The sequence below is a fragment of the Piliocolobus tephrosceles genome, chromosome 5 (genome assembly GCF_002776525.5).
Source record: "Piliocolobus tephrosceles isolate RC106 chromosome 5, ASM277652v3, whole genome shotgun sequence".
NCBI classification, from domain to species: Eukaryota; Metazoa; Chordata; class Mammalia; order Primates; family Cercopithecidae; genus Piliocolobus; species Piliocolobus tephrosceles.
In genome coordinates, this window is record NC_045438.1 from 4,767,122 (window position 1) to 4,839,210 (window position 72,089).

The 72,089-nt window shown below is 38.7% G+C and overlaps 2 protein-coding genes and 1 long non-coding RNA gene across 5 annotated transcripts in view; 1 reads left to right on the plus strand and 2 right to left on the minus strand.

Moving 5' to 3' along the window:
* The first annotated feature begins 15,618 nt into the window (after positions 1-15,618).
* Positions 15,619-57,322, plus strand: GOPC (golgi associated PDZ and coiled-coil motif containing). Of its 2 annotated transcripts, XM_023219014.2 has the most exons (9): positions 15,619-16,163; positions 37,270-37,434; positions 39,209-39,232; positions 42,087-42,262; positions 43,806-43,971; positions 46,497-46,592; positions 47,689-47,853; positions 50,374-50,554; positions 54,208-57,322. In XM_023219014.2, exons 1-9 carry the CDS (start codon positions 15,879-15,881, stop codon positions 54,336-54,338), a joined length of 1,389 nt encoding a protein of 462 aa, XP_023074782.1. In that variant the 5' UTR covers positions 15,619-15,878; the 3' UTR covers positions 54,339-57,322. The 2 variants fall into 2 exon arrangements, with proteins under 2 accessions (XP_023074782.1, XP_023074783.1); XM_023219015.2 differs by lacking the exon at positions 39,209-39,232.
* Positions 37,236-46,241, minus strand: LOC111547296. The gene is made up of 2 exons (XR_002733082.2): positions 46,145-46,241; positions 37,236-37,968 (listed from the first exon to the last, which is right to left on the minus strand). It is a non-coding gene; the product is annotated as an uncharacterized LOC111547296 (long non-coding RNA).
* A 10,106-nt stretch (positions 57,323-67,428) lies between the features above and the next one.
* Positions 67,429-72,089, minus strand: part of DCBLD1 (discoidin, CUB and LCCL domain containing 1) — a 69,051-nt gene continuing 64,390 nt past the window's right edge. For both annotated transcript variants that reach the window (XM_023219013.2, XM_031935532.1), the window contains 2 exons: positions 71,646-71,765; positions 67,429-69,321 (listed from right to left, as the gene is read on the minus strand). In XM_023219013.2, coding sequence (XP_023074781.2) covers positions 68,789-69,321; positions 71,646-71,765 — 653 coding nt within the window. In that variant the 3' untranslated portion in view covers positions 67,429-68,788. The remainder of the gene's footprint in view (positions 69,322-71,645; positions 71,766-72,089) is intronic.

Consider the following 72,089-nt stretch of genomic DNA (forward strand, 5'->3'; position numbering starts at 1 on the left):
TAGGCTTTTACATTGACCTTGATAGAGCTTTGTTCCATAGAAAGAATAAGCCAAACCCAGTCATGTATTTATACCATTAAATACCTATGATTTGGGTGAATTCCTCTCCTCTTGAGGTTCCAAGATAAACCTTGGGTCCTGGACTTGTCAGAAAGTACATTCCTTACTTACCACACGTCAGGAACCCTGTACAGGAACTGTGTAGACACAGGTATGTGGACAGTTTTTCCAAGGAGTTTTATTGGCTCAGTAAGTTTGATTCCTAAATGGAAAACACACCATTCCAGTAAAAGTTTTGGTAAAATAACCAGTTCTCCAACTGTGTCCTGTTACAAATGAAAACAGATTCTTATTGCACTTATGCTACTAATTATATTGTCACAAGTTAAGAATACTCACAAATAGTTTCCAAATTCTGTAGCAATAAGGTAGAGATAAATAAATATGCTCCAAATTTCGTTCATAGGAGTATACTTTACTCAATTGTTAAAATTTGTAAATAACTTAAAGTTGTTGACTCTGAAAAGCAAAACAAAGGATCAGCAATGTTTTAAACAAAACTTAAAAAGATTACTTCAGTCTTCTATTAGTTTAATCCATGAAGTTAATTCCTGTTCTTCTTGATATTCATGAACATTTTAGCTCTAATGAGTACTGAAAGTTTTTCCTCTATTCTGATGTCACAATCTTCAAAATTATCAGAAACCTGCATTCAAGAGCACCTGTTAGAGTTTACACAGGACTATAAAACCACCTTCTAAAGAGGACCAAAACAAGACAGTCATTGTCCATGGATGGCAAAAAGTTTCAGGATAGCCATTCTCAAAGACACAATTGACAAGGAAATTTGTTACCTGTATGACACACAATAATTTAACGTAACAATTATAATTATTACAGATAACATACATTAAGTCACATCAATATTATAGGAATTTCTCATAATTTTAGAAGAGGTACCAATAACATATTTATACAAATATAGCCCAAAGAAAATCAAACACCATTTTATATTTGACAATGCTTCCTGTGTAATTTTTATACCAAATAAGCCAAATATGTGATTTTTGCTTCCAGGTGTGACAGGAGCAGGACTTGTCATCTTTTTCAGAGTCACTTTGCAGGGATTGGTGAAACTGCTCCCATCCATGTACAGCTCCCGGTCTACTGATGTTTAAGGATGGTCTCGGAGGCTGGGCCCACTAGAATAAACTGAGTCCAATACTTTTATACAGTTATATTTAACTGGGCTCTCTGATACCAGGAGCAAGGTGGCAGATTTAGGGTACTGCAAACTTCAATAGTTATGTGGGGATTTTCACAGAGCAAGCTTTGGTATTTAGTTAGTCTAGCATTTATTAGCTAATGGTGTCCTTTGGTATTTATTAAAATCACCACAGCATGGGGGGACTTTAGGTTTTGCCTAAGAGTTAGCTTATCTGCTTCTTATGCTAACAAGGCCATTGCTGCTAGGGCCCTTGAACATGGCTGCCAGCCTTTGGAAACCTGGTCTATTGTTTCAAGAGATGGGCCACTGGCCTTGGCCAGGGCCCTACAGTCTGGGTTAAAACTCCAACTGCCTTTTTTTTTTCTTTTGACATATAGAGTGTAAAGAGTTTTGTCAGGTCAGGCAGCCTCAGGACTGGGGCCAACATGAGTTTTTTTTTTTTTAACTCATGAAAAACTTGTTGCTGTTGGTTGTAATAGATGTAGTTTATCTAATCTATAATTTTTTTGACTGTCATTTACCAAAATATTAACTTAAATCCTGTAACTATTTGATTTCAAGTTTTAAATTGATCTGGTATTTCTTGTGGGGTTCTAATTGCATCTAAATAGATGTGAGAGTTGAAAGACCTATAAGGGTCTTCTCTCACTTTACGATGTCTTCTTCTTCTTATTATTATTTTGATTGATGAAATTCCAGGGTGAAAGGGATAGCCAAATGGACTAAAGCACAAGTGCCACTCTAGTTATTTGGCAGAGTGCCCAGTAAAGGTCCACCACAATACCACCACACATCTGCTTGGGGATGAACAAGGACTGACTGATTGATAAGTTCTTGAAAATTCTTAAGCTCACTGCATCCCTTCAGGTCTCCAAGGAATGCTAAGTTTCCTCCTTGCCATGAAAGACACAAAGTGAACTTGGTGTTGGGAGATGGAAGCTGGGTGGCCCTCGGGGACTGACCCGCAGGGACTTCGGGATATAGCAGAAAGCTTGGCATGAATTATTACTCCAGGCTATAGAATCCTGGAAAAGAGCTACCATGCAGCCCATGCCTGGTCGACTGGAGGACCCACCTTAGTGGAAGGGGGACAATCAGGGCCTCTGGCCTGCCATGTGCACAAGCATAACAATTGCTTTTGTTTAACGTGCAGATGGAACATTTGATCCATTTCAACCAGGCATTTGCATCTTGGTATGCTGTCTTAATTGACAAAGTTTAAGTCTTTAACTTCTATGATCTTCTAGTAAAATGAATGTTTTCTTTAGCACCTATTTGTATTAGTTTTTAGACCAAAAAAAGCTAAATACCATTTTCTATTTAATAATGCTTCTTGTATGATTTTTATACCAGATAAGCTAAATTTTACCTTTATATTAGTGTGTTATTAATTTTAATAAATCCTTGTAGACATATTTATTTAATTTTTTATGTTTGACTATCAGGTAAGATTTTATAGACTCTTTTTAACCTTTCATAATTTTTTGATTGATGCTGTAAGGAAAACCTGTTGTATTTTTACTTTAATGTCTAGTTTACAGAAAAACTGGATGATACCTTTTTAACTTTAGCTAATATGTTCACACATAGAATTTTTTTTACAATTTTTTACAATTAACATTTTAAAACTTGCTTAAACTTTTAAAACAATAATTTTTTAACGTTTTAATGTAGGTAAAAATCCACATTCTTATGCCTCATTATAATCTTTTTACTAAAGGTATATTTTACTTTTTTATACCTTGCACATAAACTGTTTTTTCAAGAGTACTCAGAAGGCCTTATTACTTTTAAATTATGTAACATTTTTTGCATACAAATTTTTTTTATAACTTTTTTCTTTTACAATTTCCACAGACAATTTTTTTGACATATCTCAACTTTTTGACTTATTACAAACATTTTTTTTTAAAACAACCAGTTAATTTATTTCAGGACAAGAATTTACCATATAACATTCTTTTTATATAAATTCTGCCTTCCCCCTTTTTTCCTTTCTTGAAATTTTTCAACATAGTTCCCAATGGGGTGGGCTTACTTTGCACCTGACCCGTGTTTTTTCAAGACAAACTACCACGCTCTTACCACACACACTCACCACAAAACAAAGAACGGGTAAAGAGGGCACACACACTTTTATCATTTATATCAAACAAAAATCAAAATACCACAAAATTCAAAATCCGAGTACCAAGAGATTTAAGCCAAGTCAAAACCAAATCCAAAGTATCCAGCAATTCAAGTCAAGACAAAACCAGAACAAAAGTGCCAATCCAGGCACACCATGGGTGATCAGGCCACGCTTCCACTCAGATGGAGGGGGGCAAGTTCCAAACACTAGTCTTATCAAATCCAGTCAGTCAAAACCAGAACAAAAGTGCCAATCCAGGCACACCGTGGGTGATCAGGCCATGCTTCCACTCAGATGGAGTGGGGCAAGTTCCAAAGACTAGTCTTACCAAGTTTCAGATGTTCGGACTCCAAGTGCCAGTTCCTTCCCAGTGTTCAGCCACTGTGTTAATCCTCTGTGGGGGCCTGCTACGTGCTGCTCTGATGAGGTGTTCCACTGGGACAACTGCCTACCCAGAGAGCTCTTTGGATCGCATCACTCAGGCTGGCCGGAGTCCCCTGCAGGAATGCTCCATAGGGCAGGCCTAAGCCACCTAAGGGGCTGCCTCAGCTGTCCATCCATCAGTTATCTCGCTTTCCAGTCAGGGAACCAAGAAATATAGCAGGACGAGTCACAGACAAAACCTCTCAGACACTGAGTTGTAGAAGGAAGGGATTCATTCAGTTGGGAGCATCGGCAAGCTACTGCCTTAAAATCCGAGCTCTCCAAGTGCACAATTTCTGTCCCTTTTAAGGGTTCACAACACTAAAGATTTCATATGAAAGGGTCTTGATTGATTGAGCAATCTAGGGGATACGTGACAGGGGTTTCATGCACTGAGAGAAACAGAACAGGGCAAGGAGTTTCACAATGTTCTTCCATACAATGTCTGGAATCTATGAATAACATCGGTTTCTAAGTTATGAGTTGATTTTTAACTACTAGGTTTAGGCCAGGCAGGCACAGGCCAGGTTTTGGGCCTGGCACCGGGCTGCCTGTCTTTGGTTTCTCTTCCTTATTTTTTCTTAAAACAGGTAGAGTATAAAACAATATAAAACAGTATGAGAGGGTCTCTCTCTTTCCTCAGGACAAATTGTTGCAATTTCAGAAATACAGCCATTGCTCTTTCAGTTTGGTCTGGCTAGTAAAAAGGTGGCCTTGTTTTCTAAATAAAGCCCCTTGGTAGTCAAAATGAAAAATCTTTCCTCTTTTTTTTCCCCCTTTGCTGGCCATTTTTTTCCCCCGACCACACCACCATTTTTTTTTTTTTTTGGTAGGAATTTAGCCACTTCAGAGGCCTCTTCCCCATAATTTGGAACTTCCTTCAGATTTAATCAAGTTGGATAGAGCTGATCAAACCTGGTGGTAAAAAGACCAAAACAACAACGAAAACAGAAACAAAGAGCAACAAATAAAAAAGTTAAGCAAAAGAAATGATCACACAACTTATATATTTACTGAGTGCTCTAATAGTAAGGAGAAATTAAGACCAGCTGGTTGTTAACCTTAACTAACTTTAGCCAAGACCGCAATTCACTTACTTATTTAGCAGTTGGTCTCAAGCTGACGACTGCTCTCTACCACCCTAGAAGCAGGGAAAAAAACCTCTTCTTCCCTGTTGGAAGGAATCTCAAACTCCCCAAAGGAGTTACCTGCTGTTAGATACGAGTTCCAAATTTCTTTTCAAATAATTAATATGTCAGTATGTTCAATTCTTTGCCTTTTACTTTTAAACTTAACTTCCTCGTAAAGCAACATTTTTTGATTTCGTACTCCACCCTGACTCATTCTGATCACCTGCTCCACCCTAACTCATTCCGATTACCTGCTACCAGCTCTGCACTGACTCCGCCAAAGCATTCACTCTGTCATTCTCTTTAAATTAGCCAGCCAATCAGAATTAGTTTAGCTTGTGCAGTCTAACCCTAGCCAATAGGGGAACGACACAGGAGCAGGGGCCTCGTGCGTCAGGGACAAGAACCCCTTCCCCTTCCTTGTCCAGGTGAGCGCTCACCATTGCTCCATCTGTAAGGGTGCACCCTTCTATAGAAGTACCTTGCCTTGCTGAGAATTAAAAGAAAATTTTATATTCGAGTGCTATTTCTTTTGCAGTACCAAAACTTTATATATAACACTGCCTACCATCGTCATGGAAGCAGAAAAACTTGCCTTCCTTGTGTTGGAAACAAGTAAAACTCCAAAAAAAAAAAAAAAAAAAAGAAAGAAAAAAAAAAGAAAGAAAAAAAAAGTTGTACAGCAAAATAAACTTTAGTTCTCAACCAAATTTTGGGAGATCAGGGATTCTCTGGAGGAGATGCTTCCAGGCCTCAGCAAATTGTTCTATTGGTTTGAGCCATAAAGATTGCTCAAGCTGGTACCAAGCACCCATAGGAGATTTGTCAAAGGTGAGGGGCACCTACACCCAGAATCCCTCCGTGGTTACCAAAATGTGAACCCCCAAATTCTGAGACAGGTGTCAGTTAATTTAGAAAGCTTATTTTGCCAAGGTTGAGGACACACGCCCATGACACAGCCTCAGGAGTTCCTGATGACATGTGCCCAAGGTGGTCAGAACAGTTTAGTTTTATACATTTTAGGAAGATATGAGCCATCAATCAACACATGTAAGATGAACATTGGTTTAGTCTGGAAAAGTGGGACAACTTGAAGCGGGGAGGGGGCTTTCAGGTCATAGGTAGATAAGAGACAAATGATTGCATTCTTTTGAGTTTCTGATTAGCCTCTCCGAAGGAGGCAATCAGATAGGCATTTATCTCAGAGAGCAGAGGGGTGACTTTGAATAGAATGGGAGGCAGGTTTGCCCTAAGCAGTTCTCAGCTTGACTTTTCCCTTTAGCTTAGTGATTTTGGGGGCCCAGGATATTTTCCTTTCACAGAAGCTAAAAGTTTCCTCTGTTTTCTTTATCTATCACAGATAAGGAATGGTAAAGAGATTTTGGTCACTATTCTGACTTTCCGAACACTTTGTTGTTTCTTTTGTTGAGTAATATAATTTCTTTTTGATTTTTAGAATTTCTAACAATCAAAGTAATGCTCAATGAAAGAAAATTTGGAAAAAAAAAAAAAACAGCAAGGAGGGAAGAATAGTCACCTTGAGTCACATCCCAAAGTCAAACATTACATTTCAAGTTTCTTCTTTTCTATGTTTAGGCTTTGAAAAGACAAAGAATAATACTTATTGCACATGTTTCTGCATTACTATAAAGGTAAATTCATATCCAGTTACTTGAAATAAAAATGCTTGCAAAATCCTGTCCTCTCATCTGCCATTGATAACAGCAAATTTTTCTATTATACAGCAGTGATGAGTTCCATTCTTCATCCTTTGTTGGTGACCATAGGATTCCTTTTTCTTTGAGCCTTGAAATTATACTATATAATTTTTTTCTTCTTTTCCATGGCAGTTTCTATAGCTTTACTGCAATTCTGGCATTATTTCTAATATTTTACACTGTGAAGAGTTTTATTTCCTCAGGTTGTAAACATACTCATATATAACTTTACATTTCCCTCTTTTCACTATTATATTGTTCCATATTATTTCAGTTTCTATAAATAAAAACTTAAATGTCTAAAATAATAGTCCATCAAAAGTATTGTCTATAATTTAACTACTAACTATTGGAGCTTTAAGCTGTTTTTTGATTTTACCATTATAAATGTAAATAACTTTGATCATAAAAAGTTTCAGAATGTTTTAAAGAATAAAAGATCTGTCTTTCCCCAGAACATACCTATTTATTTCGGTTAAGCTGAAAAGTCATTTTTTTTTTTTTTTTGACAGGAGGCAAAGTCTTGTTGATACTTATAGACTACAGAAAAAATATCAAACAAAGGTAGAGCCTGCATGCTTGAAGGACACACATGTTTTGTTGTTCCTCTTCTGGAGATGGCAAGCCTGTCTCATCTTTGTTATGCTAGGAGCAATACAGGAGCTGCCACCATTGCTCAGCTTCTAGTTCACTTTCTGCTGGCTTTGGAGTTTTCACACATTGACTAAGGACCGTAAGTATAAAGCTCTGGTGTTTTTATCTGTGGAGTTTGTGGGTCCTGAGGCTAAGTGTGAAGTATGCAGTACTTGTTTGGACGAACGGAGGCAAGATGGTGCACTTCTGGGTTCTTCATCCCCCCTCCCAACTTTTCCCGCGCCCGCGAAAATGCAGCCGGAGACCCGGGAAGGTGCAGACCAACTGGGCATGCGCCAGGTGACGTCAATCCGAAGAGACCAAGATTTACCTGGTCGCACCTGCGGAACGCCCCGGACACGCCCGTGCCCCGCCTATTGCCCTCCCACCCCTAGAAAAGCCGCTCTCAGCCAGTGAGCCACGTGGCCTTCTCACAGCCCCACTCCTGTCGGGATGTCAGGACTGTGGGAACTCCCTCCGAGAGCCCCACGGGGGGACTGTGCTGGCCTCCTTTGCCGGAGGCCGACAGACTTCTTCCCCACACCTTAGGTGACCAAAAATAAACTTGCAGTTTTGCTCCTACACTTGCCTACCCGCTGGTTCTTTTGCGCCCGCTCGGCAGGTCTTAGAAAAACAAATCAGTACTTTCTTCCAAAGCTTTTAACACCACCTTACATGATTGTTATTACTTGACTCCTTTGGGTAAAGGGGAAACCAAGTGAAGGAACAAAGGTGTCTCTCAGGTATGGCAACTCAATGCCACGCCTAGCAACTGTGTTCAAAATAGAGCTCAGAATCTAGCTTTAGTCTTCCAACATAAGAAAGATAGCAATCTCAAGAAATATGCTTTGTATTTGAATTTGGACTGGAGTAGATTATTTGTTCAGATTCTCTAGGCTGGATACTTCCTCTCATTTTATTTTTTAATTTAATTTTTATTTTTTTTGAGACAGTCTCGCTTTATTTGCCCAGGCTGGAATGCAGTGACAGGATCTTGGCTCACTGCAACCTCTGCCTCCCGGGTTCAAGTCATTCTCATGCTTCAACCTCCCGAGTAGCTGGGATATCCCTTTCTTGCTTTCTTTATCCTTATTTTCCCTCTCTCTCCGGAAACCTTTTTTGTTTTGTTTTATTTGAGACAGATTCTGTGTTGTCCAGGCTGCAGTGCAGTGATGTAATCTTGTCTCACTGCAACTTTCACCTCCCCAACTTCACACCTTCAGAGTAACTGAGACTACAGGGGTGCCACCATGTTCTCGGCTGGAAACGTTATTTTTGATTATCATTAAAACACTGGGGAGAGAGGCAGTGTTACCGGCCTCTAGTGGGTAATGGCCAGGGATGCTGCTTCATTTTGGGGGCTACGATGCACAGGATAGCCCCCACAATGAAGAATTATGGAGTCCAAACTGTCAATAGTGCCGTCATTAAAAATGCTGCAGTATATACAAATGTGTACCTCTATGAGATGGACATTGGCCTTCCCTGATTTATTAAAAGCAAAGGGCAAGAAATAATTGGCCTAAACTCTGAAGTTACCTAATATCTTGTATGTAGTATTTTGAGAGTAATTACCATACAAGGCATATCATACCAGGATAAATAAATATGCAGAAACTTCTGTTGTAGTTAGGAGGAGAATTTGTTCGCGCCAGGTACTCACGCCTGTAATCCCAGCACTCTGGGAGCGTGAGGCAGGCAGATCACCTGAGGTCAGGATTTGCGATCAGGATTTTGACCAGTCTGGGCAACATGGCGAAGCCCTGTCTCTGCTAAAAATACAATCACCTGAGCCTGGTGGCGCACACCTGTAATCCCAGCTACTCAGGAGGCTGAGGCAAGGAGAATTGCTTGAACCCAGGAGGCAGAAGTTGCAGTGAGTCAAGATTGTGCCACTGCACTCCAGCCTGGGTGACATAGTGAGACTCAGTCTCAAAAAAAGGAAGGAGTATTTACCTTTGTTTTTGATGTGTTGATCATTTTTATTACTTTCATAGGATGTTCGCATTGGAAGGGACTTTAGAGATAATCTAATCAACATCACATTTTCCATTGTGCATAGGAAACTGAATTCCAAAAAGGAAACGAACTAACCCAAATTCTCCCTGATCTGGGATTACAAGCATCAGCTCATTATTCCTGCAATAAAACTGGCCAGTAGCTAAACAGAAGACTTTTATAAAATGAAAACCCGTCTCTGATAAAAGACATTTTAAAGATAAAACAAATTGTGTATATGATTTGTTAAAAATACATTTGTTCCTTCTAAAGCATGTTGCATAAAGAGCATACGTTTAAAGTAACACAGAAAATTGAATTCTTCTAGTACTTCACTTCTCTAAGCCTCATTTTTGTTCTTCCACAAGATAAAATGGGGGAAATAATTTCCACTTTACAGAAAGGAATAGACGAAGCAAACTAAAGTTTATCAAGTTGATGGGCAAAAAGTAGGATCTCAACAAATGATAGTTGGTGTATCAGTTTAAGTTATGGATTGCAAGCAACAGAAACAAATTCTGGCCAATTAAAGCAGAAAAAGAATTATTGAAAGAAAATTGGGTAGCACAATGAAGTATAAGAATGCCTGGCGAATGTGAATTGAAAATGACCAAGAATAAAGGAAGGCTGCATAGTCAAAATCACAAGCAAAATTGCAAAACTGCACCTCAGTTGAGTGAGGACACCATTCCTGCCGCCACTACACAACACGAATGTACCAGCCTCTACCACAAACCTGAATCTAGCACAACACCATCACTAGCATGGTTGCTGCTGAAACTGCTATCTCCCCTTCCTCTCCAATCCCTACCAAAAGGAATTCTCCCAATCCTGCCTCACTATCTCCATGTTAAAAATTTCAGGTGGATAATTCTAGTTAGCTAAGTCCAGGTCACATACCTGTCACAGAGCCAGGAAAGTGATTATCTGACATTTTCAGCTTATTATGGAAGAAGGATTCTCTCTCTCACCAAGTAACATAAAATGGGAAATTCCCTAGAGGGAGGGAGCTCAACTATGGAGAGTATCCCATGTGTGGTGACAAATTTTCACTATAGAAGTCTTTTCGTCCTAACTCTCTCTGCTCACCATGGCCATGAAAGCCAAACAAATTCTGAGTGAGTTACAATCAACAGGGACAAAACAAATACTATCTCCAACAATTGTTGTGATAGGGTTTTTTGTGTAATAGTTTCACTACACTTTTCTGATTTTTAGTTTCTTTTTCTTTCTTTCTTTTTTTTGAGACGAGTTTCACTCTCATTGTCCAGGCTGGAGTGCAGTGGTGCGATCTCGGCTCCCTGCAACCTCTGCCTCCCAGGTTCAAGTGATTCTCGTGCCTCAGCCTCCTGAGTAGCTGGGATTACAGATGCGTGCCACCACACCCGGCTCATTTTTGTATTTTTAGTAGAGACGGGGTTTTACCACATTGGCTAGGGTGGTCTCAAACTCCTGACCTCAGGTGATCTGCCTGCCTTGACCTCCCAAAGTGTTGGGATTATAGGAATGAGCCATGGCACCCGGCAGAAATTTCTAATTAGATAATTTATACTTTTCAGTCAAAATTTGAAAAAATAATTATTGTTGAAGGGTATTTGGAATACAATTATTTGGGAGGCCCTTAGTAGACTAATTTATAAAAAACATAAATAACAGAGGGTGATGAGGGAAAGTCTATGTTTGATCCATAAAGTCTGACACTTGAGAAATAAACAGTGACTTGATAGTGGATGCAAGAAGAAAAAATGAGTAGGAAACTCTGATACTACTGTTGATAAATGGTGGTTTCAGACAAGGCTGAAGCAACCCTGGAGCCGTGGGAAGTGGTAGATGAAGAATGTACATCGGGGAAAAGGGGAAAAGCAGTTATAGTCCAGCTTTGATAGTGTAAGGAAATAAAAATATAGTAACAAGGGTTTTTTTAAAAACTTGTTATGTTTTGGTTTTAGGTTGAATATACTACACAAAATGTAATATCTAGTAAATTTTGACAATGGAATAACCAAAAGAATCCTTGAAGCCTAAATTATAATGTATTTATTAGTCAAATAAGCCAGATCATTGTAAAATAAAACTTTATCTTTAGGTTTCGAAAAAGAAAGACTAATATGTAATTTACAGATATCCTAATCTGTGAGGCAATATAAAAATAGATTCATATTTAGCTATGCTTTCTAGCATGTATCACAAGTATGTCTTGAAAAGTGAAGTGACTGTTAAGAGTTTCCTAGGTAGAATGCTCGAATGCCTTAATTATTGAAGTTATCCCACAAATAGTTACAGCATTCCTACCACATTCTAGGTCCTGCGTTAGGACCTGGGATACAAAGATAAGTAAGACACAGTTATTGTTGCCAAGGAACTCACAGTCTAACAAACTCCAATATAATATGATAAACGCTGTAAAAGATATTTTCAGGAAGCTAATTGGGGATGGAGCCTATAGCATCCTATGAGGAGAAAGAAGGAAGGCTTCCTGGAAGAGGAGGTATCTGAGCTAATTCTAAATCACTGCACCAAAATTCTCAAGTTTAAAAAACAAGAGAGCAAACAGTTGTCCTGTTTTTTGTTTGTTTGTTTTTGAGACATGATCTCATTATGTTGCCCAGGAGGGTCTCAAACTCTTAGATTCAAGAAATCCTCCCACTTCAGCCTCTCAAGTAGCTAAGACTACAGGTACACACCACCACAGCCAGATCCCTTTGTTTATAAAAGAGAAATAATCAGGGGAATAAGGCTAATAAATCCCTTTGGATTCCTAAACTTACTTCTTTAGCATATGTATCGGAAAAGTTCAAAACTGTTAGTAAATATGAATAATAATTTTAATAAATATAAATAATAGGTATGAATACAACACTCCAAGACTTTCCTACATTGATTAAGTAAAATGTTAGTGGATTTTTACTTTCTTCATTCACCATACATACAACTTGTTATAGCCACCAACAGCGCATACTTAACCCTTTCTCTTGGTAGGGTTACTGGAAACTAAATGAAACGTGAAGTTTAGTACAGAGCCTGGAACACAGCAGAGTTCAATAAGTGATCATCTCCCTCTCTAGTCCAAGGTGGGTCTTATACACCCTTTTATTACAGTGCCCTTGCAATCAATGATGCTCCATAAATATTTAAACTATACACTGACCCCACAGTTAATTACCAGTACCTATCAAATCGTTAGCATCATCTCTCTTTCCCCAACTTCCTCAGTCTCCACCCAATTTATTCTTAGTAATGCCTTGTGACAAAACTCTGTAGGGATAAGTTCCTAAACAAGAGTGTCACATTTATGTTTTTTAAAAATCACTTAAGCATGATTCATAAAACAGTGATTGGAAGCTTCTGCCTATCCAACTGCAAATAGAAGTATCAAGACTTTAATATCTGTGGAAAAATAAATCGCTCAAGTATTGACATTACATACAATGTCAAATTCCAGAGTAGGTAAGGATAAGGCAGTAAGTGTAGATAGAGTACACCGACAACAGATGGCAGCACTTGAACATTAAGCCCTGATGATAAGCCCTCCTTTTCACATTCATGTTCTGCTGTGACTTGCAGATTTGCATAACCTCAATCAAAGTGGGCAAAAGATTATGTCTCCATACTATGGTAATGAGAAGGGACAACATGACATGAAACTTGTCTGAGACATAGATGAGTCTATGACTTGTTGAAGTTGTAAAAGTTGTAATAGATATGAAGCTGGGTTCTGCAATCTTGAAAATGGGAGTACCCACAAACCATTAGAGCACTGGAAACATATAAACACTTAAAATGTCGCTCAGCTGCACCCACACAATGTAGGTGGAATTTGATTTTTTTAAAGAAATGAAATTTATACTTAAGTATGGTTCATATAAATTAGAGTTACAAGTAACAGAAAATGAGTTACTACAATTTTTTGGTAATATTTCTTATATGTTAATAGACTTGTATACGGCTTCTAACTAGGAAGAAATTAAAAAGAACTGTTGGAACTGACTTGTTAGTTTATTATACTGCTAACTTATGCAAGAAGAAATAGATTCCTTCATTCTTCTGTATTCCATGGTTAACAGCAACAACTTAGGAGAAAAAGACACCTAGATTGATATACTACCTCAGTCACTTTCTAGCTTTGTGACCTTACCAAGACACTTAAACTGTCTGTGACTTCATCTGTTAAAAAGTGATTGCTGGATGTGGTGGCTCTCACCTGTAGTCCCAACACTTTTGGAGGCCTCGGTAGGAGGATTACTTGAGTCCTGGAGTTCCAGACCAGCCTGGTCAACAAGGTGAGGCTGCAGTGAGCTGTGATCGTGCCACTGCACTGTAGCATGGGCGATGGAGCAAGATCCTTTCTCAACAACAACAACAATAAAAGACGTGGTCATACCTACCTCACAGGATTTTGTAAGGATCAGAGAAGTAAAGAAAATAGCATAATGCCTAACACATAGTAAGGACTCAATAATTGAAAGCTATTATAATTGTGGTTCAATGTATTCTCCCCCTGCTCTGCTAATTTTAAATTATTTACTTCGAGTTCCTGAAAATGCGTTGCTAACTGTATTATGTGTAGATAAAGTGGCTGGGAGCTTGATAGTTGTAGCAATGATGTTTTTGCTAATATTGTAGATGAAAATAAATCTAATTTTGGAACGGAATGGGGAAAGATGCAAATTTTAGTTTTACATTATTTATTGTGTACTAAAACCTGTGTGAAGGTCCCTACTTAAGTCTAAGGTCAGGATCTCATGATCCATTTTGATTAGCTAAGTTTGCTCAAGCCAAAGGACTTTATAGCTTCATGCGAACCAGTCTGCCCTATAGTACAAAGACTGCGAAACTAAAATTGTGATTTCTTGCTCCTCAGTGGCCTTGCATCGGCGAAGGGCACACAGTGCAGGCTTTGGGTGGTAATTAACTGGAAGGGTCTGTCCCAAGAACAGATTACAGCAGACTGCATTCATCTAAACATGTTTCTAGGTAATGCAGGAGTTTCCACCATCCTACTCTAATCACATAGATTTCTCTTTCCCTTTCTAGGATTGTCTACCCTTGCAGTGGAAGTAGGCAGAATGTAAAGGGAGGAGTTGCTGAATACTTTTAAAGGCACTGAAAAATTCAAGTTAAAGTTATAGTTGAGAGTTAGTAGCCTCACTAGCCTGTCTTAGCTTGAGTAAAGGTCATGTCTCATTTTTGTGTCTTCAGTGTTGCAACAGAGTTCTGCATTCAATATATTTGTAAATATACGAATTCACAATTTTGATTTTCTGAAATGTCACGTGTGGGAACGCTGTACGTTTTCAAATGTGCCAAATAACAAGGCTTCAGCCATGAATGGATCACATAAACTATGGTGACCCTATAAGAGTATATGCCATGTTTTTATTGTACCTTTTCTATGTTTAGATAAGTTTAAATACACAAATAGTTACCACTGTATTATAATTGCCTGCCGTATTCAGAATGGCAACATGCTGTACAGGTTTACAGCCTAAGAGCAATAGGCTACATCATACAGCCTAGGTGTGTAGTAGGCTATACTATCTAGGTTTGTGTTTAAATACACTCTAGGATGTTCCCTAAGGGATGTTAACCTAAGGACACATTCCTAAGAACATATCCCCATCTTAGGCGAAGCATTACTGTAGTTGCTTTTGAAATGTGTGACCTATGGCGTATTAAGAGGAATACCATGTGCCAAGAAGTGACGCTAAGAGTTTATCTTACAACTGAGTTAAGTAAAATTTGGAAACTTGGTTTCAAGGTTAACTAAGACATGTAAGGTGACACAGGTAGTATGTGACAGACGGTAACAACTGAACGTTCACCAGGTCTACCTGACTCTTAATCACCATACAAAAAGTTTTCTATTAATTCCGCAAAATCTGGTCAGCCGCTTCAATGCGCAGCATTAGGCAGTCCACACCTGGAATTTGGGGTTGGTTTCCCAAGAACAGCCAGTGTGTACACCTACTCCATCCTAACCAGGAACTGGAATCCAAAAGGTAAAACGTGGCTATTGCGCATGCTCACACCGCCCTTCCTTGCTCTCCCCTCCCTGACCCTAGACGCCACCGCAGCAACTTTCTGGGAGGACTTTGGAATGGCTCCCGCCAACTGTTAAGTCAAACCGGCGGAAATCCTTCCTTTCTGCGACGTGGACACCTTTCTCATCCTCGGGCCTTTCCAACCAGGATGCAGAAACCACGCGCCTCCGTTTCTCAGGGATTCAAGCCGTAGTTTGCCAGTTGTTAATATGGCCGCTGACAGGCAGGCCCCAAGCTGAGGCCTTTCATAGGCCAAGGTCGCATCCTGGCCCCGCCCATTTTGTCCCTCCTGGCTGCGTCCGCCCAGCTCTTCGCTACGCATGCGCAGAGTGGGCAAGCTGGGAGGTGGGACAGACCGAATCTTCCGTGTGTCGCCGCCGCTGCCGCCTTAGCCTCAGCCTCAGCCTCGTTACTCCTGCGGTTCTGTGGCTGTATTGCTGGCGTTAACGGCGCGAGGTGAAGGGAGGTGACGGAAGGTGCGCGCGCGCGCGGGGGTCCCCTCAGTCCCAGCAGTTCTCTTCGTGCGGGTAGGACGGCGAGGGTCTTCAGCAGTCGGGTGAGGCCCTTGACGGCGCCATGTCGGCGGGCGGTCCATGCCCAGCAGCAGCCGGAGGGGGCCCAGGGGGCGCCTCTTGCTCCGCCGGGGCCCCCGGCGGGGTGTCCATGTTCCGGTGGCTGGAGGTGCTGGAGAAGGAGTTCGACAAGGCTTTTGTGGATGTGGATCTGCTCCTGGGCGAGATCGATCCAGACCAGGCGGACATCACTTATGAGGGGCGACAGAAGATGACCAGCCTGAGCTCCTGCTTTGCACAGCTTTGCCACAAAGCCCAGTCTGTGTCTCAAATCAACCACAAGCTGGAGGTGAGCCGTGGGCGCTGGCGGCTATGGCATCCAACCCCAGGTTGCCCGGTGGCGTCAGATCCCATTTAACGCTCCAGTGAAACGACCCTAGAAAACTACCCACCGGGGCTCCCAAATGTGATGGGAGAGTGCATGTCTGTGTGTGCGAAGGAAAGGAGTGAGGTGAGGGTGGGGGACAAAAAGGGCCCTAGACCGGCGCGTGAGTCTCCCCGGGGTACTGTCGTCCACCTTCCTAGTATCTCTTTCGAGGAGGAAACTAATTACATACACTAGCCCCCCTTTTACATGTTACATTAACAAACCTAACAAAGATTCTCTGTCATGATAATACCGTAGGCCACCTTTTGACAATTGAGTTTTGCAGATCTACTTTCACGTTGATAAACCGAATTTTATATGTTCAGACACATACAGCCCTGATTATCTTCATTTTAACTATTTCAGGTCAGCGCCTATTATTACATACAGAGACATGCATAAACTATTTAGGGGAATCTGATCAAAGCTCTTAGGAAAATTTCGTGGTGCATAACGATAGTATCATTGTCTCGGTTTACATCCATAGTTGGTCCTTAAATTACAGGCAGATACCTCCAGAGAGCTCCCTGCAATTACTGAAATTACTTCTGACATTGAGTTTTTATATGCTTGTACATTACTGTGTAATTTTCCAAAGTCTAGATTTATTTTTGAGAGAGTATAAAGCATCATTTGCTTTAATCTCTGATGCTGGGTGTGGGTGAGGGTGGAGTGGCTGTGATTCAAAAAAACAAAAAACGATCACGTTGTGCAGAAAATTTAAAAAAGGCATTATTACAATATTTATAAATCAAGATAGATTAACATTATTGCATAAAGAGTACTTTCTAACTAGGCAATTTAAGAGAATGGGTCTTTCTTTTCAAAAAGTATAATAGATAAAAGTGGGATAATCAGTGATGTGCAAAACTCTTCGAACATTAGCTTTCCTAAGAAATCATTACTTGTTGTCACTGAGAGTACCCATTGTATCTATATCAATATGAATGTCAGATAAACATCCTCTCCTTGCCTATGGTTGGCATTCTTTCTCTCCTATTAGCCATGAAGTATGTGGCATAATTAATCCTTGATTAACATAGATGTACATATCCAAGAATTGTGGCTCTTCTCCACTGCAAGAACTGTTAATTTCTTCTGTCCTTTTTGAAAAGATTAGAAAGTGCTAATATGAAGGTAATTACTTCTTACTGTAGGTAAATGAAAACATCTCTTGATTTCTTTATTAGTAGTATTTTCCACAAGAAAGCTATTTTTCTGATAGTGAAATTACATTTAATGTTTTATAGAAATAGTACTTTAACTTTATTTCATTTTATTTTATCTTACCGTATAGAGATGGAGTGCTTTGTTGCCCAGGTTGGTCTTGAATTCCTGGCCTCAAGTGATCACCCTCCTGCCGCGGCCTACCAAAGTGCTTTGATGATTACAGACATGAGCCGCTGTGCCTGGTCATTAGTTCTCTAGCTTTAAACAACAAAGAACAAGAGTAGCTTTGGCCACATGGTATAATTTGAATGTGTCCCCCAAATTTCGTGTATGGAAAACTTAATCCCCAATGTGACAGTACGGAATCTCCAATGTGGGGCCTTTAAGAGGAGAGTGGATCATGAGTACTCAGTTCTTATGAATGGATTAATCCACTCTAGATTGATTTGTTATTGGATTAATGGATGAATGAGTTATCATAGGAGTGTAAAACTGGGGGCTTATAAGAAGAGGAAGAGAGACCTGAGTAAGCATGTTAGCATGCTCAGCCCTCTTGCCTTGTGACACCCTATGCTGCCTCCATACTCTGCACAGATCCCCTGCCAGCAAGAAGGCTCTCGACTTCTCGAGATCTGGCCCCTCGACCTTGGACTTCTCAGTCTCCATAACTGTAAGAAATAAATTCCTTTTCTTTATAAATTACCTAGTTTCTGGTATTCTGTTATAAGCAACAGAAAGTGGACTAAAATATTACATGAGAAATTTCATATCATTTACAACTGCAGTATCAACTGGGCATTAACTTTTTAAAAATTAAACAATATTTTATTTATTTTTAAAATGACCTGAGGAAACTTTAAACAGGGATTTTTTTTTTTTTGATGTCAGATATAAAAATAGAAATTGGGAGGAAGGATAATTTTCTGAGTAGGAGGTTGTGCTCCATTTTTTTTGTCTTTAAATATTGTAGATGAGTATTCAGAATTGTAATAAATTATGCATGTTCCTTTTTCAGAAATTAAAATCGCACATTCTGACTCTTAGGTTGTGATTTAGGAGGTTGCATTATTTCTCAAAATAAGAAATGCTAGCATATCACGATGTGAGCATGTTTTTTAAACATGCTTGAAATACTTGATTTAAAGATCTTAGGAAAATGGGGAGGGGAAAATCCTAATGATTTTTGTTTGTTTGTTTGTTTGTTTGTGTGTTTTGAGTTACAGTCGACTTATTTGTCTTTGGTGTTACTCTGTACACATTTAGCAGCTTCTGCCATTTTCGTGGAATCAATTGTGTATTGCTGTGGAAAGAGGTTCATTGTCAGCAGTGCCTTTCAAAGTAGACTTGATGCTGTACCATCTACAGAATTTCAGTAGTTGCTCCATATATTGTTTGAAATCTTGAAACAATTTCCGTATTTTCTTGCCCTTTTTTACTTTTTAGTAAAAGGATTGAATTAGTTCTATTGTTTTAATTATATGGACATTAAGACATATTTGAGACCACTTATGGTTTGATATGACAAATGTGACGTTCAGTGGTTTCAGAGGTTAATACCTTAAATCATATTGCTATAATAAAATATTTTTATATAATGAAGAAACACCTCCAATTTGGGTAATTTGTAATGTAGTTAACATTAAACACTATGTTTATTGTTAAAATATTACATTTTGCTGCAAAAAAAATCATAGGTTACTTTTTTACTTGAATAGGCTGTTAGGGCTATTTTTTGTTTTTATTTGACACAATAATCGTACCTGTTTAGGGAGCACAGTGTGGTATTTTGGATACACATAATGAATAATGGTCAAATTAGGGTAATTAGCATATCCATCACCTCAAACATTATTCATGTTAGAAACAATTCAAAACTTGCTCTTCTAGCTGTTTGAAAATATACATTAAGTTACTATTAACTGTAATCATCTTACAGTGTTATAGAATACTAGAACTTTTTCTTCCTATTTAGCTTTAATTTTGTTAACCTTGGAGTCCCCAACCCTGGGATGTGGACCAGTACTAGTCCCTGGCTTCTTAGGAACTGGCTGCACAGCAGGAGGTGAGCAGTAGGCGAGGGAGCATTATAGCCTGAGCTCTGGCTCCTGTCAAATCAGTGGTGGCACTAGATTCTCATATAGATTCTTATAGGAGCACAAACCTTGTTGTGAACTGCACACGCGAGGTATCCAGGTTGCCTGCTTCTTATGAGAGTATAACGTCTATTGTTGAAACCATCCCCACGCCGTCCTGTGGAAAAATTGTCTTCCACAAAACCAGTCCCTGATGCCAAAAAGGTTGGTGACCACTGTGTTAACCAACATATTCCTACCCGCCTCACCCTTCCCAACTTAGTGTAACCACTGTTCTATTCTCTACTTCTATGAGATCAACTCTTTTTTTTCTTTTCTTGAAACGGGGCCTCACTCTGTTACCCAGTGTGGAGTGCAGTAGTGCGATCATAGCTCACTGTGGCCTCCAACTCCCAGCTCCGTTGATCCTGCTGCTTCAGCTTCCCAAGTAGCTAGGAGTACAGGCATGAGCTACTATACTCAGCTAATTTTCCTATTTTTTTTCTTTTGTAGAGATGGGGTTTACTATGTTGCTTAGGCTGGTCTTGAACTCCTGGGCTCGAGAGATCCTCCTGCCTCAACCTCTCAAAGTCTGGTATTACAGGTGTGGACCACCATGCATGAGAGATCAATTTTTTTAGCTTCTACATTTGAGTGAGAACATGCGTTGTGTATCTTTCTGTGTCTTGCTTATTTTACTTAATGTCCTCCGTGCTCATCCATGTGGTCTTGAATGTAGGATTTCATTCTTTTTTATGGCTGAGTAGTATTCCTTTGTGTACATATACCACTTTATTTTTATTTTTATTTTTTAATTATTTATTTATTTATTTTTTCTGAGACAGAGTCTTGTTCTGTCGCCCAGGCTGGAGTGCAGTGGCACTATCTCGGCTCACTGTAAGTTTCGCCTCCCGGGTTCACGCCATTCTCCTGCCTTAGCCTCCCAAGTAGCTGGGACTACAGGCGCTCACCACCATGCCTGGCTAATTTTTTGTATTTTTAGTAGAGATGGGGTTTCACCGTGTTAGTTAGGATAGTCTCCATCTCCTGACCTTGTGATCCACCCACCTCGGCCTCCCAAAGTGCTGAGATTACAGGCGTCAGCCACCATGCCCGGTCCCACTTTTTTTTTGTTAAATCTGTTCATCTGTTGTGGAAATATAGGTTGCTTCTATATCTTGGCTATTGTGAATAGTGTTACAATAAACATGGGAGTGCACATATTGTTCAACATACTGATTTCCTTTTTAGGGGGCATATATACCTAGTGTATATGTTCTATTTTTAGTTTTTTGAGAACATAGGTTACATCTTAAAATTATAAATGATACCCATGTGACTGCTTTTTGCCATAGCAATATTTGGGAAGAATTATATCTGAGGAGAATGGAATAGCAGAGAATATCAGTATATTTTGACGTGGGGCCATTTCAGATTACTCACATCTCTCATAGTTTCCACCTGCTTGTGAATTTTTGCTGTGGTGAGCCACTTGATAATGGCTATGCTGTAATCACAGGCATTGATTGGAATAGTAGTAGCACTGTGGAAGAAAAAAAAAGAAAAGAAACTTTTTATCTGAAGAATGTGCCCACCTTCACCACTTCTATTTAGTGTAGTACTAGAAGTCCTAGCTGGAGCAATCAGACGAGAAAGAAATAAAGGATATCCAAGTGGATAAAGAGGAAGTCAGACTGTTGCTGTTTGCTGATGACATGATAGTATACCTAGAAAACCCTAAAGACTCATCCATAAAGCTCCTAGAACTGGTAAATGAATTCAGCAAAGTTTCACGATACAAAATTAATGTACACAAGTCAGTAGCCCTGCTATATACCAACAGTGACCAAACTGAGAATAAAATCAAGAACTCAACCACTTTTATAAGACCTGCAAAAAAATTAAAATACTTTGGAATATACTTAACCAAGGAGGTGAAAGACCTATACAAAGAAAACTATAAAACACTGCTGAAAGAAATCATAGGTGACACAAACAAATGGAAACACATCCCATGTTCATGAATAGATAGAATCAATATTGTGAAAATGACCATACTGCCAAAAGCAATCTACAAATTCAATGCAATTCCCATCAAAATGCCACTATCATTCTTCACAGAACTAGAAAAAATAATCCTAAAATTCATATGGAACCAAAAAGAGCCCACATAGCCAAAGCAAGACTAAGCAAAAAGAACAAATCTGGAGGCCTAACGTTACCTGACTTCAAACTATACTATAAGGCCAGAGTCACCAAAACAGCATGATATTGGTATAAAAACAGACACATAGACAAGTGAAACAGAGTAGAGAACCCAGACGTAAAGCAAATACAGTCAACTCATCTTTGACAAAGCAAACAAAAACATAAAGTGAGGAAGGGAACCCTTTTCAACAAATGGTGCTGGAACAATTGGCAAGCCACATGTAGAAAAATGAAACTGGATCCTCCTCTCACCATATACAAAAATAAACTCAAGATGGATCAAAAACTTAAATCTAAGGCCTGAAACCATAAAAATTCTAGAAGATAACATTGGAAAAACCCTTTTAGATATTGGCTTAGGCAAAGACTTCGTGACTAAGAACCCAAAAGCAAACACAACAAAAACAAAGATAAATAGATGGGACTTAATTAAACTAAAAACTTTGTGCACAGCAAAAGACATAATCAGAGTAAACAGACAACCCACAGAGTAGGAGAAAATCTTCACAATCTGTATATCTGACAAAGGACTAATATCCAGAATCTACAAGGAACTCAAGGAAAAACAAACAATCCCATCAAAAAGAGGGCTAGGGACATGAATAGATAATTCTCTAAAGAAGATATACAAATGGCCAGCAAACATGAAAAAATGCTCAACATCACTGATGATCAGGGGAATGCAAATCAAAACCACAATGCAATACCACCTTACTCCTGCAAGAATGGCCATAATAAAATAATAATAATGATAATAATAATAGATATTGGCACGGATGTGATGAAAAGGGGACACTTTTACACTGTTGGTGGGAATGTAAACTAGTACAGCCACTGTGGAAAACAGTGTGGAGATTCCTCAAAGAACTAAAAGTAGATCTACCATTTGATCCAGCAATCCCACTCCTGGATATTTACCCAGAGGAAAAGAAGTCATTATACAGGCCGGGCGCAGTGGCTCAAGCCTGTAATCCCAGCACTTTGGGAGGCCGAGTCGGGCGGATCACGAGGTCAGGAGATCGAGACCATCCTGGCTAACACGGTGAAACCCCGTCTCTACTAAAAAAAAAAAATACAAAAAACTAGCCGGGCGACGTGGCGGGCGCCTGTAGTCCCAGCTACTCTGGAGGCTGAGGCAGGAGAATGGCGTAAACCCAGGAGGCGGAGCTTGCGGTGAGCTGAGATCCGGCCACTGCACTCGAGCCTAGGCGGCAGAGCGAGACTCTGTCTCAAAAAAAAAAAAAAAAAAGAAGTCATTATACGAAAAAGATACTTGCACACACATGTTTATACCAGCACAACTCACAATTATAAAAATAGGGAACCAGCCCAAATACCCATCAATCAATGAGTGGATTAAAAAATATATATATACAGACACCATGGAATACTACTCAGCCATAAAAAGGAATGAAATAGTGGCACTTGCAGCAACGTGGGTGGAATTGATTGGAGACCATTATTCTAAGTGAAGTTACTCAGGAATGGAAAACCAAATGTATGTTCTCACTCATGGGAGCTAAGCTAGGAGGATGCAAAGACATATGAATGATACAATGGACTTTGGGGATCTGGAGTAAAGGGTGGGAAGGGGATGAGGCATAAAAGACTACACATTGGATACAGTGTACACTGTTCAGGTGATGGATGCACCAGGATCTCAGAAATCACCACTAAATAACTTATTCATGTAACCAAACACCACCTGTTCCCCAGAAACCTATTGAAAGAAAACAAAAAACAAAAACAAAAAAATCCTGAATTCCTTTCCATTGTCAGGCCCAGAGAGGCATTGGAATGAAACTGCAGTTATGGCACTCTCTTTTGACCTAAGTAGTTATCTCTTGAAGCCACCTTCTATGTAGGATTTAGACTAACTGACCCCAAGTAGCCACAAAATACCATATGCTGGACACCATAAGTCATACCTTATAGGGCAAAAATGGCCAGTCACTAATCAGTGATTGTAAACCAGTGAGAATTCTTATCAAGCGACTTTGTGTCTGCCTTGTTCCTGTTTCCCTTTAAAATCTGCTTGTAACTCAGGTGCCAGAGCACTCCCCAGGCATCTGGGAAATATGTGTTGGGTAGCTGTCCTCATTTTGGCTCAGGTAAACTAAAGTATGTTTTGTGCCTCAGCCTTTTCCTTTTAGGTTTACAGTAGGAATAGTAATAGTAGCAGTAGTAGGTGTGTTGGAATACAAACGTTGTGAACCAATGCTTTAAAAAACTTAAACCTCTGCCTTGAAATAGTGTTCTGCCTTTTACTCCTTTTTTTAAAGTAACAGCACAATACACCTTCTGTCACATCCTCCTTTCCCCTCAGCAGTTGCTCCATTAGTATCTCTTTGAAGTGATTTACTGTTTATAGCCATCAGTAGAGAAACTTTTAACTTTGATCTAGAGCCACATTGATAATGGACTCGTGATATGCTGGTCCCTTTGCTGCTTTAAATCTGTCCTGTTTTTAAACAGGCTGTTTTGCAACATTGAAGCTGAAGTTTAGTATTGATCCAGTACGCACTTATGAACATGAATTATGTGCCAGATGCTGTATTGGGCACTTGGGATATAATGGAGAGCAAAAAAGGATTGCAGTCATGGCTTTTATGGAGTTTGGATTATGTTAGAGGAATTTGTTGGGAGAATAGTCATGTAGATGAGAAATTGCAACTTTGATGAATACTGTGAAAGGTACATAAGAGTAATGAGACCCTATTTTGGGATGTCAGTGAAGGCTTCCCTGAGGAAGTTATTGAGCTAAGACATAAAAGGATTATGTGTGAATAGGAATGAATTAAGCTAAGAAATAGGAATGCCATTCAACATTACAGTAGAGGGAATGGGAAGTGAAAAGCACCTGTGATGGGCAAGGGCATCGTGCATTTGAAGATTCGAGAGACAGTTGGTATGTGTCACAAGAGAAGAGGGCAAAAGAAGCAAGATGCAAGATAAGTTTGAGCAGACAGGGAGGGACTGTTTCTACATGGCTTTATAGGCCATGCAAAAATATTTGGGGCTTTATCATAATCGTGGGAAGGCTTTTAAACCAGTTTGTAGCCTTGGATATGAAGTTAGAACAGTTCGCTCTATGGTGTGGAGAAAGTTGGGGAGAATGACATGAATGAATGCAGAAAATTGTTTAGAAGATTTCTGTTTATGTGAGATTATGATAGTGTGGAGTAAGATAATGGAGGTAGGGGAAAGTATTCAGAACAAGAGTGACTGGAGAGGTAAAAATAAAAAAAAAAACCTAGAGATGGATTGCAATAGAGGGATGAGGGAGTTCAGGAGAAATCCAAGTGACAATCTTGTGCAGCTAGTTGCCTGAATAGATAGATGAATGTGTTAGATTATTAGCAATAACAATATTGCCAACTTTGTGGATCAATTACTATGGGCCAAGCTCTCTTCTGAGTCTTTTACATAGACTGATTCATCCAATTCTCACGACAGTCCTGTGAGACAGATTTATTAGTATGGTTATTCCAACTTTACAGGGATTAAGTAAGAGGCCTGAGGCTACGGAGCTAGAGAAATCAGTCTCTGCACAAACACATATTTATGTCTGATGGGGGATGGAGGAGGTGGAGAGAAAAGCAGACAGAAAGAGTGTGGCTGAACAGACAGCAAGAAGTGAGAGTGTAGGGTTCAAGGGAGGTTTTGTTTTCATTTTGTTTTTAAATAAAAAAACATAAGTCTGTGAGAAGCATCTACTTGAGAGAAAAGCGAAATATAGAAAAAGAGTGGGGTAATTAATATTAGTAAGATTTTGTAATAACAGCTACTTAGAAGGCAGAGAGAATGAGAGTGGACAGTAGGAGGTTGTGGAAGTTTGTGTTTGATGGTTTTTTTTTTTTTTTTTTTCTGTAAAATAGGAGCCCAGGTGAGTTGCTGAAAGTAGGTGAGAGTAAGAGCGTGAGGCTAGTAGAAGAGGTTTGAAATAGTTATGGAAGAGTGGGAGAGCCAGTTGGCCAGAGAAACAGGACTGCCAGGCATTGTTGAGGACCGGCTTGGGGTTAGTTATCATAAAGTATGGTGCAACCGGGCTGTACTGTTGTGTGACTTTCTTTAGCAATGCATATCGGTTTAGGTACAGGCACAGTATTGAGAACAATGACTAGGTTCATTCAATGTTACAGCAAAGGAGTTTGTTCTAGACAAGTGTGTTATTGAAGTGAAAAGTGGTAATGGGGCTTATGAAAAGGAGATAAATTGAAGACTAAGGAAGGAGAATTGACAGGATTTGATAATTATGTAGATGCAGAAGATAAGGGAAAGGGTTAAGGATAACGCCAGATTTCTGTTGGGAAGTGTATTGATCAGGATCTGTAGTGGGTTGAATCGTATCCCTCCACAATTCATATCCACCCAAAACCTCAGAACGTGACCTTATTTAGAAAGAGGGTCTTTGCAGGTGTAATTATGTAAAGATGGAGATAAAATTGTAGTGGATTAGAGGGAGCCCTAAATCCAATGGAAGTGTGCTGATAGGAGACAGAAAAGGCCACACACAGAAACAGAGAAGAAGGCTATGTGATGATAGAAGCAGAGATTGGAGTGATGTATCTACAAGCCAAGGGATGCCAGTGATTGCCAACAGCACCAAAAGCTAGGAGAGAGGCGCAGGATCTCCAGAAAGAACCAGCCCTGTCAGTACCTTCTTTCAAACTTGTGGCATCTTGAAATGTGAAAGAAGAAATTTTTGTTGTTTTAAGCCACCACGTTTGTGGTAATTTTTTTTTTTTTTGGACAGAGTCTCACTCTATTGCCCAGGCTGGAGTGCAGTGGCACAATCTTGACTCACTGCAACCTCTGCCTCCTGGGTTCATGCAATCTTCCTGCCTCAGCCTCCCAAGTAGCTGGGATTACAGGCACCAGCCACCATGCCCGGCTAATTTTTATATTTTTAGTAGAGACAGGGTTTCACCATGTTGGCCAGGCTCGTCTCGAACTCCTGACTTCAAGTGATCCTCCCGCCTTGACCTCCCAAAGTGCTGGGATTACAGGCGTGAGCCACCGTGCCCAGTCTTTTGCTAATTGTTTATAACAGCCCTAGGAAGTTAATACATTACTATTTACTGAGGTAAGGAATACAGGAAAAGGAGGAGCAGGTCTGGGAAAGATAAGGAGATAAGATGAGGATATTCTGCATAATTAAGGTCCTTATGCTTTTTGCATGTTCCTAACATAGTCTCCTAATTATTATTCCCTCCAAACCATCCTTTTGTTGCCTGATCATTCTAGAGTGATTCATATTAGTAGTTTGTATTTAAAAAGATGAATCTGATTCTGTCATTCTTCTTTCTGTATCTCTCTAAAATTCAATTTCTTTGGCCCAGTGATCAGTGTGCCTGTCTCTCCTTATCTCTTATCACCCCTTCTAAACTGCTTTTGCCTCAATAAAACTGGTCTATTTGCAGTTCTCTAAATAGGTCTTGCTCTTTTATGGCACCTGTACTTTCACATAGGCTTTAGTGTATAATGTATTCTCTGTACCCTTTGTCTACAGTATCAAACACCCACTCATCTTTCAAGACTCCACTTACATCACCATCTCAGTGAGGGCTTTCTTTACTCTACTCCTCTCTGCTCTTTATAGGCAGAGGCTGCACTAAGCCCTTGAACTTACTTGTACTGTTAGATTTGTTACATTGTACTATAATTAGCAGTTACCACATCTTTCTACCTCTAGAATGTAAGCTGTTTGAAGGTCAGAACCATGTTTTAGGGGAAATAATTTGAACCATCAAATGCTTTGTGAAGCTGATTTAGAAGGTAGCATTATCTTTTTGTGAAGCTATTTTGGTTTCTAGGAGCTTTTTGTTTGTTTTTTGTATTTTTTGCTTCTGTGCTCCCAAAACACATTGCTGAGTAATTCCTTTGGTATAGATATCAGATTGGTTTATACATGGATTACAGAATTGGTATTTGGCCCCTTTTTAAAATTAGAAATTTGAGGCCGGGTGCCGTGACTCATGCCTGTAATCCCAGCACTTTGGGAGACTGAGGTGGGCAGATCACCTGAGGTCGAGAGTTTGAGATCAGCCTGGCTAACGTGATGAAACCCCATCTCTACTAAATATACAGAATTTGCTGGGTGTGGTGGCGCATGCCTGTAATCCCAGCTACTCGAGAGGCTGAGGCAGAAGAATCGCTTGGACCTGGGAGGTGGAGGTTGCAGTGAGCTGGAATCATGCCACTGCACTCCATCCTGGGCAATGGAGTAAGACTCCGTCTCAATAAACAAAAAAAAAAAAGGAAATTTGGAACTTAAATACCAGCCATTTTGATCTAGTTACTCCCTATCTCACCTGTCAGATGTTTTCATGTCTCACCTTTCCCTTCCCACTCCCCATATTAGCAGATCTCCATTCAAAGCTCAGGGAGCTTCTTTCTGACTGCCTCCCCTGACCTCTTTTTGAATTGGTACATCACACATGTCTTTCAAATAGTGCTTACCACACTTTGCATCACAATTGGAAATGTAATCTTTTTATCTTTTTTTTTTTTTTTTGAAACAGGGTCTCACTCTGTTGCCCAGGCTGGAGTGTAGTGACACGATCATGGCTTACTGCAGCCTTGACCTCCTGGGCTCAAGTGATCCTCTGACCTCAGCCTCCTGAGTAGCTGGGAGTACAGCCATATACCACCATGCCCAGCTAATTCTTTGTAATTTTTGTAGAAACAGGGTCTCACTATGTTGCCCAGGCTGGTCTCGATCTCCGAAGCTCAAGCAATCCACCAGCCTTGGGCTCCCAAAGTGCTGGGATTGTAGGTGTGAGCCACCATGCCCAGCCTGGAAATATATTCTTAGTTTTTCCTAATAGACAGGGAACTTCTAGAATCCATGTCTTATTCATCTTTTCGTCCCCAGATTGTGGTATACAGTGAGTACTCAATGTTTGTTTGAATGAATGAATTTTTTGAAACACATCTGGTGTTCTGCTATAAATCTTCAAAGATCACCCACAATCATTCTGTAATACAAGCTTCATAAGAGCTAGGATGGTATCTGTCTTGTTGACTCTATATTCATGTGTACAGTGCCTGCCCCATTGCTGAAAGACTGATCTGCAGGTTCATTTATTCCCCTGGCGTGTAATTCGCAAGCATATAATTTGTGAGTTAATATTTCATGGTATCTTATTTTGGGAAAAAATTGAAACTGATTGAAAATAACTTTAAACATTAAATAGGAATATTGAGTATGGATTTAGTACTTGTGATATTCCTAAAATATTGGGTAGGTTGATTCTCCTCTCCACCCCATCTCCAGTTTGATCATAGAACAACTGAGGGCTTTGAAACGAAAATGGAAACATTTTTGATTGATTGGATCTTCATTTGAGGTTTACAGCAAATTACTTGTCAGATTTATCAGCTGGTTTCCATTTCACATCCCCAACTCAGTTCATTCATGTTGTCTCTCATAGTACACGTAACTGCCTTTTAAAAAAAAAATTAGGGCCGGGTGCAGTGGCTCACACCTGTAATCCCAGCACTTTGGGAGGCCAAGGCGAGCGTTATCACCTGAGGTCAAGAGTTCGAGACCAGCCTGACCAACATGGTGGAACCCCGTCTCTACTAAAATTAAAACATTTGCCAGGCATGGTGGTACATGCCTGTAATCCCAGCTCCTGGGGAGGCCGAGGCAGGAGAATCGCTTGAACCCAGGAGGTGGAGGTTGCAGTGAGCCGAGATCACACCATTGCACTCCAGCCTGGGCAACAAGAGCGAAACTCCATCTCAAAACAATAAATAAAAATAAATTAATTAATTAAAAAACATAAATTCATCAATTGCTTTTTGAATAAAATTCAAACTCTTAATTTTGGCAGACAGGCTCTGCATGATCTGACCTTCGGGTATCCCTCCTATGATAGACTTTTTTTTTTTTTTTCAGATGGAGTCTCACTCTGTCTCCCAGGCTGGAGTGCAGTGGTGCAATCTCGGCTCACTGCAAGCTCTGCCTCCCAGGTTCACGCCATTCTTCTGCCTCAGTCTCCCGAGTAGCTGGGACTACAGGTGCCCGCCACCACGCCCGGCTAATTTTTTGTATTTTTAGTAGAGACGAGGTTTCGCCATGTTAGCCATGATAGTCTTGATCTTCTGACTTTGTGATCCGCCCACCTCGGCCTCCCAAAGTGCTGAGATTACAGGTGTGAGCCACCGCGCCCGGCCCCTATGATGTATCTTACCATTCTTTCCTCTTACTCTATATCAAGCTTGTCCAACTCACAGCCTGTGGGCTGCATGTGGCCCAGGACAGCTTTGAATGCAGCCCAACACAAATTCGTAACTTTCTTAAAACATTATGAGCTTTTTTTTTTTTTGCATGATTTGTTTTTTTCTTTTTAATTTTAGCTCACAGCTATCATTAGTGTTAATGTATTTTGTGTGTGGCCCAAGACAATTTGCCCAGTGTGGCCCAGGGAAGCCAAAGATTGCCTACCCCTACTCTATATGGTGTAGCCACATGAGCCTTTTTTCAGAAGGTCTAAGTCAAGGTTCTCAAACTTTTTGGTTCCTGGACCCCTTTGCATTCTTACAAATTTTAAGAATCCCAAAGAGCTCTTTTTTAAAAAAATGTGGGTTATATGTATAAATATATAAATACACAAAATATAAAAAAAGTATAAATGTAGAATTTACTGTATTGGAAATTAAACTGAGAAAACTTTATTACATCATTTAAAAATAACTAGAATAAACTCATTACATGTTAATATAAATGATTTTAAATTAAAATGTAATTATATTTTCTAAAACCAAAAAATGTTTTAGAAGAATAGCATTGTTTTATATTTTTTCAAACCTTTAAATTCCTGTCTTAATAGAGGATAACTCACGCCTGTAATCCAGCACTTTGGGAGGCTGAGGCAGACAGATCACTTGAGGTCAGGAGTTCAAAATCAGTCTGGCCAACACGGTGAAACCCCATCTCTCCTAAAAATACAAAAATTAGCTGGGCGTGGTGGCGGGCACTGGTAATCCCAGCTACTCAGGAGGCTGAGGCAGGAGAATCGCTTGAATCCAGGAAGTGGAGGTTGTAGTGAGCCAAGATCATGCCACTGCACTGCAGCCTGGCCTGGGTGACAGAGCAAGACAATGTCTCAAAAAAAGAAGTTTGCTGAAGCCTCCCCAGCCACGCTTCTTGTACAGCTTGTGGAACCATGAGCCATTTAAACCTCTTTTGTTTAAAATAATAGTATTTATAAATTACCCAGTCCCAGGCATTTCTTTATAGCAGTGCAGACTAATACAGAGGCCAAGGTGGGAACATCGCTTTAGACTAGGAGTTCAAGACTAGCCTGAGCAACATAGCGAGACCTATCTTTACAAAAAAATTTAAAAATGACTATGTACTCTTATAGTCCTAGCTACCCAGGAGGCTGAGGTGGGAGGATTATTTCTACTCAAGAGTTCTAAGGCCCCAGTGAGCTGTGATCATGCCATTGCAGCCCAGCGTAAACAACACAGTGAGACCTTGTCTCGAAAAAAAAACTAAAACAAAACGTCAACAGCAACAAAAACTGCAAGTGCATAGCATGCATAGCAGTAAAGACTACAATGACTACTGATGGAGTTTGGTGCCACTGCATTGACTTGTACTAAAATCCCAACATTTTACTCATCATTACTTTTGTACTTTCAGTATGTCAACATAGTGAAAAAGACAAATAATGTTTTATTGTAATGAAAATAGTTTTGACCTTTCAGATCCCCTGAAAATGTCCCATAGACCTTGGGACCTGCTGCTTTAGTAATAACCAAAACTCTTCCCAGAAGAATAGTCATACAGTCCCACTCTACTAATTCTTTTAGTTTCTTTCATACAGCTCATTACAATTTGTAGTTTTATATATATATATATATATATTGTTTGGGGAGGGTTGGTTATTTTAAGAAATGGGGGTTTTGCTGTGTTGCCCAGACTGGCCTCAAACTCTGGGTTCAAGTGATCCTCCTGCCTTAGCTTCTCTAGTAGTTACGTACACCTGGTTTACTGGCTTTTTAATGACCATGGTGAAGTTACCTAACCTCTCCGTACTTCAGTTGTCATATCTGGATAAAAAGTGCATCTCTCAGAGTATGTTATGAGGATTACATTAGCTTGACTAGACCGTAGAATGGTATCTTTTGGGGGAGAACTAATGGCAGATGAAATTAGTGGTCATTGTGGTTGGATAGAAAATACAGAGTAAACAGATACAGCTTTCTCACAGAACTTTCATAGACCAGATGACTGGTTCAAGAGCTGACTTTAAGTAAGGAGGAGTATTATTTCCTGTCTTGAAGGATGGCAGAGATTTTCAATTTGACCTTTGAGTATATTTTCTGTTTGGTCATAGTCTTGTGTTTTAGAATAAGACTCATTAGATTTCTGTGATTTTGACCACCTCAAGCACATAGAGGAGAGAAAAAATAGAGGGAGATTTTTTTATAATAAAATGAATGAGTTAAATTAAATGATATTTTGAAGGTGTACAAGAAAAGGAATGAATCAAAATGGCTTTCATTAGTTACATTTTCTTCTTGACTTTTATCACGAGAGAAAAGTCTTATGAAGAATGGTTCTGCCTCTGTTGTCTGTCAAGTAGCTTAGGATCTTTTATATAAGAATCTCTGTTCCTAGCACGTTGGGAGACTGAGGCCTGCAGATAACGAGGTCAGGAGATCGAGACCATCCTGGCTAACATAGTGAACCCAGCCTCTACTAAAAATACAAAAAATTAGCTGGACGTGGTGGCGGGCGCCTGTAGTCCCAGCTAACTCCAGAGGCTGAGGCAGGAGAATGGCGTGAACCTGGGAGGCGGAGCTTGCAGTGAGCCGAGATCACACCACTGCACTTCAGCCTGGGCGACAGAATGAGATTCTATCTCAAAAAAAAAAAAAGTCTCTGTGATGTATTCTTTTAAAAGTTTAGTTTCAGGAAAAAAGACAATTTTGCCAGATAAAATGGAATTGCTTGCTTCCTTTAATGAGAAAAGGGGATTTATATAATCTGTAAAGATTCTCTTATTAATTGGAAGCTCAGTTTACTCTATTAAATTTAATATAGTACTCAATAACTAATACGTTAGTATTTTTTATAGTGTTATCCTGCCATCTCTATATGATTTTTATTTTTTACATTTTTGTTTTTTTTTTTTTGACTATATGAGAAAAGTAGATGGATTTCTATGATAAATTTGGGATATTGGCACTAAATGGTATAATTGCTAGAGATTTAAATTCCAATCTGTACTTTCATCCTAAATTACATTTTAAAACATAAAGAGAATACAGATATTTAAAAGGTGAAGTGATTACTTTTTGTACACATACTTTAAAACAAAAGGTGTAGAAGCAGTTATAGGTAGATGTGACATAATATTTACATCTTTATCAGCAGCTTTTTGTGCTGTAGTTCATTATAGTTAAATTGCCATGTGAAGTCAATTATTTTCTTTATAATTCCTAAACACCTTGGGGAATGTGTGCTTTGTTTGCTTGCATATCTGTACCTGGATCTGTTCCTATTTGCATGCTTGCAGGTATGTCTGTGTATTCACGCCTGTGTATGCTCACAAGTACCAGTGCCTATCTGTGTGCATGTGTAGGAGTATGGGGTGTGTGTATGGGGTTCAGAATCTCCTGTTTAGTTAAAGCTTTGTCTAGTTCTGATATTTGGGGAATGTGCTCTGATTTGGAGCTCATGGACTACATCTTCCCCATTTTTTTTTATTATTGCCAGAATTACAATGGATGTCAGGAGGAGGTCTGAGTTTTAATACCATGCAATTTGTAATTTGGGGCATCTCACATAATCTCTTAGGTCTCAGTTTCTTCATGTGTAAAATAAAGATGTTTTAGGTTGTTAACTTGGACCTTCTAAAACTTTATCAAAAGAGCTCTATGGCATGCTCAAAGTAGTGAGTGAGCTGGATCCAATTTTCCTGCTTTGCAACTTGATGTTCACAAATTTCTTGGCTTAGTTTGCTCCTCCTTCAAAATATGAGGCTTTTGAGGGGTGCTTAAGGTAAAATAATAGGAGTATTTATCCATAAGACAGTTAAAAAAAAAACCTGCTTATATTTAAAATGAAAATTGTGCAGTTGTTGTATATTCTTAGAAAATAATACAGGTAGAGGATTAAAGTTTAGGCAAGTGGATTAATAGGAAATTCTGAATAAAAAAATTACTTTGATTTTGGTGCCCAACCTCCAGGGAGCAAAGAAGGCTTAGAGTTAAGTTGATCACCAGTAGCCAGTGTTTTAACCAGTTATGCCTCTTGTGTTAATTTGTTTTTGTGTCACTATAAAGAAATATCAAATGGGGATAATTTATAAAAATTTTAATTGGCTCAGTTTTGCAGGCTGTACAAGCAGCATGATGCCAGCATCTTCTGGTGAGGTCCTCAGTGAGCCTACAGTCATAGTGGAAGGCGAAGGGGGAACAGATGGATCACATGCAAGAAAAGAAGCAAGAGTGAGATGGGGGAGGTTGCAGACTTTCCAACAACCAGATCTTGCATGAACTGAGTGAGAATTCAGTTACCACCAAGGGGATGGTGCTAAACCATTCATGGGGAATTTACCCCATGATCCATCCAGTCACTTCTCACCAGGCCCCATCTCTAACATTGGGGATCACATTTCAACGTGAGATTTGTAGGGGACAGATATCCAAACCAAATCACCTGTGTAATGAAGCCTCCATAAAAACCTAAAAGGACAGGGTTAGGAGAGCTTCTGGATAGATGAACACATGGAAGTTCATGGAGAGTGGTGCCCCCAGGGAAGGCATGGAGGCTCTGTGTCCCTTACCCCAGTCCTTGTTCTGTGCGTCTCTTTATCAGTATCCTTTGTAATATCCTTCATAATGAAATGGTAAATGTGTTTCCATGAGTTCTGTGAGCTGCTGCAGCAAACTAATTGAACCGAAAAAGGGAAATGTGGGAACCCCAACTTGAAGCCATTCAGTCAGGACTTCTGGAAGCATAGACTTGCAACTAGTGTCTGAAAAGAATGGGACAGTCTTGTGGGACAGAGCCCTCAATCTGTGGGATCTGGCAGTATCTCCAGGTAGATAGTGTCAAAATTGAATTGGAGGACACCCAACTGATGTCTGCTGCAAAATTGATTGCTTGTTTGTTGGTGGGGTGAAATCCCCCACATTTGGTCACAGAAGTTTCTGTGATGATTGTTGTGGAACGAGAGAATAGGAAAAACACTTTGAGGTTGTGGTTATTTTCCCACTAATCCAAAGAAACCTTTCTGATATATCTATTCCTGGGAATGAGCTGAAATCATTGGAGTAGCTTTGGTTAAAGGTCTGGTATTGAGCATAGAATATATTTGATAGAACAAAGACTATTGGAGTTAAAGATGATGGAATAATACTGAATGCTATATGCACTGCAATATAGATTTTGTTTTCACTTCTCAAAATGGGAGAAGAGTATTCTGAAAATGTGAAATAAGCTTGATGATCACTCTTAGTTATTAGCTGGGAATCGAAGGGTAACACTTTGTTAAATGTTTGAGAAGAGTGAGGGAAGTGAGATGTTAATTAGCTAATTTCATGACTGCTCATAGAAGGGATAATACCTTAAAGATAATACCTTAAAATACAGTCAAAAGAGGAAATTAGGATATAATATCACAGTAATCATTAGAACAAAGATACAGAGCTTCCAGAAGATTAAAAAAAAAGTACATTTTTAAAGCCACCAAAGAGAGCAATGAAGACTTTACATGTGTGTTATATTACATACAAACATTACATGGCAAATAGGATGAAAGGTTAAAAATAAGAGATCAGACAAAATTATACTAAGTAAATGCAAATAAAATGAAACTAGGAGTTGCAAACTTGATACCAGATAAGGTAGAACTCGTGCCAAAAAAGCATTTACTGTTGGGGAGAAAACTATTAACATAATGAGCTGCATTAAAATTAAGCACTCTGTTCATTGAAATACACATTTATAAAGTGAAAAGAAGCCACAGGATGGGAGAAGGTATTTGTAACTCATACCCAATAAAGGAGTTCATATTGATGCAGGATATTTTCTTGACCCCTTCACAGTACTCACGACAGGGGTGCCCTGTTTACTCAGCCTGCCCCGCTCAACCCCTGGCAGGAGGGAGCACACAAGCGAACGAGTGTGAGAACTGGTTGGCCGCTTTGGCATTGGCAGGAGCAAACTTGGTTCACTTGGGTCCACTGCACTCCACCCCTCATGGGAGGGAGGTGTAGGCAAGCAGGTGTAGGAACTGGCCAGCTGCTTTAGCACTGGCGGGAACAAACTCCATGCAGGCCCTGTGGCAGCATCCAGGTCGGGGTGCCTGTGACCCAAGGCCCCAGAGGGTGTGTTACAAGGTTCTCTTAGCTCTGCTGGGCAGAACTGTATTATCAGCTCACTGGGCCTTTTGCCTTTTGTGGGGCGGCTGTCCTCCGCCAGTGAGGGCAGAGGGCCAGTGTGATAGCCTTTTTGGGTACCTGCACTTGGTGAGTCCCAAATTCTTGTCTGGTGCCCAAGAAGAATGAGGTAATGTGAATTCATGCTGAGAGCCACTTCCATTCACTCAGTAAAATTCTCTGCATTGACCATCCTTCATCTATGAATTGAATCCTTCATCCTTCCGTTTGAATTCCATGGGACTGGGTCAGTTCTCTCTCTATATATAACTTGCCACATTTTTTAGTTGGTCCACATATGTGTATTTATCAACCCAGTGGATACATAAGCTTGTCAAGGGCATAAATTATGATCTCTGATTTTTAAAAATATTATCTGCAATTTTTTTTCTTATTGTGCTGGCATAGTTCTGGGCCTTTAGATGCTTAGCAAAATTATGTTGAGTTGAGTAGGAAACAAAGGCATGTCTTGATCTTTAATCTGCTAGCTAGCTGGGAAAACCAAAAACACAAGGGACACATCCTGTGCACAACTGTAAAACAATATATCAATTGTGCAAAAATGAAAACTTCAAACTGAATTGGTAGGTGGTCCTGATGGGTTGCTCTGCTATGCTAAAGCTGAAGACTTAACAGTTACCTCTGATCTTCAGGTTTACTGTAGTCTCAGAAGTTGATACCTTAGCACCTAAAATAACTTTACTAGATAATGATTGGGATGATTTGGGCTAGTATTCGTTGGATTGAAGACAGAACACAACTCACTTACTGGCATCTTCTGTAATACTGTTAATGTTAGTGATCCACCACAGCACACGTTGTCTCTACCACATGGCGAACCACCTCATAGTTTTGTGTTTTCATAAGCTTTGAAGATAAAGGTGAAACAGTAAAAAGGTTTCTTAAAGTAAAGAAAGTAAAATGGAAGTAGCATTCTGTGTTATTAGAAGATATAGCTTATAGATTTCTCTTGCTACTGAAATATCTTGACTTACACTATTGATTTTCTGTCAGTTTAGATGGATGTCTTGTATCTTAGATAATAGTATTCTAATGTTCGTGTATTTATTTCAAAGGTAGTCTCTCTGTTGTCATTCTTGAATAACAATTATTAGTCGAAATAAAGAAAATTAAGCATCCTTAATTTCTTTTATTGTTTTCTTTATAAGGCACAGTTGGTGGATCTGAAATCTGAACTGACAGAAACCCAAGCAGAGAAAGTTGTTTTGGAGAAAGAAGTACATGATCAGCTTTTACAGCTGCACTCTATTCAGCTTCAGCTTCATGCTAAAACTGGTCAAAGTGTTGACTCTGGTACCATTAAGGCAAAATTGGTAAGTAGTTTAGAGAGTGACATGCATGTATTTTACAGGGTGGAGAGGACAATTTTCAATGAGACTTTTAAATTATAAAATGTATGTGCTCATTGTGGGAAATTTAGAAAATATAAGAAATATAAAGTTTATGATCATTATGATAATCTACAATCTCATCACCTATAAATAATCAGTGATATCAACAATCAACTGATAGAATTTTTCCTATTTAAAATACATGTATAAATATGTTTAAAAGATATTTGTGATTATAACATAGAAGATTTTTTTTTTTTTTGGCCCTACTGTATCAGTTGGATTAAATTCAGCTGCATATAACAGAAATCCCAAGTAACTTTGGGATTATTCTTGAATAGTGCTTATTTTTCTCTGGAATGAAATCTGAGACCGGCAGTCTAGAGTTGATACGGCAGCTCCACAGATACTAGAGATACAGATTGCTTCCGTCACTGTGCTCTGCCATTTTTAGCTCATGGTTTCCATCCTCAGGATTTCTTCATGTCTGCATTTCAGGCAGGAAGAAGGGTTAATCTAAGGAAAGGGCAAAAAGATGCTTCTCCGTTATGTTAGCCTTCCTTAAATGACTTATTATGAAATCTTTTTCAGTAATTTTTGCCAGCATTTCATTGACCATCCCCAGCTGCATGTCAGTCTTCTGTTGGTCATATGGCCACTTACAGTAAAACTGGAGTCTGTTAATAAGGAAGAAGTAGGCCGGGCGCGGTGGCTCAAGCCTGTAATCCCAGCACTTTGGGAGGCCGAGGTGGGCAGATCACGAGGTCAGGAGATCGAGACCATCCTGGCTAACACAGTGAAACACCATCTCTACTAAAAATACCAAAAAAAAAAAAAAAAAAATTAGCCGGGCATAGCGGCGGGCGCCTGTAGTCCCAGCTACTCGGGAGGCTGAGGCAGGAGAATGGCATGAACCCGGGAGGTGGAGCTTGCAGTGAGCTGAGATCCGGCCACTGCACTCCAGCCTGGGGTCAGAGCAGGACTCCGTCTCAAAAAAAAAAAAAAAAAAAAAAAAAAAAAAAAAAAAAATAAGGAAGAAGTGAAAAATGGAATTGGGTACCAGCCAGTAGCACATTCTTTTCTTTTACTCTTAATAATATTGTAAGCATTTTTCCTGCCACTGTGTACCACATATGTTTTAAGCGTGTAAGAGATACCAGATATTTTGTTCCTAATTGGAACACAGCAATAAATAAGACAACTATTGCTTGGCAGAGGCAGGACATGAAATGATGTTGATGATATGCTGAGAGTAATACATTTATAAGTTTTACTTGTTTTCAGTTAATTTCATTTGGTTAATTACTTCCTAGTACTGATGTGTTAAAATTCATGAAAATAATTTTAAGTTAAACTCTTAAGTTTTCAGAGTCTGTGAATCTGTGTTAAAAGGGTTTTATTTAACTGAAATAAAAGCTCATAACTGCTTCTTCGAGCTATTTGACATTAACATTCAGAAACAACCTAAAAATTCTCTAGAAAAGAATTTACTTGAAGTTTTAACATTAGAATTTGAAAGAGTATGGTGAAAAGAACACTGTACTCGTTATGCTGACTAATTTTGATAAAACAAAAAATTTTAATCTAATGCTATTACAGTTACTGTTGTTTATAGATTGCAAATATATTTGTTCTAATGAACTTTACCCAAATGATATTCAACATGTGGGGTTTTTCCTTATAATGATTATACCACTAAATAAAATCATTTGTTTGATCTTCTTCTAATTATAAAACTTTTTTCTTATATCTGAAGTCTGGCCCCTCTGTGGAGGAGCTGGTAAGTATATTGTTTCTGTTTTGCTTTAATATGTCACGCTGAAGTGTTCTTAGTGTTTTATTTGCATATTATATGTTGTCACTCATTGTATTTGAAAATAGCTTTAATGATTGCAATTTTTTAATGTTCCAGTACCTGAAAAGTTCAGTGGATGGCCCATTGCTCTTTTCTCACTGCATGTTGTTAAACATTTTTCTTTTGTTAGTGATTTATAGCCATTATTTGCAGAGCCTGTCAATTTTTGACAATTTTTGAGCCTTGTAACTTGCTCACACCTCTACTTCAAAGAGCCATTGGTTTTCCCACTTCAGGGTATTGAAGATATATCAAGCAGGCCTAGTTTTTAACCCCCTTAAGTTTCTATTTGAAATTATTTCCAGAAAAGAATGTGCATGTTGGTTTCTTCTTCATCTGCTGCATGTGTTACGGCTTTTCAAGAGTCTTGAGAATAATCCTGTGGCCTTTGAAACAATCGAATTTTGAAATGCTTTAACAGAAGTTATTTTCGAAAATAACAATACATTTTTAATATTTTTCACATTCCCCCAACCTAATCAAGTTCCAATTTGTCTTATGGCTTTACCTCTTTTGAAGATACAATCTTTGGTATCTAAATGTAAAATGAACATCTTGGGTGTTACCTAGTAACAAACAGGTTAACTAAGAACCAAAAAAATTTTTTTTCTGGAAATCTGCAAATGGTTAACTTCAGTTTTCTTAGTCTTATTCTTGCTTACCTCTGTTAATTTGAGGCCTGTTTGTCAGATTCATTAGGGATTTAAATCATTAAAACCCCAGTCAGTGGTAGCTTAGTACATCTCCCATGTTTCATTAATGTAGTATAAATAACTCATTAAAGTAATTGAAAGTAGGTAATCGTCAACGTAAAGTTTATTTAGCCCATAAGCCAAAGAAATCTTGGTCTTCTAGGAATGCTTTTTTAAAAGTTGCATCAACTTTAAAATGTCATAAGAAAGATTTTTGTTCATATCTCCAAACTGGTTTCTTTTGAAACAGATACTTGCCCTTTTAGGACATAGGTTCTGAAATAAAGATTTTAATAATTCCAAAATTATGTTAAAAGGAGGATTCTAGATTGAGTTTTTCAAGTCCTTTAAAGCCAGTGTCTAGAAATTATGTTCTAATCTTTTTTTCCAGAAATTGAAAGAGTCTGCTAATCTTTCATATGCTTGTCATATATATAACAAATATTTTAATCAAAGAAGTGATAAATATATCTAGCATTTGGTAGTTGTCGTTAGTTTTAGCTTGTATGTGTGTGTATGTTTGTGTGTGTGTATGTAAAGTTTTTTTTTTAGGATTATGGTATTTATTGACTAGTATTCAAATATATCTATTTTGATGTTGTTCAGAACAGTAGACCAAAGGAGACACGTTAAATTAGTACCAAAATATATTCCATGAATTACTGAAAATGTGCTTAAATTTATTTCTTAGCTTCTCAATATCCAGAATAAAAAGGGAAATAATTATGTAAAATAATCAGTGCATACAATAGAAACAATACTATTCATCATTTCCTCAAGAGAAACAATTTTTCTGGTGCTAAGGTAGGTTTTTATTTACATCCTCACAAAAGGGACATGGTATAGGGAATAATGTCTTCCACATATCATGAACAAATGTAACCATGTTTTCATAGGATTTGTGGATTCTGTAAAAGCAGTTCTGCTCAGGATAAATGCAAGTTTTCAGTGTTTAGGTGGTTTTTTTGATCTACAAATAACACTTAAAATGTCTGTTGGGGCCCTTAACTCTCAAAAGGGTTTTTTTGGCCATATAGTTTTGTGTGTGTGTTTGATTTTGAATTTGCCTGCCTTTGGGCAGAATTTTTTGTACTTTCCATTTTGCACTCTATTTTGTCTTGTACCTGCCTGTTTCTGCACTTGCATCCTGAAGGCATGTACATTTGCAACCCTTCATCTGTAGGAAAGATTATACTTTATGCTTTTAAGGTAAATGGAACATTATTTCTCATATATGAACTTCTGATAAAAATTTGATGGTGAAGATCTTGCAGTTAAAGTCTCTGGCTAATGCCTTTATGTTCACATATATGGACTATCTACCAAGAGGAACATAGGAGGCAAGTGAGGCCAGTGTTCTCCTCAGAAAAAAGTTCTGCATTCACTCTTAACATACAGACAAATAGATGAACCGGATTACAAAGTTCAGTGGTAATCCACTCCATAGATGTGCTTAATCTGTAGAAACTTTGTAATGTGTAAATGTTTTAATGCAGTTGTTACTAGCAGTTTTTCATGACTATAAAATGTCTGTTAAAAAACTAGTATATCCTCTAGTTTATTCGTTATAAGTTTCTTGTGGTCCTCTAAGATAAATTAGCTATAAAATGTATCTGTAACTGAATGATTCTGACTTTAAGACAGACATGCATAACTTTGCATGCAAGTTCTGACAAGTCTACTTTATAGACTTGTTGCATTAAAGTTAATTAAATGTTTGGGAACAACCATCAGAATGATTATTTTTATATTAGTCTAGTTTTCTAAGTCAGTTTTAGAAGTAGATAGCAGATTTAACTACCCATTGAAGTCACTTTTACTAATATGTAGTAACATGAGCTTAGAGTAGACTACTTTTCTTACTATCCTCCATATCAGGGTAACCCATGGCATGCAATTATTTTATCTAGAAGTAGTTCCAAGATGTTATGGTACTAGTTCAAAAGAACTAGATCCAGATCTTTGTGTTCCATTTTATAGAGATGATACATTGTTGAACTGTAGGCTTTTGTGCATTTTCAAGAACATGGTCTAGTGCTAAAGAGTTTTTATTTTCATTAAATCATATACTTTTAAAAATTACATAGGAAAGAGAGCTTGAGGCAAACAAAAAAGAAAAAATGAAAGAAGCGCAACTTGAAGCTGAAGTGAAATTGTTGAGAAAAGAAAATGAAGCCCTTCGTAGACATATAGCTGTTCTCCAGGCTGAAGTATATGGGGCGAGACTAGCTGCCAAGTACTTGGATAAGGAACTGGCAGGAAGGTGTGTAAAAAATGGATATTATTGTACTCTTAAGTGACAAATTAGATATTTAATGAGGTTGACTCTTTCTTTTTCTTTTTTTATTTTTTTGAGATGGAGTCTTGCTCTGTTGCCCAGACTGGACTGCAGTGGCATGATCTCGGCTCACTGCAACCTCTGCCTCCTAGGCTCAAGCGATTCTCCTGCCTCAGCCTCCCGAGCAGCTGGGATTACAGGTGCCTGCCACCACAGCCAGCTAATTTTTGTATTTTTAGTAGAGATGAGGTTTTACCATGTTGGCCAGGCTAGTCTCAAACTCCTGACCTCATGATCCATCTGTCTTGGCCTCCCAAAGTGTTGGGATTATAGGCGTGAGCTACTGCACCTGGCTGACTCTTTTTTCTTACGGTAAATGCAGCATTAATCTTTTCCCTCAGAATTATTTTACAGTTGGTTTTAACTTACTGTTGTTAAATTAATACTGACAGCATTATGTATCGCAGATCTATTTGTCCATACTAAATATGTTTAGTTTACACACACAAACACTGATAGTATCTTACTGTGAAATGCTAGCAGCTCTATAGAGCAGCACTTTACAACTATTTTGTGCCTTGAGACCAGTACAACCGATATTCACGTGCATAGCAGAACTTCCATAAGGAATTCTTTTTATGATCACTGAAACCCAGTCTTTCTTGCCCTTCAAAAAGACATGTTGGTATTTAGTTAATGACAGTGATTTAATCATAATCATACCCAGAATTCTACTTGTATTTATTAAGTAAATTATTAACTCTTGTGACTTATTAGTACTGAATCATTTTGTGCATATTCTTTTAATGTCACATTAAAAACATGGAACAAAAAAAAATAATCTATATCATCTTGAAGTACAAATTTTCTAGTAACTTTTTTTTTTTTAATTTTGTGAGATGGGGTGTCACTCTGTCACTCAGGTTAGAGTGCAGTGGTGCAGCGTTGGCTCACTGCAACGTCTACCTTCAGGCTCAAGTGATCCTCCCACCTCAGCCTCCCAAGTAACTGGGACCACAGGCATGCCACCAGGCCTAGTTAATTGTTTTTAAGGTTTTGCCATGTTGCCCTGGCTGGTTCTAGTAACTTTTAACCACATTTAAAATAATCATTTTGTGAAAAGAAACTCTAATTAGAAGAAATATTTTTGTACAGTTAATCTCATCTAAAAGCTAACATTTAATGGTATCTGAGTTCAGTGACTTTGCATGCAAGACATAAAACAGATTGACATTCATCTCATCAATTGTTTTTTGGATTTATTTGAATTCAGTATATGACTAAAAGAGTTCACATTAATTCCTTTAAAAAAAATTTTTTTACTGGTTTTTCCCTTCAAGATACCTGTTCTTTTCAAAGTGTTCATATTTTTTTATACCTGAGAGACATCAAGAAGTTCCTGAGTATTAGTTTTATCACTAATTTGAGATTCATGCAAAAGCTACTTATGTTCAGTAATTTTTCTGAATTCTCACTATAGTGAACATAATGAAAAATCAACTCAATGTACTCTTTTCCCAATATGAAGGGTCCAACAAATACAATTGCTAGGACGAGATATGAAGGGACCTGCTCATGATAAGCTTTGGAACCAGTTAGAAGCTGAAATACATTTGCATCGTCACAAAACTGTGATCAGAGCCTGCAGAGGACGTAATGACTTGAAACGACCAATGCAAGCACCACCAGGCCATGTATGTTTGCTTTGCTGATGCTTCCCACTCAGCCTCTTCTTTCTTTCTTTAATCACAATTGCTTTCTCTTCTTTCCTTTATTCTAGTATTGTTTGAAACCTTTATTTAAAAAGTAAAAATGGGATTCAACTTATTCAAAGTAGATAAAGTTTCAACACCCATAGAAATTTTAGTAGTTCTTCACAGACTTACTAATGCTCTGAGAGTGATATTTTTGCAGACAGTGAGCCATTGTTAGCAAATGCATATTGCTAGTATGTTGGATCATATTTCCAGTTTTTCCTGGATCATGATTGGGCATGCTTAAATTTGTTTTAATCTTAGCTTAGGGTGTGTGGTCATTTTGATAATTCAGCAAATATTTTGGGGTAGGTTTTTAAGGGAACTTTTCATAACTGAATCCAAATGTAGATGCTGAATTAACATTTACACCTATTTGGTCTTGGATTAAGATGGAATTTGAGATCGTAGCCAGTTGTCTGCTTCTATAGCCACCGTTGTATAAAAGCTTCTATCTGGATAAATCTTTATTGAATTTTATTATAACAGCTGCTTGATAATATAGACCTTAATATATGAAAGCATGTCTCCCAAGGGTTCGCATATCTTAGTACCAGATAATGTATGGCGTTACATAGTAAAATAGTTTGCTGCCTCTGCAAAGATTTTTATAAGAAGAATCGATATGCACATAGAGTTGGTGGAAGAGAAGTGGGGATAACGATAAGCACTTATGCCATTGTTTTCTCTAGGACACTGGTGGTCCCCATTAACTTCTAGGTCCAGTAGATTTGGCAAATGGAGTAACACGGTTAGGAGGAAGACAAAGTAGTTTGTATCAGATGTGTCTGAGTGATAAAAGCATGCTTGTGAAATTAGCTAAATATGAGGTTGGGGTTTTAGGTAGTGGCTGGATTATAGAAATTATTTTATACTAAATAGAGGAATTTTAACTTTAACTTGATAATCATGGAAGTTTTAAATAAAATGGCAGACTTCATAAACTTTACAATTTTTAATCGTTATTTTGGTATAGTGAAGAGGATCAAGTTGGAGTCAAGGACATAGGAAGATACTATGGTCATCCAAGGAGAAAATGATGAGGACAGAAGTGGCATTTGAGAAGAAGGACACACTTGATAGGATTAGAATCAGAAGGGCTTGATTGGTGACTAACTGCTTTTGGTTAAATAGTGAAAAAGAAGAATCTGGACTTTTAGTTTGAGCAACTGAGTGAGATCTGGCCTTCAGTGATAAAGGGAATAAAAGAAAAGGAAGGGTTTGGGGAAAAGATGATGAGATCAGTTTTAGACAAGTAGTGTTTGAGGTGACAGTGGGATGTCCAAGATACATCCAATTGGATATATGACTCTGGATTTCAGGAGAGAAATCTGATTTGAAGAAATGTTAGGGAAACTGTCCATCTATTATACTTGAAATCTTGGAACTGATTAAGTCAGTTCCAAGTATATATGTATATATAAAGTATATAGGTAGTAAAAAGAATAGGAGGCCAAGGTAGAAACTTACGGAGTGGCAGAAGGAAAAGGATCACTAAAGGAAGGAGCCTGGGATAGAGCTGTCAGATACAGGACATCTAGGAAAGTAGTGTAATAAAAGCCAAAGGAAAGAGTGGGTTTCAAGGAGGGGTTGGTGAACAGTATCAGTATCAACTTTCTGCAAGTTTGAAGTAGGGTAGTGACAAAAAGTGTTAATTGTGTGTAACAATATTGATTACTAGTGAGCACAGAAAAGAAAATTCCAGTTGTGCATGTAGGGGCAAAACTAATGATGGAGCTCAGAGGACTGAACCTGAGTGGCAAGGAAGTGGGTATGATGAGGATGAACTTCGTGTGGAGGTTAAGGAAAGGGGCAGGATGATAGTTGCTAAGGAAGATAGTGAAGGTTTGAAAGGTTTTTTTGTTTTGTTTTGCGTTTGCACATGATCAGTATTTTAAAACTGGAAAAGGCTTGTAATTCATTTATCTGCTGAGTAGGAAAACAGCTTAGTAGAGACAGAAAGAGTAAGGGTTCCAGAGAAAGAATCATTAGTGGATCAAGGCTCTTTATTTAAGAGGTAGACTCCAGAGCACCAAGGAATGTATAAGTAATTAATGGTCCAGTTAGAAGTTTGTTTTTCAACTCTACAACTCAGCTAAAAATCAATGTATACCTTAAAGACATCCAGTGAAGATAGACAGTCACTTTTATTTTTTGAGGATATTTGTTCCTCAATTAATTCCTGGAAATAATTTCTTTTATAATGTCCTACAATTTAAAAATAAATGTATCAATATTTTAAACATTATTGGCAGAAATGTGAGAACATCATCTATACATTTTGCATCAATAGAATAGCTATTTTCATTTTTCCATTTTATCTGTTACTTTCTTAACCATATACTGTTTATCCATTCCAGGAAGTTAATACAGATTTGTAAAAGCAAGTTATATAGTATGAGTTTACTCTATTTGGTATGCTATTTAAATGATACTAATTTTTCTTCTTTTTTCCTCCCAATTAGGATCAAGATTCCCTAAAGAAAAGCCAAGGTGTTGGTCCAATTAGAAAAGTTCTCCTCCTTAAGGAAGATCACGAAGGCCTTGGCATTTCAATTACCGTAAGAAGTAGTGCTTCCATTCTCCTTTTCTACAGTTATCTAGTATAATCATATTCCTTTGTTGGACATCACTGGGGAACAGAATATTCTGGATATATTTTTTAAAATAACTAAAATGTATCCCCATGGGGATAAATGTTTGCCTTTGTGTAAACATTTTTTTAAGAAATAAATCTTCCTAGCAGCTATTAAGTATACCTTTAGTCAGTTTAACATTTTTATTATGACTCACTTAATAGTTCTGTGCCATACAGTGTGATGCCTCTAGGAGCCCTTGGGAATAGATATGGTTGTTTTCGTATAGGTTAAATGGCTTCAGATTGTATTGTTCTGTCTCCAAGTATGTATATCTTTCTCTTGTCTCATTTATTAGCTGTCAGATTTCACTGGCTCTGGGGTCCATATATTATATATTCTTTTTTTAAATTCGATGCCTTTAGGAGTCATTTTGTTGTAGTCTCAGTGCTTTAATGAACAAGATGGCTTTAATTTTCATTTGGTAATACTTAGGCACTGAGCAAGTTCATTTGTTTTTTTAGTATTTCTTAATGTAGAAATGTTTCTTATAATAAAAAGCTCATCTAATCTGTATTTCTTGAATACTTATTTTTTTTAATATGCTGCCTTCAAAGAGTATACATTTTAGCAGTACAAATAAGACACACACACACACACATACATACACATACAACCACACACACACAACAATGATACAAGCTAGAGAGTGATAGGTACCAAATACTGCATTTTTTCAATTCTACATTGCATATATTTTCATATTTTAACTTCTGTGAAATTGTGGCACCTAAAATAATTGGTCTTGTCATTTGTAGTGATTTAGACTTGATAAAATGGAATGGTGCTATGGAGTACTAACACATACGTTTTTTAATTTAAGAATTTAGCCAGTTTACTGTTCAATATTCTTTGATAATTTTTACCATTACTTAAGTAGCAAATAAAATTTTACCCAGCATTTATAGAGACAGCATAGGTGCTTAATGAAAGATATTTTTAAGAAAATATTTTATCTCTAGATTAATCGGTAACTGTACTTTACAAAGAATAATTTACTGCCCTTTGTTGTTGTTGTTAGGGTGGGAAAGAACATGGTGTTCCAATCCTCATCTCTGAGATCCATCCGGGTCAACCTGCTGATAGATGTGGAGGGCTGCACGTTGGGGATGCTATTTTGGCAGTCAATGGAGTTAACCTAAGGGACACAAAGCATAAAGAAGCTGTAACCATTCTTTCTCAGCAGGTAAATTCCCTTCATATAATTAGAACTGTATCTTTCAATTGGTTATGAATCTATTGAACACTGTATACTTACCTACAGAGTTTCTACAGTAGTAAAGTGTTTATACATAGATCTTGTTTCCTTTGATTTAATGCTTTTGTAGATGACATTCAGTCAAATTTACTGAAAATGGACCATTCCATTTTGTTTACTTCATAACTTTGAGCAAGTTGCTTAAGTCCTCTGTCCCTCAGTGTCCTCACCTGCGTGGAAGGGATTAAAAGAAAGCTGTGAGGATTAAGTATGTTAATACATGTAAAGTACTCAGAACAGGACCTGAGACTGAAAAAACAACATCCTTAATGCCTAAAACACTATATATAAGGTATTACAGAAAAGACAGTGCTAGAAGCAGATTAGAATATTAAAATTGAAATCACACATAGAAACTATCTAGCCCAAAACTCTTAAAATGAGTAAACTAAAGTTCTTAGAGATGAAAGGATTTACTCAAAGTTGCCGAGCAAATAAATTAGAGACTTGAGATTCATATTCAGGAGTCATATTTGTCATACAGTTGTACTTAAAATGTTGTTTTATTTTGTTTCTTTCAAGAATAGAGTTGAGGGAATTAGAGGCATTGGTAGTGCATTGAGATGTTTCTTGGATTATCAGTGTGGTATGCGTCTGTAGAATTGAATCTCAGAGTCAAAAGTGAATATAGTTCATTGGTTCAATTCTATATGATGCATACATCTTTGCAACATCACTACTTCAATAATTATATTAAAAGGAAGACTTGCTGATATCAACCAGTCCGTTCCATTGTTATACAGTACTGATTTTTAGAAAGCTTTTTCTCATATTAAGCCTGAAATCTGTGTCTCCATGACAGCTACTCACAGATCTAATTCTGTCATTTAAAACTTTACTGAAGACCACTACATCATCTGTCTCTTTCTGCAAAATGGTATTTTTAAAGCATTATCTGACAAGAGAGATCTAAGAATGCTATGCTATTCTCTTAAGTTAGTGTTTTATCAACCCATCTTGACTGTCATCCAGTAGTAAAAGAGTGGGATAACTGGTGAAGGAGCTACCAATGGGCAGTCATAAGTTTTAAGAAAATGTTAACTAAGCACATATTAAAATTCTGATGTATAACCTTAAACTACTTGGAAAGAAGAGCACCAACACAACTAACTTAGTGAGTAGCAGTCAAAAATGGCATGTTTTCTTTTGAGCAAAGGCAAACCATAATTTTCAGAGTTGCCAACACCACACTTGTATGTAGTGGTTGGAGTTGGAGTCTCTTATTAAATGACAATTATAACTTGGAATTTTGTTTTTCTTTTTTTCTTGTTTTTTTTTTTTTTTTTTTTTTTTTGGAGCCAGGGTCTCACTCTGTCATCCAGGCTGGAGTGCAGTGGCACAATCGTGGATCACTGCAGCCTCAATCTCCCAGGCTCAAACAGATCCTCCAACCTCAGCCCCCCAAGTAGCTAAGACTACAGGTGCACACCACCATGGCCAGCTATTTTTTTTTTTTTTTTTTTTTGGTAGAGATGGGTTTTGCCATGTTGCCCAGGCTGGTCTCGAATTCCTGAGCTCAAGTGATCCACCTGCCTCAGCCTCCCAAAGTGCTGGGATTACAGATGTAAGCCACCGTGCCTGGCGTGATCTGTAACTTTTTACTTGAATGTGTCATTGTTAAAGAGTGGCAGTACAACTATTACAAAGTTAATCTAGCATAATATAAAGATCAAGGACTTCAGAGTCAAACTTTTATTTTTCTTTATTCTTGTTCATTATGTAGGGAAAGTTATCTCCTTTCTCCAGGACTCACTCAGGTTTCTCGTTCATGTAAAAGACACTATAATACGATTATTCTGAGGATTGAAAGCTATAATTTATAGTAAACATATATAGTAATTACCACTAGCATGAGACAGAATACCTTGATTAACACTATGTCTGTGTCTGGTACTCAGTGTAAGTTCTTATTCAAGACCTATTGAATAAGAAACAAAAAATCATTTTGTAGGAGTTTCTTGAATTAGTTAAGGAAAGGTTTGTATGATGTCCTTATGGCAGTGTATAAAATCATTTTGTAGGGGTTTCTTGCATTAGTTAAGGAAAGTTTTGTATGATATCCTTATTTAATATCTGACTATTTAGATGTATTTGCTGAATTGCTGTGTGCAGTACAAAATAGCAAATAATTTTGAATCCTTGTTCTAGAATTCTATAAATTTAATAATTAAGCATCCTTTCAAATTTTAGATCTATTAGCAAAAAGATTATGGTCAGTAGAAAGAGCTACTATAATGTTTAACGGAACTATAGAGAGGATTCATGAGGCTGATCTAGACATGATGGCCTCACTACCTGTTTAGATTCTAGAACTTTATTATTTGTTTTCTGGAAATGAGCTGTCTCTTAGATCTCTGCACCCCTAAGCCTTCCCACAAAGAACCTGGAAATCCTTTTAAAATTACAATTACAATAACTTGACTTTCTCATTTTCATTTCCTGTTTTAGAGAGGAGAGATTGAATTTGAAGTAGTTTATGTGGCTCCTGAAGTAGATTCTGATGATGAAAACGTAGAGTATGAAGATGAGAGTGGACATCGTTACCGTTTGTACCTTGATGAGTTAGAAGGAGGTGGTAACCCTGGTGCTAGTTGCAAAGACACAAGTGGGGAAATCAAAGTATTACAAGGTAAAAATCACTCTAAAAATTATTAACATATTCATTATTATTAAACTATTATTAAATGTTTAAATGTTGAAAAATGTGAAGGCCTCGGAATTTCTTCAGTAAAACTGTTTTAACTGTGAGGAAATCAAAGGAATGAAGAGCTTTCCCTTGTTTATTGTTTTATTGTACATTATGCGAACAGTTTATTTACCACATATGTTCTTCTATATTCATCTTGGACTGTTAAGACAAGTACATTACCAGTTACTCTACTGCAAGTGATCCTTGAAAAATAAATAAAATTTTTTCTAGACTCTGAAACAAATACCAACATACTATTTTGAGTAGATCTGTCTTTTGTCTCTCTGTCTTGATGCAAATTTCGTCTCTCATAATACAATGAATTTTAAGCTAATTATGAATAAGTATGAAGTATACTGTCGTCTTATGATTGCTATTAGAATCAACTTATATTATCTTCGGGATGTTTGGTTTAGTTCCTTTGCTATCATTTACACATATTTTAAGGAAAAACTCTAGCACTTCCTTTTACATAGAGCAGTGGTCCTGACATTGTGATCTATGGATCTCTGAGGGTCTCTGAGATATTTTAGCAGAGTTCATGAGGTCAAAGCATTTCGTAATAATACTAAGACATCATTTGTCTTTTTTTGCTGTGTTGATATTTGCAATGATGGTATTGGGTTGGTGCAAAAGCAATTGAGGTAAAACTGCCTTAGCACTAATCAAGGCAGTGTTGCTAATACTAGTAACTGTACTAGTAATCTTTGTTTTCTTCCTTGCCATCCATTCATAGTAAAAGAAGAAGAAGAAGATACCAATTTTGCTTAAAAATACCTTTGATGAAATGGCAATAACAGTTAATTTTTAAATATTGACCTTTGAGTACATGTCTTTTTAATATTCTTTGTGATGAGATGGGAAGTATGCATACAGCACTTACTCTGCATACTGAACAAAGATGCTCTTCTCAAGGGAAAGTACATAAGTGACTGAACTAGCCATTTTTCTTCATGGAAGACAATTTTTACTTGAAAGAATGACTTAAAAAGTATGACTTTTCGGATGATTTGGAAGCCATTTTCTTAAAAATGAACAAAGTCCATCATTTCAAGAAAGACAACTGATAATATTTATTGCCAATGATAAAATGTGAGCTCTCAAGTAAAAGTTAGAACTTTGTAAAACATGCATTGATCGCCATGAGCTTTGCAGCTTCCTAACACTTAAGAGCTTTTCTGATGAGATTGATGATGATGATAATGAATGTGATTTTTTGGTACAGTAAAGTGAAGTTTGTCAACTTTTGGAATTGCTACATAGCTTCATGGTCCAATATTTTCAAATCACCAGTAAATGATATTATAAAATTTTGCATGGGCAAAAGATCCATTCAGAATGCAAGATAGGCAAATGGATTTTAATATAACAGAGTGTGAAAAGTTCACTGATAAGGTTTCAAATTCCACATTGTCAAATTTTGTATAATATCAGAGAGCAATACTGACAGTTATCTGAAAAGGCTATTAAAATACTCTTCCATTTCGCAACTACATATCTGTGTGAGGTTGAACTTTCTTCATATATTTGTAACAGATTGAATGGAAGCGGATATATGAGAATACAGCTATCATCTATAAAGCCATTGAAGAGATTTGTAAAACTGTAAAATAATGCTACTCTTCTAACTAGATTTTTTTTTTGTTTGGAACATATTGTTATTTGTCATTAGACAAAGGTTATTTATATTAACATTCTGGATTTATTATTGTCATTTTTAACAAATACATGAATTTTTTTTAGATTTTTCAGTTTTACTGAGTAATATGGGAAACATCAGTAACTGTAATCCACATAAACAGAAGCTTCTTGGAGTCCTCAGTGCTTAGTATAAAGACCTCCTGAGACAAAAATGTTGAACTCCTGGCATGGAGTTTTATGGTGAACTGATAAACTGTTACACTTCTGATAAAGTTGTGTGTTGTAAACCGTCTGCACAAAGATAGCAGTAGCAGTTATTGTTTTCACTGTGCATCTTGAACAAAACTATTGTGGCAATATGTCAAAGACTTAAACTGTTGGGCTGCTCTCCAGATGGTTTCATTGTGTTTCACCCTTTTTGTTGTTTTCTGTCAGGATTAGAAGGCTTGTCTCTTCTTTTTTTTGTAACTGAGGCTAAAGGCTTCTCTGTCACTTATGCAAATTGCAGAAACTTAAAATGTGACTCAGATACCTAAAAATTTGTGTGTATGTATCACATTTAACTGACTTACTTAAAAACTGTATCTATTGGTTATTGTTTCACACATGTCTATACTTTATAGCTCAATAAATAGGTGATATAGTCAACACTTATTTATTTATAAGCCTAGTATTTATTTTATAGATGACCAGGATTCGTTTTAAATCTTAGCTAGACATCATCTTGCCAACAAATTACATTTTAAGCAATTAACTAGTATATGTCTCAGTTAAGTGAAGTTAATGTAATACGAAAGTAACAATGTAAAATAAAAATATAATTCACAGTTCAGTAGATATTTATATAAGTAGAATTGACTGAATTTTACAATTATATGTATTACTTCTAAGTCTTATAGACAACTTGATAGGGGCTAGGAATGGTAGCTCATGCCTGTAACCCTCGCACTTTGGGAGGCCAAGGCAGGAGGATCGCTTGAGGCCAGGAGTTACCAACCTGGGCAACATAGTGAACCCTGTCTCTTCAAAAACTTTTTTAAAATATAGCTGGACATGGTGGCACATGCTTGTAGCCCCAGCTACTAAGGAAGCTGAGGTGGGAGGATCGCTTGAGCCCAGGAGGTCAAGGCAGCTCTGCAATCCAGCCTGGGCAATAGAGTGAGACCCTGTCTCAAAAAAGAAAAAAAGGAAAAGAAAACTTGATAGGAAACTTAATACAATTTTTAGATAAGCCTAATATGGTATTTTTAAATCTGTACAGTATCTGATACCTGCCATAAGGGGGAAGAAGGAAGAATTCCTGTTAGGAATTGCTGATTTGATTAATATAAGGCATTATTTTTGCCTTAGATACTACTGTTAATTACAGTGGGCATTCCTTTGTTTTTCATGCAATGAAATTATACAACTAACTTTTTTTTTTTTAATTGAGACTGAATCCTTAGGAAATAACCCTTTGATTTTCAAGAACTACCGAATAATTGTATGAAGAGGTGGTTTGTTTTTTAAAACCTCAAGTTGGAATTTTTATGAGGTCGCTGTGTAATTTGAAGGATTGTATGAGATGGTTATGATATAAATTCCTTTTAAGGATTGATAAATAGAATGAATTTTTTTTTTTTTAATTTCACTCTGTCGCCCAGGCTGGAGTGCAGTGGTGCAATCTCAGCTCACTGCAACCTCCACTTCCTGGCTTCAAGTGATTCTCCCGCCTCAGTCTCCCAGATAGCTGGGATTACAGGCATGTGCCACCATACCCGGCTAATTTTTGTATTTTTAGTAGAGTCAGGGTTTCACCACGTTGGCCAGGCTGGTCTCAACCCCTAACCTCAGGTTATCTACCCACCTTGGCCTCTCAAATTGCTGGGATTACAGGCATGAGCCACCACACCTGGCCAAAACTAACTTTTTAAACCAGAAAGTATCTGCTTTTTTTTTCTCCTTTCTTTCAGGATTTAATAAGAAGGCAGTAACTGACACACATGAAAATGGAGACCTGGGCACTGCAAGTGAAACTCCGTTAGATGACAGTGCTTCAAAATTAGACGATCTGCACACTCTGTATCATAAAAAATCTTACTAAATTGACAATATCTCCAGACAAGATTGTTAATCAGACTATTCTGAATTTGGGGCACTGGGGAAGATGGTGACAAAGACTACAAAATCAGAGGAGGCTGTTTGTTGCCTAAATGAAAGGCAGGTACCTCAGGGCTTCATGTGAACAATTCTAAAAGCATAAAACACACTGTTTTCTGTGGTAGACCATGATTAGCTATTGCATGTAAAGCAATCTTGATTTTCTTGAACATGTAAGCACCAAAGCATGTGTTCCCAAAGGGGTATTACTGGGCTGTTAAGTACCAAATGAAACCCTACTGTTTTATTTGGTTTGTTTTTCCTTTAGAAGGAGGACAGTGCTAATTGGAATTTTATAAGAAATACCGTTACAGAGAGTAAGTGAATTCATATTTTATATTCTAGAATGTTAACCGTGGTGTTTCAGAAGACAGAACTTGACTCAATGAATTGTAGAAATATAGGCTTGACTTAATTTTTGAAACTGAAAGAAAGGCTTTTTAGACTTAAAAAAAATTTATTGTGCCTCCTGAAATCTAAATCAATTATTAATGATCATTTATTGTAATGAGTTTGCATTTCAGCTTTATTCAATGCAGTACGAAATAGTTTTCTTTAAGCAGTCCTTTATCAATCAATGCTGCACTAGAAATAGATTCTCAAAAGTTACTAAACATTTTACTTTTTTGGGTTTTTAAAAGAAATGCAGATGAGTGTAAAACATCTGTTCTCAATTATGCTGATCTGCGTGCAAGGTACTGGAGCATTTACCCATTCATGTTAAGTCTCAAATGCTTGTTTTCTGGGATCCACAAAAGACAGTTTTATATATTTTGAGTTGTTCATATAGTTTGTCTTGTGATAGTCCTGGCACTTAAAGATAAATTTTTCTGGTAGTAAAAGTTCAGATTTATTACTATGTCATGAAACACAGTATATTCAAATCAAACGGCAGTTTTCTTTCTAAGTAAATGATTTCCAATCATCTAAAAGGTGTGCAAGAAGAGATAAAGACATTTTGACACAGTAATTGTTTTGGTTGGGTTTTCATGTCAGTTTATGTTTGACTCAAACTCTCTTCACATGCAGGTTTATAAATTTGTTAGGTCTCTTGTCCTATGATTAAACACGGAGTGCTTCCTCTCTGATTGAATGTTTTACAGACCATTGTAACCTGCTAGGCAAAGTCAAAACATTGCATTAAAGAGGTGGTAGTTTTGCTAATATCACTGTTTTAAAGGATACACAGTTAAGGGAATATTAAGTGGGAGAAAGCCTACAAGGCTTTTAGAATATTATCAGTATCTTAATTTCTGGTATTCAGATGTTATGTGATAAAACACATGTTTTTTTGTCTTTCCCAGATACACTATATATTTGTTCAAGGGTAAATCTATAAAATATATATACTTTATTTTGTGGTTTTGCTATTTATAAATTTAATGTTTTAACTGTTGCTCATTTATGGTTTGTTTTGGGTGGTGGTGTTCATCTGTATATCACCATGTTAATTTGTAATAGAAGTGCACTTCATAGTATATATTGTTACTGATATTAAAATACTTTATAGCATTTGCCTCTGAGCAAAAGCTAGTATTTAATTGTACAAATGAATAAGCAAGTTACATGTTATTGTTTGCTCTTGAAAGGGTAGGCCTCTTAAAAGGAAAAAAAAAAAAACTTGTTTTTTCCTTATGTATCCCCTATGCCAAACACGTACCTTCCATGCATGACATGAGATCTGCAAACTGAATTTTAGCCACTGTATTTATTTAGTCAAAAAAATTGTCCGTTGTAGCAGACCTGAAAACCTTTTTGCTGTGACATGGAACCATGTCATTCTTATCTTCTAAAAACACAGCCTGGGATGGAATGACCATGGCATTTTTTTCAGAGAACATCCTTTATCTGCTATGACTGAATCCTTAGGAAGTAACCCTTTGATTTTCAAGAACTACCGAATAAGTGTATGAAGAGGTGGTTTGTTTTTTAAAACCTCAAGTTAGAATTTTTATGAGGTCACTGTGTAATTTGAAGGATTGTATGAGATGGTTATGATAGAAATTCCTTTTAAGGACTGATAAATAGAATGAAAAGTTTCCAGGTAGTTTAAAACTCCACAGGTCAGTTTCCTTTTCATTCCTGCTTCACTGTGGTTTGTAAGCCTATGGGAGAGCACCATTGCTCAGATGCTGCTGTGAGCTTCCTGTCAGGTGTTAGAAAGTAACTAGTTAAAAGATCATTTTAGAATATATGGTTTTTGGGGATGAACTAAGAATTAGTTATTAGTTCCAAAGGACTGAGAACCAATTTTAATATTTTCACACTTATAGGAAAGAAATTCATATGTCCCCGAAACTTCTAAGACAAAAACCAAACAAGGAGGGAACTGTTGCAAAGCCATTTCATCGAGAAAGGGACAGAAGGAGAAATACACACATGTATACACAAACAGAATGGTTGAGAAAACATTTTAATAGAATGTGAGGGTTGTATGTATGTGTGTATATATTTACAGTCAACCTCTAAAATTCTCTTCTACAGTACCTCAGTTATGAATTTGATGGAAAAGCAACATTTTGGCAGTGAGACAATTGTTAAAATAAATTTGAGAAAGATGAAAATTTTGTGAGTCTTGATAATTACAAGTCAACAGCTATCAAAAGTTAGCACAACTTGTCTGTGGTGCTGTTTTTTTTTCCCCACCACAGTGGACTTACTCTGTTTTCATGTTTAGAAACAAAAAAGTTTCATGTGATTCATGTGTAAGATGCACAGTATTTGACATCCTAATTATGTAATCCCTATTCCATCTATCCAGTCTTACACTTATGGTTGGCCTCAAATCTATCGCATTTATGATAATGTATTATATCTAGTTGAGTTTAATATTTTTTTATTAGCCTGTAAATAAAGATGGCATCTTCTACATTAAAATGATACTGATCTCATTTTTTTAAATAAACATTTTGTTTCCTCTACATTAAATATTTTGGCTTATTTATTTATAGTAGCTTCTATTATTTGTACCAACATGTCATAAAGTCTGTGCAAAGGACTTGGCTTAATTTTGTGTTATAAATACTGTGTTATAATATTGTGTTATAAATACTGAGGAAAACATTGATAAAAGTTAGAAAATCAATCCTGTTTTTAAGATACTATTTAAAAGGATATCCTTCCATTTTGACATCTAAGTATATATAATTTAGAAGTTCCTAAGTTATATGTAAAATAATTTTTGGAAAATACTTGTAAATGAATTACTTGAGTTATAAACGTTTAGAAATGTTATGAACATTAGAAATACATTTTTGTCACTGACTAATCTTGATTCAGTGCTAATACGTATATGCTTTCTGTGTGTTGATTTAAGCTCCCGATTCGCCAAGTGATTTGAAAAGATGCCTTTTCCCCAGAATACAATCCCATAGGCTATTGGTCAATTTATGAATTTTTTGGTCAGTTTATGAAATTTTAAAGAGAACTTGCATTTTCATTGTTAATCAGTGTTTTAGGTGGTTTTATAACTGTAATGTTAAAAAAAAAAAAAAAACTTTAAAAGTATTGCAAATTACCATGCGCTGTTGGTGCTGAATATTTGTTTAATAGTGAACCTTTTTCAGGTGTGTTTTGAGAGTTATAACCACCATGGCGGCAGTCACGAGAATGCGTCTGTCAGTTCTCGTGCAGGAGGGAGCGTAGCTTACTGAAAGCCCAGCTACTGTGGTCTGAAATTCATCCCTGTGTACGTGGTGAGGCTATGCTTCTCCACGCTGCTGCCAGTCAATGACTGATTATGACAGGGATATTATATGATGACTCCTCAACTTTAGCTGAGCACTCCATGATGGTCTTGCCAAACTCCCTTAGGATTACGTTGTAGTCCAAGTTGCTGTCACCCAACCTTCCTTCCTCCTCTCGTTCACCTTGGGTGTTACCTCCATTGTGGTCTCACTGCCTTCCAGCCTCCCCTCAACCCCAGCTCCCTACCTACCTGTTTTTCCTCACTGGCATTGCCCTTAATAAATCTGTTGCACAGCAGATCCCTTTTTGGTGTTGGCGTCTGCTTCTTAGCCTAGACTAACACAAGTGACCGTGAGTGAGATCTGAGGAAACAGGTAACAAGATGGGCATTAGGAACCCACCCAAAGGGCAAAGACAATGACATCTGGTTGGTAAGTACAGTTTATCTAGTCCTTGACACAAAATCATGGCTCAGTGGCTATCGCACAAATGGTGTGCAGAAACGAGTTAACAGAACAGGCCTGAACTTGTTGTGTTTAGGTCTGCTTGCAAGGTTGGACCTTGGCCAGCGTCCAGCAACTTGGATATCGGGAGTATTCCCACCATCCCCTCGCTGGTAAGTGTGGTTTACTGTGCCTGAAATGTTTGTACAAACAATAGGATTTTTGTTGAACACTTACTTTCCTCTGGGAATCTAGAATTTTGGTACATGCTAGGCAGAGGGTACCTACATGACTGACTCCCCTAAAACCTTGACTCCTAGGTTCAGTCAGGCAAGCTTCCTAGGTGGACAACACTTGATGTATTGTTACACGTTACTGCCAGAGGAATTAAGCGTGTCCTGTGTGACTCCATTGGGAGATGAATCTTGGAGCTTGTACCTGATTTTCTTGGGACTTTGCTTATATGCCTTTTCCCGTTCCTCATTTTGCTTTGTGTTCTCTGTAATAAATCATAATTGTGAATAAAACTATGCTTTATCGGATGAGTCCTAGCAACTCACTCAATTTAGGGGGCAGTTTTAGAGATTCTGGACCCAGATAGTAGCTTATGGAGAGGGGAACTCTCCAGGAGGGTCGATGATGCAGACATTTAAAAAATATGGGGAAGAACAACATCTACAAGAATAGCAGAGTTGGCTGGTTACAGCAGGACTGTATTGATGACCTACAGAAACGGGGTGGGGCAGCTCCCAAAGAGGCCTTACCTCCTACGATGGAGGGATTGAAACAGCTGAGCTTCAGGCTGAATGCGAAAGTGTTAGAGTTGCTGAGTTTCAGATACTTGGATGTTCAGCCAAACCCCTTTTATTTTGTGAAAGTCAAGGCCCTGGTGAGGAAAACCTAGAACCATGGGGAGATCTGGATGGATGCACCTGAGAGACTTTGCAGTCTCTACTGGACTGTCTGGTCTTAAGAAGTAGCCCACGCTTCTCCAGTAAGGCCTTGTACCTTGTCTGTGCTCCAAGATGTTACAGAGGCTGCTACTAACCACTTCCCCAAGGCAATACCTGCCCCTACCTAGTCTGCTGCCAGGACTGTAACTAGGGCTAAATCCTAATAAAGCCTGGATGGGAGACGTGCTGGGCCTGATAAAGGAGAAAAGAAACTACACAAAAAGTGTAAGAATTATCTAGCATATGCTGGCAAAAGTCAAAGGAGTACTCCTAGAATTGAATTTTTTATTTTATATATATATATATATATATATATTGAGATGGAGTTTCACTCTTGTCGCCCAGACTGGAGTGCAATGGCGCAATCTTGGCTCACTGCAACTTCTGCCTCCTGGGTTCAAGTGATTCTTCTGCCTCAGCCTCACAAGTAGCTGGGATTACAGGTGCCTGCTAATTTTTGTATTTTTAGTAGAGACGGGGTATCACCATGTTGGCTAGGCTGGTCTTGAACCTCCTGACCTCAGGTGATCCACCTGCCTCCCAAAGTGCTGGGATGACAGGCAGGAGCCACCATGTCCAGTCTAGAATTGAATCTTGAGAGTGCTTGATCAGTGTCTAAACTCATTAAAAGAAAGAACTGAAACTGGAAAACAAAATTGGGAAAAATCCAGCAATATATTGTTTAAAAGAAACATACTAAAACATAAGGACATAAAAAATTTGAAAGTGATAGGAGAAAAAATATACACTGGGCATATTTTCTCCAAAAGAACATGGATACAGTTACATTAATATTTTTTAAAAACAGACTTGAAGAAAAAAAATCATTAGGGATAAAGGTTACTTAATTTCTTAATCAATTTACTACAATGTTGAATCTACCATCATAGTGGGAGATTGCAACAACACTCTCAGGGAAATTAGGAAAGAGGGAAGATTTGAACAACAAGCTTGATTTAAAGTTTTAAGAGGGCATTTGGTTGTAAAAGAAACACCTCTGGTGTCTAAGTAGGAGGATAAAAAGTGAGCAAAAGAACAGACATTTTTCAAAAGAAAACATACAAGTGGATGATAAACATGAAAAAAAAAGTTCAACATCACTAATCAGAGAAATCCAAATTAAAACCACAATGAGACACCATCTTACACCAGTCAGAATGGCCATTATTAAAAAGTCAAGAAACAGATGTTGGGGAGGCTACAGAGTAAAGGGAGCACTGACACTGTTGGTGGGAATGTAAATTAGTACAACCTTTATGGAAAACAGTATAGAGATTTCTCAAAGAACTAAAAATAGAGCTACCATGTGATCCAGCAATCCCACTACTGGGCATATATCAAAAGAAAGAAAGAAATTATATTGAAAAGATACTGGCACTCATATGTTTATGACAGCACTATTCACAGTAGCAAAGATATGTACGGAATCAAACTAAGTGTCCATCAATGGATGACTGGATAAAGAAAATGTGGTAAATACATGCCATTGAATACTATTCGGCCATGAAAAAAAGAATGAAATTATGTCTTTTGCAGCAACATGGATGGAACTGAAGACCATTATCCTAAGTGAACTAACTCAGAAACAAAGTTGAATACAACATGTTCTCACTTGTGGAGCTAAATAAAGGGTACACATGGACAGATACAGAGTGGAATAACAGACGCTGGAGACTATGAAAGATAGGAGGGTGGGAGGGGGGTGAGGGTTGAAAAATTACCTATTGGGTATAATGTTCACTATTCAGATGATGGATACACTAAAAGCCCAAACTCCACCACTACGCAATATATGCACGTAAGAAACCTGCACTTCTACCCCCTAAATCTATAAAAATAGAAATAAATTTTTAAAAAGGAAGATAGGTAATGGACTATAACAAAGAAAATTAGATAAAATATAGGCCAACACTAAAACTTGGAGTCTATGCATTGGAAAGGTAGAATTTGCAATTTGGTAAATTGCCAACAGGGGGTAGCAGATTCCAGGTACATTATTAATTTTACTTTTATTAGTGGTGTAAGGCTTTTTGAAAATCAAATAAAATACTCCTATGAAGATCAATAAATCGAAGGCTAATTTTTCCAGGGTCACACAGCTAGTTAAGTGTCTGAGCCAAGACTCAAATTCCTCTCTTCATTCCACTTTAATAGGCCACAAAGAAGGAAAAGGGAAATATAGATAAAATTGTCAGCTTTCAGTCTTCCTGTTCCAACAATTATTTTTATTCTTTCCATGCTTGCCAACTGCAGTAGAATTTTTAAAATAATTTTCTTAAAGGGTGCAAGGTTTGATGGAGCCTAGGTTTGATACAGTTTTGATTTCTAAAAATGATGACTGTGCTGGGTTTGAATTTCACAAGAAACTGTTTGGCTGTAGTGGAGTAATGTAGAATGAGGGAACTCCTAGAGTTATATAGTAGATTTCTAGATTGTCAAGACTATCGCATTCCCCACCCCACCAAATCCTTACGGAATAGGTTATTTCCTGCGTGTGTGCATACTGTCCCCATATTCTTTAGGAAGCAATACTGTAACAAGGATATTTGTGTCCTTTTGTGACATTTGAGGATGTGTCATGCTCACTAGGTGCCCTCTACTGTCATGTTCACCGTGGTTGAGGGCATTTTTAATCTCTGCCTAAGGCAGTAACAAACGGGTTGTTGGCTTCTGAAACAGTAGAAGTAACTACAAAAATTTAAAAACTGATTTTTCAGAGGAAAAAGGCGAACTGCTGATTAGTCATGAAGAAAGGGAGTAAATGCAAATATACAAAATAAGAAATAAGAGAGAAATACCCATAAAAGAGAAAACTAAAAGGATAATAATGGACTACTTTGTTCAATTCTACAGGAATAAATTTGAAAAGTTTTCTAGGAAAATGTAATTTACCAAAACTGTTTCCAAGGAAGTTTTAAAATCTAAACAAACCAATTTCCATAGCGAAAATAGAAGAAATTATCAAAGTGCTCTCCCCACAAATTACCAAAATATGTGATTTCACAGGGCAATGCTACTAAACTTTTAAACAACAGCTAACTCTAATGCTTAGCAAGAGAACCAAAAATGGGGAGAAAAATTCTGAATTGTTTCTGTCAAGCTAATAATATCTGAGATACATCGAGATTGCCACAAAGAAAGAAAACAAAAGCCCTGATTCACAAATATATATATATAAATTTTTTTTTTTTTTTTTTGCAACTGAGTCTTGCGCTGTTGCCAGGCTGGAGTGCAGTGACTCGATCTCGGCTCACTGCAACCTCCGCCTCCCAGGTTCAAGCGATTCTCCTGCCTCAGCCTGCCGAGTAGCTGGGACTACAGGGACAGGCCACCACGCCCAGCTAATTTTTGTATTTTTAGTAGAGACAGGGTTTCACCATGTTGGCCAGGATAGTCTTGATCGCTTGACCTCATGATCCACCCTCCTGGGTTCCCAAAGTGCTAGAATTACAGGCGTGAGCCACCGCGCCTGACCCACAAAAGAATATTAATGTAAAAATCCTAAGTAAAATCCTATCCATGCAAATTTAATACAGTAATGGATTCATATACTATAACCAGATGTTTAACACTGGGACATCTACTTATGTGATTAATCATCTGACTGGCTCTAGGGAGGAGTCCTATGGAGGAAAATCATATTTTCCATAGATGCTGAAAAGGCTTTGGTCAAAATTAAGCACATTCCTTGTGAGGGGAAAAGAAAAGGAATAAATAGATGCTTTCTTAACATAATAAGATTTACCTCAATGTAATAAATCTATCTCTGCCTAAAAGCCAGCATCATGCTAAGGTGGGAGCTACCAGAAGTATTTAATATGGTACTGAAGGTATTGCCAATGGAATTAAATGTACACATAAACACTGGAAAGGAGACAGCACTAGCACTATTTGCAAATGTGATCAAATTCCAGAAAACCCTAACAGAATCAACTAAAAGCTACTAGGAATAATAAGGACATTTAGTAAAGACTTTTTGCACACAAATTAGTCACAGAAATCAAACAGGAAGACTGCATATAACAGCTGCCACCACATGGCACTTCTCATGGGCCAGACACTGTTGTCAGGGTTTTATGTATATTAAGCCTTGTAATCTTCATCACAGCCCTATAAGGTATATACCATTAGTATCTCCATTTAGAAATAAGGAAATGGAGTCATAGAAAGTAAGTCCTTCTTGGTCACAACTAAGGCAGAATTTGAGCCCAGGCAGCCTAAGCCCCAGAATCCATGCTTTTTACCACTAGGCCATACTGGTTCTTGATACTTAGGAGGTGGGGACAATTTACAATGGCGGCAACAACAAAAAACACCTAAGTATAAACAAAAAATATGCAGTACTTATGTGAGCACCCTTTAAAATCCCCTGAAAGGATGCAAAAGGGGCTTGAACAAATGGAAAGGGATACTATGTTTTGTGTACCTATGTAACTGACTAAAAACCACATTAGAAAAAGAATGGATGGGAAATAAGGCATACGAAAATTCCAAGAGGAGATCACTCTTGGAAGAAAGACAACAGGTAATTAGAAGGGCTTAGGATATGAAGGGAGAATTCTTTATACTTGGGAGAGATTTGAGGAAGTTGAAAGGCTGAGGGGGAGACCTCCAATGAAAGGGAGAAGATAGAGGACAAAGGGAGAGTAGGAGCAAAGAGATAAGGGGAAGGCAGTGGGATTTAAGATCACAGGTGAAGGTTTGGAACACTTTTTCCATTGACACAGGAGGGAATGAGGAAAGGAATGAAGTGGATACAGGTTCTGTGGGAAGAGGAATCAACAGGAAGTTGTTCTGATTTTAATGACTTATTTTTAGGTGAAGAAAGTGGCAAGATCAGAGTAAGGGAGAGTGTGAAAAGCGGCACTGCTTTGGAATAATTGCTGAGGGGTAGGGGAAAAAGGGATCAAAGATAAAGAAAAGCATTGAGGAGTGATGGGCCCCCAGTAAATTGGAAGCTGAGCTTTTGTTAACAGCCACAGTGTGAATAGTTTTGCAATGTTCCCCTGCTGCTGTGATGAAGATGGAGAGATGGTATTCTCAAGGGGAATTATGTTGTTGGGGTCTCATGGTTTGGGGTTCCTGGAAAGAACATGGAGCGAAAATGCTGAGACAAAACAGTTCAGTGGTGGATAGGGAAGGAAATGCAACCTAAAAAGATTAACAACTAGAGGAAAATGATGGGATCTGGGGGTTAGTTATCTAAATGAGATCAGTGACTAAGTAGATGGAAAGGTGAAGATCTCGGGGTTTTGAGCTAAGAGAGAATTGCTGGAGATTAGGTTTACGGTACTGGGGATCTTGCTGACGACAAGAATGTGGACATGTGTGGGAGTGGTTTAAACAGAGTGGAGGTTACTAGAGTGGAAGTCAAGAAACCACAAAAATGACCACGTTGGGCACTTCATTCTCTAATATGATTACAAAGGAGGAATGAAGAAGAACTAGACTTAGGTGAATGTCCTCAACGAATAGAAAAAAGTGGCCTGGAAGATATTAGGTGTCACAGCAAAAAGAAAAAGGTGGTAGAGCTAGGTGAGAAAAAAGGGAGAGCTTTGAACGGCAGTGAAAGAGTGAGAAAGGATGTGGAAGTGGTCTATTGGGAGAAGGGTGTGTGCCACAGGTAAGTGCACTGGTTGGGAGGACAGGCAGTCTCCACTTGAAAGATAAAGTGGGAAATGGTGTTGGATGGCTTCAGATTGGGCAGAGAGAAAAGGAGCTAATTTTATTGATCATCTCATGTATGCAAAAGTCTACAATATAGTCTGCACAACAGCCCTTTCATAATAATTTCCACTCTGGGAATAAAGAAGTCGATTTAGAAAGCATCAGTAATGTGCTTGCGATCACATAGTTACAAAGATTGAATCTCCAGTTCAAACCAAGTTCTATATGATTCTAAACCTGTGCTATTTTCTTCTTTTAAAAAACAAAACAAAACAAAACAGCAAAACACATGGTCTTGCTCTGTCGCCCAGGCTGGAGTGCAGTGGCGTGATCTTGGCTTACTGCAACCTCCACCTTCTGGGCTCAAGTGATCCTCCCGCCTCCCCAGTAACTGGCACTGCAGGCTTGCACCACTACAACTGGCTGATTAAAATTTTTTTTGTAGAGAGGAGGTCTCACTACATTGCCCAGGTTGGCCTCGAACTCCTGGGCTCAAGCTATCAATCTGCCTCAGACTCTTGTGCTGGGATGTGTGAGAGACCGTGACTGGCCTGCTATTTTAATAAATATGCTTTCTTGTTTCTGTTGGGGAGGCATCATTCCAGCAAGATGGCAGACTAAATAAGAAGAAAACCTGTCTACTATGATTCCTAGGAATGTCAGACAAAATAAATCAGAATTCTTTACAAGGCCTAGCTAATCTCATGAGAAATAAAGGGAAATACTCAGGTATCAGAACCAAAGAGAATAAGAAGCTCCAATGAGCATCCAATAGGATTTCCAGGAGAAAATAAATAAAACCACCAAAAAAGACGGCTGATCATTTTCATAGCCGATAAATCCTAAGATTCAAGAGGCACAAGTCCCAAGCAATGTGAACAGAAACAAATTCATAGCTCAACACACATAGTAGTAAAATTGCAGAATACCAAAGACAAAATAAAAACCTTTAAAGCCTCTAGGGGAATTCATTCCAGAACAGGGAGAAACTGGGAGCGAGATCAGTGGGAGACGGGGGATCTGTAGTGGGATGTGAACACGGCAGTGTTGGTGGGTGTGCAATGTGGCATGGGGTGACTGCATGGGCTGTGTTTTGGGCAGGAAATACTTGCAGGTTGGGGTGAGTGTTTGTATTCACTGTAGTTTCTCACTGGAGAGATTCAACGGCTCTCAGATCTGGGGGAGAGACTAGGCATCCTCTCTTTCAACTCCAGTAAGTACAGGGTAAACACTGCTCTCAGAACCTCAGTAACTATTTGGTACGGGAATGAATGCAAGACAAGCATTTTAAGGATAGTGAGGCCAACCTGGTGGCCACACTTGGACTGCTGTGACTGGTCCGAGTGGGGAAAGGCTTCATAGCTGTTCATGGTATATACGGTTGTGCCTATGTGATTTCACGTTCTGTTAAGAATCCAAAGTAGTATAAAATAAACACAAAACAATCTCTCACATCCTTTCTATTTCCTAGGCTGATTATAAATGTTAATGAAAATTTAAGTAACAATGATAAAACCCAGAGCAGAGTTTCTGGAGCCTGTATATGGGTAGTCTTGCTTGTCATAGCAAATGTGTTTCAATCACAAATGTTAAGTGGCAGAATACAATCTTTACCTCCCAGTAGGATTTGATAACATACATCAATTACAATTGTCTCATTCACGCCTTATCATGTGCTGATGTTGCAAAACACCAAAAAAGAAAGATGTAATATTTTTCTGCCTTTATCCTCTAGTTTTAGCTGTGTAGGGTTTATCAGACCTTTCCACTCACCCAACCTGTTCTACACAGTGAGTCTACCCTGAGCAAGTGCTGATCCAAACAAAGTCCTGTTCTCCCACTGGCCATGATTAGATCACTAATGTGGCAGAAGAACCGTGATAGACGAAGACAGCTCTATTGTAAAGAAGGGCTGTAGATCTAAGCCTATACTCATGGTCTAATATTCCAATATTAAAATTCTGTAAACAGCCCACTGAAGGCTTTACATTAGAAAAAAGGACCTAGTATAGAATAAACACTTTGATAAATGTTTCAACTAATTTTTGTAAGTTTTGTAGGAAGAAAGCATGACAACACCATTTTCAAACACGAGGAACTGAGTCTCATCATTATACAAGCAGCCAAAGACTTCTCAACTCTTCTGTGATAGATTGGGGTCTGGCCTAATTTGGCACCAAGCCCTTGCTCTTTCCACTGTGGCGCCTGCCTTTTTATGGAGGCTGAGCCTTGAGTGCCTCTAACACCCCAGCAAGCAGGGCTGACCAGTGAGAGTCAGGGGCAGTTTGGCTTGGCATAGTTTATTACAATTAGTGTGCACATAAAACCATGTAAACTCCACAAAGTAAACTATTTACCCTCCACACTAACCAGCAGTTAGTCTGCCATGACCTTCCAACACCCCCATTATTTTAACATATATACATTTCACAGGATGTAATAACCATACAAATAGGGTTATAATACATTCTTTAGGGAAAAAATCTTTTGGTCCATATTTTCTATTAAAAAACACGCACACACATTTTCCTCTTTGGTAAAAGAGGTTAAATCCCCCATACTTAACTCACAAAACAAACCCAAATAAAAACTACTGAACATGAGGTACAGCTGAGGTCTGGCCTGTTCTGGAATGACAGACGCCTCCTTGAGGGGAAAATCATTTCTTATAAAGTCAGATCAGTTTCCAACAGTTTCATGTCAGTAGAAAAGCTCGATTTAGACTTGGTCAGAGTCACTTTTGTACGAACATCTCCCAAATAACTTTGTTTTTCAGAGGACAATGGAAGTCACGAAAATGTGCTACTTCTGAAGAAAGTCATGAGAAGTGTCGCATCTGACCTCAGCAACATTTTTAATCTGAGGTACGAAAACATCTGACACAGCCATTCACACTAATTCCTGTGCCACCTTCATGGTCACGGGAGCGGGGCCCACCTCTTCGCACCCCCTCTGAAGTGGGGACTAAGGAAACGGGCAGCTGCTGAGGTGTTCCTTCTTTGCCTGTTTGTAAATCTACAGTCATAATTGCTAAATAAACCACCACCCTGGTGTGCTTTTCATGCTTCAAGTAATTCATTTCTTCCAGGAGAAGAATGTTAAAAATGCTTTTAGTTCTAGTTATCAAAGGAGAGGAAATGACTCACAGTAACAACAAGATTAGGTTTAAGCAGACCTGCTGCTAACACAGTATCAGATAATATACTGAAAAACACGGACATACTATTTATATACGTTTTGCAACAGCTGCATTTTCCCACTTAACTTCTGTGCAGAACTAAAATCTGACAGAGCAAACTTAAGTTACTTTTATTCTTGTTAAATACAACTCTGTACAGATGACACCTTTAACACCAAAGCAGCTCAATATCACAGTCAGAGGAATGAAAAAGCCATCAGAAAATGTTCATTTTTCTAGCCTAACAAAACCCAACAGACGCACCCTAAGGGTCAGCACGAAACCAGCTGTAGAGTTTTGTAAACAGTATGACAGGCTGTCTCTGGGATCCACCGAATCTCACACACACACACACACGCACACACGCACGCACACGCACACACACGCACGCACGCAGGCTCCCTTTCTCCAGTGCCCTGCGACAGCCCGGCGCTCAGTACCACAGCAGGCTCCTTTCACATTGTGTTCACAAAAGCGCAGTCATGGCCGTCTGGTTGAGGGGTGTGAGGCAGTCTCTGGGGGCAGAGTAGCTGTCACTCGTCCCGGGATGCGCTGGGGGCTTCTGAGAGTCAGGGTGGCCGCTTTCCGTGGCGAAGGCGCTGGCGGCTTTGGGCCGGTCGTAGCCCCTGTCCGCAGGCTGCACGCTCTGTGGCCTTTGATAGTCTCCGTCGTGGGCGCCCACACCCGCTACGGGGGAGAAGCCGCCCGAGGAGAGGGAGTGTTTGTGGCCGGGCCGGGGCCCGGGGACGCGGCGGCCGCCCTGCGCGGAGAAGGTGTGCGCGCGCAGCAGGTGCCGCTCCACGATGGGCGTGGCGTACTCGGGCTCCGGGGGCGCCAGCGGCAGCGCGTACTCATGGCGGCCGGCGCGCTGCGGGCAGTCATAGTGGCCGCCGGCGTCTGTGCCCGCCCCCGCCTCCTCGGTGTCCGCGTCCATGGGCCGGAAGGTGGAGCCCTTCCTCGTGACTGTCCCGGTGCCAATCATGAGAGGCTGCTGGTAATCTGAAACCACAGGACAGACGGCAGTTAGCAGGCACCGCACACGGCCGGCCTTCGGTGGCAGACGGGGATACTCTGCTTCAGGCTGTGGTGACTGACGCTCCCGCCGGGGGCCCTCAGGTGTCCCAGGCACGGCGGGAAAACCCGGATGTGAAAGCCACAGAAGTCACCCGCAGGCGGTACACAACCGCACCGCTGGCTCAGGGAGCCTCGCAGGGTCCTCTCAGAGACGGGGCCATGACCACGTCCTGGGGCACGGGGAGGTACTTCAGGGAGGAAGTGGCTCTGAAACTGGCTCTGGAGAGGCTATGGAGGTGGAAGTCACACAGTGTGGAAATGGAGAAAAGAACGGCCCCGAGAATAGAGTTTGATATGGCCAGAGTATGAGGGACACAGGGTAGTTTGTTTAATAGGATATGAGGACCAAAGCAGTAGGGCGGGGCCCAGTGGTGACAGTGAGGATGAAGCTAGGAGCTCACATTTCTAGAGCTCCTACTCTGTGCCAGGCGCTATTCCAAGAGCAAAATGTTAATCATCTTCAAAAACATTCCCTGAGGCAGGGACTGTTACTCCACTTTACAAATGGGAAACCAAGGCAGGGAGAGACGAATTAACTTTTCCTAGGTCGCACAATGGGGCGATGGAGTAGGATTCGAACACACATCCTGTCAGCCACACGTTAGAGCACGGAAAAGCGCTGATTGTCTTGCTAGGAAGTCTGGTTTAATTCTATGAGAAACGACAGACTGGCACTTTCAGAGGTAACTGTGGAGGTTGACTGAAGAAGAAAAGATCGAAAAGTGAGAGAGAAAAAAGCAAAGAGAAATGCACATAGAGGTCGCAAACTAGAAAGAGGAAAAGTGACTCTTTGGGACAGGAATCAGGAATTTGTTACCAGTGAGAGGTGGAGTGTGAGGAAAAAGGGGAGGCAAGGACCCTTTCCAGAGCGTAAGCCTGGATGAGGCTGGGATGTGCAGCCGAGAGGCCATTAGACAAGGAATGCACAGAGCATGTGTGCTGAGGGTTAGGAACAATGGATTCGATTGTGGGTGCTGAGGAACGGGTGACATCTGCAGGTGGAGGCATCCAGCAGGCTGCTGAGAATGATGGACTGGGGAATGAGAGGGAAGTCTGGGTGTGAGAAGCAGCATGGACAGACACACATGGAAGGGCACTGCTGGAAGTTGGGGGGGGGTGTGGGACTGTTTAGGGGAGAGACTGTGGTGAGTGGAGGTTAGAACTCGTGCCACTCCACATTTAAGGAGCCTGAGAAGGACCATTCAGCGAGGAAGGAGGAGAGGCTGAATTAGAAGCTGAAGGAGAATGAAAGGAGTAAGAGAACAGAAAATAGGTTCTCCCTTCATGTCACTTCCAAGGAGCAAGAGGATGGATTTTGGTTGCAGAGGATGCTCTCCTTGCCCACAAAGTGGCTCAACCAACCCTTACGCTGACAACTCCCAGTCACTGATGTGCACATGCATCACCTGGGAGCTTCCGGTTCTATGGCCTCCCTTTCTAACAAGCCCCCAGGTGATGCCTCTACTGCAAGTCCTCAGGCTGCATGTGAGGAGGGAGAAGCGAGAGCGCACAGTGTAACTCAGAGCATGCCCCAGAGTCCTATGTATCTGAGAACTGTTTTTAGCAGTGCCACAGAGACAGATGCAGAAATTGAGACTAAGTGTCAAGAAACTACTCTTAAGTTACTCTGTCACTCTTAGAGTAATTTTATGTCTGTTTAATCTAATAAAAAATTAGAGCTTTGTATTCTGTATGTCTTCAAAATTTCCTTATTACTAGTATTTTATATTGCATTTTACAGTGTATTCATTCATGATGGAGTAGAAATTTTTTAAAAAGACACAAAACGCATTTCCCCATAGATGGTTTGGGAAGCTTGACTCTTGATGATGGCTTGTCAGGGACACTGAGGCCCTTCTCATACTGAGAGGGCTCCTTTATTTCCTATCTCACCTTGCTCAGGGCAGGCACTGTATTTAATTCCTCCTTCTAGTCCCTCTTTACCGTGCCTTAATCAAAGCTTTGGTAACAAAAATAGATTCAGGGCTTCCAGATACTAGTAGTACAACAGGGCTATCACTATGGATGTCATTATATCCCCTGCAGGTGAAGAGACTGGCTGAATAGGGCTTTTAAGTAATATCTTAGAGTCAGTTTGTAATTCTCTACAGAATGCAGAAAAGACACATTTCAGATTTATTGGACCCTATCTAAATAGAAAAGGATTTTGCTTTATTTCTTTCCTGTCTCCCTCCCCCACAAGCAGCACCTCCAATCTAACAGCACTGTCCTGGAAATATGACACTTACCTGCCATATCACTTGTGATGAGATCTAACTTTTGTGTCATTTCCTTCTCATTATCATAGCTGATGGTAAACTCAGCTGACTGATGTCTGGCAAAGGGATATTTAATCTGCTTCCAACAGTCTGGAATAAAGGTAACATGAAACAAATGAGTATGTCAGAAATGTAATGCGCATCCTCCAGAACATGCTCCTCGATGAGTCAGAGGTCAGGCTGCCTCCTGACAGCTGACAGTGATAAACGTCCTCCTCAGGTGTGTGTGCTAAGAACAGCATGTCAAGGTCGTTAACCACAACAGCAAACACTACTCTAATCATGCTTTCCGCTGTGCCTTTAAAAGGTATTTTGCCCTCATCAGATCCCAGATTCTCCCTTTGTGAGATCATCTGGCTACGGTCTCCCACAGTCTGCACCGGCATGGCATCTGTGACACAGAGGAGACACTGC

Bases quoted from the DNA above. Each gene is read 5' to 3' on its own strand.
- GOPC (XM_023219014.2), top strand. From the start codon at position 15,879: ATGTCGGCGGGCGGTCCATGCCCAGCAGCAGCCGGAGGGGGCCCAGGG. The intron at 39,233-42,086 runs GTAAGTATATTG...AAAATTACATAG, and splicing joins GCCCCTCTGTGGAGGAGCTG to GAAAGAGAGCTTGAGGCAAA. The intron at 46,593-47,688 runs GTAAGAAGTAGT...TGTTGTTGTTAG, and splicing joins GCCTTGGCATTTCAATTACC to GGTGGGAAAGAACATGGTGT.